The following is a 63,838-nucleotide window of genomic DNA, read 5'->3' on the forward strand; positions in this document are numbered from 1 at the left end:
ACCCCCTATTTACGCCAATGTCGGCTGCCACCCGATCACGCGTTGCCGCATCTTGCCCTATAGTGTAGTCCTGTTCTCAGTTCATTGGTGGTGCCACAGCTTTCATGGAGGGTAGCCGCTCGATGCCCGCTTTTCCACACTTTCTGTCCAGTCCAACAAAGTTCCTGCAACGCCACGATGTCGAAGTTGTGGGGATGTAGTTCGTCGTAAATTATCCTGTCACATCCTGCGAAACCAAGTGACTTGCAATTCCATGTTCCAAGTTTCCAATCGTAGTCCTTATTTCGTCGCGTGGGTCTATGCCGATTGTATCGAGTCGTACTTTCTGTACTTTCTCCTATGTTATTCGCAATGGGGATTTTTATGGGTGGCTTATTGGGCCTACGCCAACACTCCTATCTCGCCGGAGGGCCATCGTGCCAGTTCTGTTTAACGTCCCAACCAACACTGAGACGACCACGCTGATGGGGCTACCACCTTGGATCTAGCTGGGCGTGGTGCAGCGTTTCTTACTCAGCCGCTGGATGCCAGAACAGACGCTGTTTGAGCCGCACCTCCTTGGTGAACAGACGCTCGAATCGTACCTCCTCAATCTAGCTGAAGTCAGAAGGGCAACAGTGCCCAGGCTGCATTACCAGCTAAGCACACAACTCTTAGCTGGCGGTCTTTGTCATCGCTTGACCCGTGCAAGCATGAGGAGGTACGAACTTGTGAGGACCAGAACTATGTTGGACGCTCTCCTTATCGACTCACCGTTTTGCAGCCCAACATTTAACGCACCTACGCTGAAAATGAGCCTAATCATTTATTTGCGTCGGAATCTATAAATATTCACAACGGGCAATAGCTTACGCAGTTATTTGATCTGCTTAGCGAATACCCCTTATGAAGCTTGAAAAAAAAAAATCAGTTGAACTTCCAAAGAAAATCTTTGAATAATCCCTGGTAAAACTTGCTGTAGAAATCTACAAGATATGTTTGCTGGAATACCATACGCCAATGAACTTGTAAGAATTTCATCTACATCTCTTTAAAAAGTATTGACATTCAGTAGATAATATGTAACGTGTTCAAAACCCCTATTACAATTTCGTTCAATTTCATTGATCTTTATTTTTATATATCGGAAGCGATATCGAAAGTGTTCTATAGGCATAATCTTTGCAGAAGCTCACCGAACGTATGCTCTCAAAAAGCATTGAACAATATTTGAAGTCGTTCGGTTCCACCTGTTCCTACCCCGCGGTCGTGCGTTGTTATCACCGTCCACGCAAAGATAACCCCCAATCGAATTGATAAGCATGTCTGATTCTGATATCGAAGCCCGTTATCGGATGGGTTGATGTGGTGGGCACCGGTGCTTCGGTTTGAAAGGAGCTTCAGTTTTCTCCGTAATTGCAACCTAGTGAGACGTTCTTCTTTTGGCACCGGGACCCTTTTTAGCTTTCAAGTGAAAACTTTCCTTGTGAACAGGTGGGAGTGATTCATTCAAAAGGAATTCAGTGGATTTTCTGGGGGATAAGGCCAGTTTTGTGATATGGCACAGTTGTTCAACGACGCGAACAAAGTGAAGTGACCTGTGTTCAAAAAAAGTACTACAGAAGAGGATACGCGTTTTGCAACAGAAATATGGATATGAAGGAGGAACTCGTAAGTACATAGCCGAAAGAAGGTGATGGATCGTTTGAAGAAAACGTGAAATTTGATTGAATTTTCTACAACGAAGAAATCAATTACGATACAGGTGCAATCAACTGCCCAATCAGTGTATCGCTATCACCCGGTGATGACAAATACTCTACACAAGACAAGGGTGCTTATCGAAGCTTGTAGGTGTTGACGAGTCGCGTCGATAAGGGAATTCAACGGGTCCCAATAATGAGGCCCCATTTCCGTGTGATCAATTATTACCTATACTGGAGTGCACTCCCATTTTAAATGAAAAAAAAATTGCAATGACTGTGTCAAGGTGGTGCGGTTGCTTGTATCGGCCAGTCAAAAACACATTCCATCAGACAGTATGGAATCAACACAAGATTAGTGTTGGATTTATTTTGTGACAATGCATTTCAGAGAGATTCTGTGCAGTTTTTTTTACGATAGGATAATTTATTTTTCGGCGGGTTGTTTTTTTATGAGAAGAATGGATACATAGGTTGGAACTTATAAAAAAAATACTAAATTGAACCTAGATCATAGAACATCATATTGAAAGTGAGAATGTATTACACTGCCCCTTATCGCATGTCAGTCCCATGTTGTTTTTCAAAGTGCCTACGTTTTGCACTATAACTCCAATTGTTTTCAAAAAAGTGTATTCATGTAATGCATAAACTTTTCGTGGCACATTGAGCTGTGAAATGAGGCGAGAAAAATATCAAATTTATTTTAAATGGGCTCGTGAGAGAGAAAAATATGATTTGTAACAGTGACCGGTGCAAAAAAAGATCCACCATATAGTGGTTACTGTTTCTAAGGAAAACTACATTTAAACATGATAAAATATACCTTCTTGCAATGGTCCACTGCACGAATTTTTGCTGGCCTGCTTACTCTTACAGAAAATTTGACGTTTGAGCTGTGTCGGCACCTCTTAAACGTCAAATTTTCGGTAAGAGTAAGCAGGCCAGCATAAATTCGTGCAGTGGACCATTGCGTTGCTTTTCCCCCTACTTTTCACTCGCGATAATAACCATATAACGGCCTACTTTTCTTCAATTCGACAATGATTTTACTTAAGGGCCTAACTGACTTGATCGATTTCTCTTCGTCGACTCTCTCTTTCGCTAATAACTTGATCAAAACAAACAAAATCATTATTCTTTTTGTTTCTAGAGCAAGATGTAGCCGTCGTCTTCGCGAACCAAAAAATCTTTGAAAAATTTAGTACACTTTCCGTAATAACACAAAGAGAGGATCGATGAATAGAAATCGAAAATGTCAGTTAGGGCCTAATGAAGAATCAGTGTCGAATTTTTTGAGTACACTGAAATAAATTTTGTTGTGGAAACTACCGATTCCATAGTAAAATTACTAACCGTACCTATGATTCTCAACCGACAACAAAATCTGTTAAGATAACTGAAATATGCTTGAAATTACAATGCATTGTAATAAATTCAACTAGAAGCATGGTCGTCTCAACAACAAAACATTGTTAATTTTTCCAGGACATGCATTTTACAACACAGTATTGTTAAAAATACAATGCTCATTTGTTAAATTAAGATTATTTTTGGTAATGTTAACAGCACTGCTAGTTAAGTTGACAGTGTTTTAGTGGAATTAACTGGAAATTGATTCTATTTTACTATAGAATCGGTACTTTCCACAACAAAATTTATTTCAGTGTAGTGAAAAGTATCACTTTTATTTATCATATTTATTTTGACATAAATTTTATCAATTTTAGGGTGATTTGGGGCAGGTTTATTTTTCATGGTTAATATAATAAGTAAAATTTTCCCTAAACAACAGAAGCTATCTGTAAGGAAGAATGGAAAAATGAACTACAATTGAACAATAATTCAGCTTGCAGACATACATGAATGTACTTTTTTTAAATATTTTTAATGAGTTTTGTTGGACTAATGCAAAGAAATGCATATGTTGTGAGAATATTAATGATTATTTGATAACTCAAAACACTCTCACGTTTGTGTATCGCAATGATCACCTCCATCTACTTGTACTAAAGCTTGCCGGAGGTATATTCTATTCTGTTGTATAGGAGATTAAAAGCGCTAATTCTTGCTTACAGATTGTTTCTGGAGTTTAGGGAAAATTTTACCTATTATATTAATTATGAAAAATAAACTCACCCATATCACCCTAAAATTGATAAAACTCATGTAAAATGAATTTTATATATCGAAAATTGGTAAAATTTTGAAGTTTCAGAATTAATTGCTAAGCGGCTCTTTTTTCTGTCATACCCAATTTTTAAGCAATTTTCCCAATCTTATCAGAAATTACTTTATTGCTCAAAAATCAAATATTTTTCAACATAGATCACGAAAACAATGTAAAATGTATGTTGTGCATTCATTGAAAGATATATTTTATCATGTTTGCATGTATTTTTCATTAGAAACTAAAAACACTATATGGTGGATCTTTTTTTGTGCCGATCACTGTAGTTATTTATGTAACAAGCTGCAAAAAGTTGATTTTTTTCAGCACAAGTCGTACATTTATCCAACGAGGCTTGCCTAAAAATTGGGTATGACAGAGAAAAAAATCCACTTAGCAATTAATTATGAAAATTCAAAATGTCGCCAAAATTTTTGCACGTTTTGCTTCTTGGTGTAGGCTATTGTGATGTTTTCGACATATGAAATGTATTTCGACATGAGTTTATCAATTATAGAGTGATATGGGACGGCTTTATTTTTCATAAACTACAGAATCTGTAAGCAAAAATGAATGCTATTAATCTACAATATAACAATAATTCAGCTTGCAAACATACAGGGATGTACTTTTTTGGATAATTTTTAAGAGTTTTGATTGACTAATGCAATGAAATGCACATGTTGTCAAGATAACGAAGGATTATTTGATAAAACTTAAATAAAACACTCTCACGTTTGTGTATCGCAATGATCACCTCCATCTGCTAGTGCTGAAGCTCGCTGGAGGTATATTCTATCACATACACATTGATAATTACAAATTTACAATGTATTACAAGTGGTACACATGGTGCTCACTTACATATATTGTTTCTTTCAAAATAAAATCACACTGTTAATTGTGCGTTAAATGCGTTTGTGCGTTTGTGCGTGTGTTAAATTATGCGCACACACGAAATAAGTAAGTGATTACGAGAGAGTCTAACGTCAAATCATTTCTGTTACTTCGGCACATATAATCTTTGCATTCCAAACTATTGCAGAAGATGGCCAGATGATCTGATGCTTTATTTTTTTGTAAACTTTAGATTCTAAGAACGTGTGTATTGGAGGGACAGTGCAATTTGATGCTAAAAGTTAACATTATAACCATGTGTACCACTTGTAATACATTGAAAAATTGTAATTATCAATGTGTATATGATATGTAGGTGCACACCCCTTTTTTTCTTCTACGCCATAGGGGGATAATCTACTCAACAGATACCTAAACAGGGAGGTCTTGGCAGTGTGGCGTAAGGGACCGTCTCCTACAACCAAAATAGAATCCAGGACTTTCCTCGACCCATTTAACAACATTCCCATGGTAGTCAAATCCTTCGTCTCTTCGGAACCACCAAGAAGACTTTGCTTCAGAGAGAGACTAGTGCACCGCACCCTCAAGGTTAGCTGCGTAGCCTGCAGCAATAGGGGTGGGGCTAATTTCAAAAAAATCCATCCGATATATAATTTCCTAAGTGGAAAGTGATCTACTAGTCGAAATAAGTTAGCTGCACAAAAATGAGCGATTTCGGTTGATATTTACGGGTGACGCAATTGAACAAACTTTCAAAAAACATTTCGATACAAAATTTATATGCACACTAGCACCACCTAGTGGTGGAATTTCAAATCAATTGGTTCATTATCTGTAAGCGCTCGACTTACTAAGCAACTTTCCCGAAGACGTGACGCTTCTACAAGCTCTAGAACTTCCGATAATTTCGTTTTAAGACATTGTTTTACTAAATTTTCAATGCCAAATAGCGCCATCTACTGGACAACTTTCGAATTAATCAATTCATCGCCAGATGGCGCTTGACCTACAGAACAAATTTGACGAAGACATAAATATTCTAAAACAACAGAATAAAAAGATATAGAAAAATCAATTTGGACCCCAGGTATACAAAATCGCCCGGTTCAACTTTGACATGGAATAAACATCGAAGTATGTCATGAAATCAAATTTATTTTAGCTTTAATAATAAATAGAACTAGGTCTAGCTTAAAGGTATTGTAAAAATAAAGTCAATAGTCCTGTTCAACGACGCAGGTTGAACTTGCTCGAAATTGCTGCATCCCGCTCTTACCCGCTTGATGACAAATGGGTAAGAGCAAGATGCAGCAACTTCGAGCAAGTTCAACCTGCGTCGTTGAACAGGACTAATATGTTCTACTAAACTTGTTTGCCATTACTCCAAAGATGCCTGGGGTCCAAATGGAACTTTCCTACGCATGCTGCCATTTGACCATGGAGGCCAACCTGGCAGTCCTGCACACTTAAAACTGATTCTCGAGCTCGGCAGAAAAAAATGCTGATTTCAAACGGCAACTCAAGATTTTGCTGATATCTCAGCAAACATAACGTTTTTACCGAGATTGCCCGAAATAATTTACCGAAATATCAGCAATTTGTTTGAAAACTCTGGAAACTGACAGCATTTTTTGCTGAATCCATCGGTAAACACAGATTTTGCCGAAATCAGCAAACGAGATTACCGAGATCTCAGTATTCATATGTCATCCTTTGTTAAAATACAAACGTCACTTTTGCAGCCGAAACGTCGCAGGGAAAAATAACAAAACAAATCAGTGATACATTGTGTTGAAGAGATCCCGGATATTGCTGAGTACTAAATAAGAGTAAGTATAAAAACATAATCCTTCTGTAAGTATTCAAATTCTAGCTAATTATATTCAAATTCATATGATTACAGAATGGCGGCCACACAAACTTGAAACTCCAATCCACAGCCGCGATCGAGGAGGAGCTGTTCAACTTTGCCAGACTAGAAGTGATAACATTGATGAAATTGTTCGGTATCACATTCACTATTTTTTCGGTATAATTATATGGATGAATGTAAATAAATACATATACGTAGTAATTACTTCCCATTGTGTTTCCATGCGGGTGCGAAATTTTTATTTCATTTTTAACTTTTTTCTTGCATTCCAAAACAAAAACATAATAAAATGCCGAGATTCAGCAAATTTATTTGCTTAGATTTCGGCAAAAATATTAAAAGCTGTCAATTTTGTGATTGCCGAAATCTCAGCAAATCTTATTTTTGCTGAGATGGTTGCCGAGCACTCGGCGGTGCCAATCTCGGCAATCTGTTTGCCGAGATTCGGCGAAAAAAACTTAGTGTGTGCGTATGACTCTTGAGCCTCAAAGCACTCTATGTCCTCCCCAATAAGGATACCGATAGGCACCATACCAGTGATGACGCAGAGCGCATCGTGTGACATAGTACGGTACGCACTCGCAACCTTGAGGCACAATAGCCTATAAGTACTTTCCAGCTTACCACGGTAGTTTTCGGTACTTAGCGCCGTGCCCCATACCTTATGAACGAGGCAACACTACACACTAAGTTTTTTTCGCCGAATCTCAGCAAACCAATTGCCGAGATTGGCACCGCCGACTGCTCGGCAAACTTCGGCAATCACAAAATTGACAGCTAGTGATATTTTACCGAGATTCTCAGCAAATACATTTGCTGAAGCTCGGCAAAATCATTTGCCAGCATAAATGGATTTGCTGAATCTCGGCTTATTTTTTGTTTTCTTTTGAAATGAATAAAAAAATAAATAAAAATAAAATTCTGAGTTCTTAGCCTAGTCTTATTCCGTATGAAACCACAATAAAGAAATTGTATTCTCGAACATGTATTGGTCCATAAAATTATTAAAAATATAGAATTTGTTGCCGCAAACAATCATTCATCTCAGGGTTCCTCCTTTCATTTCGAGATTGGTTACTCCTCAAAGACGGCTCCTTGACGAACAGCTACACATAGGCGTTACTGCGATTCTAGAATAAATTGAATATGAAGCAAATTAGCAATAGTTTACTTACAGAGTGTCTTTATTTCTTACACATTTGGACTTTGTTTAAAAAATGCACACACTTAGTTTTTTTCGCCGATTCTCGGCAAACAGATTGCCGAGATTGGCACCGCCGAGTGCTCGGCAATCATCTCAGCAAAAATACGATTTGCCGAGATTACGGCAATCATAAAAATGACAGCCACCGATAGGTTTGCCGATATTTCAGCAAATATATTTGCCAATTGCTCAGCAAAATAATTACCAAAACAAATTGGACTTGCTGAATCTCGGCATTTTGTTTTGTTTTTAATTTGAAATGAAATGAAAAATTTGGAAATAAAATGAGAAATTTCGCTCGCTTGAAACACAATAAAAATTCTAATCACTACGTATATTAATCACTTGTGTATATTCGTCCTGTTTCCATATAATGAATTCAATGTCAGAAATTTCCATTCGTTTTCTCCTCCCGGCCGGCAAATTTGTCGAACACCTCCTCAATTGCGGTTGCGGGTTGAAGTTTTATGCGGTCCAATCCTATAATCACTTAAATCGAAACATAACTAGTAACGATGCCTCGGTCGATTTTACATTCATACTTACATTTATTTAGCGCTCAGCGTAATTCCAGATTTCCTCAGCACAGCACCAAGTAGCACTAATTAGTTGAGTTGTTTTTTTTTTTCACTACGGCGTAGATGCTGTAAAAGTGACAGTTGTATTACCGAAATTCGTCAAAGGAAATTATTGCTGAGATCTCGGCAATCTCGTTTGCTGATTTCGGTAAAATTTGTGTTTACCGACGGGCTCAGCAAAAAATGCTGTCAGTTTTCGCAGTTTTTGAGCTATTTGCTGATTGTTCAGTAAAATCATCTAGGCAATCTCGGCAAACACGTTTTGTTTGCTGACATATCAGCAAAATCTTGAGTTGCCGTTGGAAATCGGCATATTTTTCTGCCGAGCTCGAGAATCAGTTTTAAGTGTGCACTTCATGTGCCTTCAGCACCACACACCACCACTGATTTGTTTTTTTTTTGCCGAAACATGGCGGCTGCAAAAATGACAGTTGTATTACTAAAACTCAGCAAAGGATGACTTGATTGCTGATATCTCGGTAATCTCGTTTACTGATTTCGGCAAAATCCGTGATCACTGCCAGAATCAGCCAAAAATGCTGTTACTTTTACAATTTTTCAAGCAGTTTGCTGTTATTTCGGTAAAAAATTTTGAAAAATCTCGGCAAAAACATTTTGTTTGCCGAAATGTCAGCAAAATTTTGAATTGCCGTTATGAACCAGCAAATATTTCTGCCGAGCTCGAGAATCAGTTTTAAGTGTGTAGCCAGAAGCTTAAACTCCGACTTTCAGTTGTTCATAATCACTACCACAGCCTTGACCTCCTTCTTCTTCTTTCTGGCTCTGCGTTCCAACTGGAACTTGGCCTACCGCGCTCTTCAACTTAGTGTTCTTTAAGCACTTCCACAGTTATTAATTGAAGGGCTTTCTTTACCTGTCATTTCATGAATTTGCATATTGTTAGGCAAGGACAATTATACGCTATGCCCAGGGAGTCGAGAAAATTTCCCCTACCGGAATGGGAATCGAACCCGCCGTTTCCGGATTGGCGATCCAAAGCCTTACCACTAGGCTAACTGGAGACCCCCTTGGCCTAGTCGTTTCTTTTCAACTCGTTGAATGCTGTTGTTGTAGTCGATACTGTAGCAAACCGCCACCAGGTGATCGTTGTGAGTGTAGCCGTCTACTCTCCAGTTCGAACTACATACTTGTTAGGCCAGGACTACAAAAGGTAACATTAATAATCAATTCCGCTCCGCTCCAACTAAAGGTACTTTTGGTACCGACATTCACCAGATCGACACCTAGCATGGCCAGTGTCCCTAGCAGGATTTGGCCCCGCAGGTTCGTAAAACGCTTCCCTATTCCACGGCCCAGGCATTGAAGTCACCTCAAGAGCCACCTGTTGTTACCACCGGCCTTCACCCTGTCAGTACATACAGTCCAGAATCTGCAAAAACTGCTCGAACGACCACCGCGGCGGGGGCTACAGAAGAAGACCATGAAGCATATGATATAGGGAAGTGGAACCATCTCGACAGAGGTCCTATTTTGGGCACTTTTCTGCTGTAAATCAGCCAATTCTCAACCAATTGACACAATTTTTGGAACGCGATGAGATACGTATAGTATCTAGCCGTGTATAAAATTTCAAGTCAATTGATTTGGCATTGACTGAGTTATAGCAAAGAGTGCCCAAAATACCGGCCGCAGCCCAAGTGATTCGCTACCCTAATAATAAATAATATGTAATAAATGATAATAAATAAGATATGACGAAGCCACACCTAGAATTTTCAAGAGCACAAACCTGAAGAACCAATTGTCGGTTTGCGCTGGAACGTTGATCCACCGCTGGTGGCCACCAGTCGATCAACTTTTCAGCGCAAACCTACGTTTGTGTCTTTAGATTTGTGCTCTTGAATTCTAGGCGTGGCTTCGTCATGTCTTCACTTTAACTTGGACGACCACGAAGCCCTTGATGGCAGTTAAGATCAACTGTTGGACGTTGGACGAGGTATTTACCCGTCGTTCATATCGACGCCATTTTTCCGAACCCATCCGCGGCCCTAATGCCGTTGCCGGCGGGTACTTGGTATGGGTCCGCTGTGATGGCGATATCCGCCTAGCAAAGCAGTTGCTGAGCTGCGTCACAGTAGTTCAGATTCAGCAGCGTTAACTGCACTGTGATCTGTTCACTACGGCTTTCTTGAAGGCCGGCCACCTTGTGGACCACTCGCTGGATACCTGTTGTTCACAGATTTTCCGGTACATATCGGAAAAATGGGTGGACTCGTGCATCCTTGTGCCTTATGGCCCTACGCGCCGCATCTCCTACTTCCTTGCGTGTGCAGCTTCCTGCTCCTACTTCCATGTTTCTCCATAACGGAGACCTCGCCAACCCACTTATTGCGAAGGGGTTAGCCTCGCCACTACCACTACCTACTCGATTTTAATTTTTGTTTGAACTTTTCATGCTTAATCTCTTGAGTAGCACGGGAAAAGAGGTGCACCACGCCAGAGCCCTGCATTAACGCGCTAAGGGACGAAATATGGTGGGGGGCCTAGGTACTTCACAGGCAACGTTAATGATCCAGCATCTTTTTCATCCCCTCAATCACTCATTCCTCGGCACGGGTCGATTGACACTTTGAATTCAGGTTAGTTAGTCCTATTCTTAGCCGGTGACTACGCGGCTGACTCGCAAGCGGGGGATTCGTCATGCCCCGGGATTATAATCCCTGCTGCCCCTTTGTTGACCCTGTCTAAACTTACATGTCTAACTTACAAATTCACAAATTTCGCACAGCTGCATATGTGTCAGTGTTGGTTGTTTTGTGTCGTGAGCGTTATCGGGAACTTCGTGATTTGTGTTACGTAAAATGTTGAATAGGAGGCAATCAGTGAAGTACTAGATTGAAAGTAGTGAGCTGGATTTTTGTATGGTGAGATGTTCAATTCTCCATTTTTGCAATGAATTGGTGCAAACAGCGTGGGTTATATGATTTCTTAGCTAATTTGATGCTGTTTGAGCAAAAGTTTGGGTAACTTTGTTGTTGTATTATTTATTTCATGCAACTTCAACAACACAGTTACTCAAACTTTTGCTCAAACAGCATCAAATTAGTCAAGAAATCATAATACCTACGCTGTTTGAACCATTTCATTGCAGAAATGGAGAATTGAACATCTCACCATTCAAAAATCCAGCTCACTACTTTCAATCTAGTACTTCACTGATTGCCTCCTATTGTTGAATGGCAGGTAGTAGTCGTGGTTAGTTTACCATCCAGCTAAAAAGCTCTCGATTGGTTAGTATATTATATAAAGGACAAGGCTAGACTTCACCACCCCGCAAACTATAGTCAGCTATACACCGTAGTTTAGAAACCCACCATCAGAGGGGCTGATTACCATTCACTGGGTGGCCATAGAGGGTGGCGTAAAGTAGTGGGGGGGGTATTGAATTAAACGGTAGGAGAGGGCAATGACCAAGGGTCGAGGTCATGCATGAACCTCGAGGCCGTTGAAAAGTCCATGATCAGATACTTACCAAGAGTTAATCAACTACGACAGTTGGTATTTGGACAGATACAACGATAAGAGTTTGAAGCCGGAAAAGTCCGAGACGTTGAAGTGATAATGGAAAAAAGTTGTTAGAGAAAGCTGGTAGAGTGGACAAAGCGTGCACGAAGTGGACGGCAGAACCCCGCCGTCATTTGGAACAAGAAGGCTGAGTCATCCACGTCGAGCCGTCTGCGTGTCCGTTATGGGCGAATACCGACATACTTAACCGTCACCATATCGGCAGGACCGTGACGCGTAGGAGATCCAAAGCACCCATAAATCGCAGGATATAACCATCGCTGGGAGCGGTGAAAAGTACCATGCGTCTCCATCGCGTTCGCCAACACCAAGAAGCTAAACGAGAGTTTATGCGCCGCACTCCAAGCGGCCCCCGACACGAAATAAGGTCAGGTTAACTATAAGAAAGTGGGATTATAAAGGGGGAAGTGCCAGGAACCTAAAATACCGTCAAGGCGCCATTCACCGTGGGGGCTCCATTCACCGTGTGCCTTCGAATATTTTTTCATTATTTCCATATTATGATTGAATGATATGACAATTTCCCTTCAATTGCACCAATACAACACTAATGTATTGTTACCATGTCAAAACGCTCATTAAAAACATTTAAAAGTATCATTTTGACACTAAACTGTGTTTACATGAAGCGGGTTTCTGCTCGTTCACTGCATTCATTGTGAAAAATCGAAAACTGCGCTAAGGTGATTTAAGCGATAAACTAAATGTAGTAACGTTTTTATTCCACCAAGAAGCAATTAAATTCACATATCAGGTATGTATTTTGCATTACCGAAGTAAGTTTAACAAGAAAGTAAGATTACTCGTACTTTTTAATTGAAACAAAAAGGCACGGTAAATGGGTACCCTAAAAATCAATGGTCTCCATTCACCGTGCCCCATATTGTCCCATATATCTAGAAAAAATCGAAAATTTAAACATTCGTTTTTCTAATAAAATCTTGCAAGTTATTACTTGAAATGAATTTAAATGAAGAAAATTCCCTTGGCTGGGTTGTTTTGATCATTTTTAAACAAAGTAGAATAAAATTTCTCATACACGGTGAATGGGTCCCTACTACCACGGTGAATGGTGACCTACCACGGAATTAGGCGACCCTACTACCCTTTACTAATTGTACTATATCACCAAATTTTGTGAAAAATTTTCTACTTCTGTGGGTATTGCTTTAATTTTAACCTATAATGAAGGCAATTAAAAGCGGCACCAACAATGTTTATGAGACTGGTGTCAAATGACAGCCCTTATTTGCCCCGAATCCTCTTAGATCCACGGTGAATGGTGCCTTGACGGTATATGTAGTTTGAAAACCTAAATAAAGTGTAGTCCGGGAAGTACAGTAATACTGTTGTGAACTATTTCTGGGTGTGAGAGCTTCCTGCCCGCAAATTTCGGGACGTGAGTGTGCCGACCCTGAGGCAATTGAGCCGGGGAATCTCAGTATTGCTCCCGATCGATTATAAACCGATAATTGCATATGATGAAATTTATTTGCACCATCGACATTTTATTTTCAATCATTGTAACCTAAAAGAGTGTCTTAAAATTACATAAACTACACTTAACAAATGCACTTTTGACTTTCAGGGTGAATGGGTGTGGCTGGCGCCGAAGAAGAACGATGAATTCGAGGTCCCGTATGCCGGCCGAGTACTACGAACTCACTCCGGAAATACGCTCATTGTCGACGACGATGGCAATGAAGCCTGGGTCACCGATAGTGAGGTAGGTCCTGGTTCCAAATGTGCTGATGTTGATTTTGCATTCGAGGAATTCCCCAATCGACATTATCATCCATCATCTGTCTGTATAGCTCAAATGCCATGTACTAAAAACAGGTCTTCACTACCACTAACAGGTCATCAAACCGATTCACGTCACGTCACAAAGAACGGTGGACGATATGATAACGCTGGGTGATCTACAGGAGTACGCCATTCTGCGCAATCTGATTGTCCGCTATCGACAGAAGCAAATCTACGTAAGTTGATGGATTGTTTTTGCATGTTGTGTTTCGAATGATGACTAATGTTGGATTATTTTGTCTGTAGACCTACACCGGTAGCATGTTGGTGGCGATAAATCCGTACGAGATTTTGCCGATATACACGTTTAACGAAATCAATTTGTACAGGGAGAAAAAGATTGGGGATCTTCCGCCGCATATCTTTGCGATAGGTGATAGCGCGTATCAAGAGATGCGTCGGGATGGTAGAGATCAATGCATCGTGATCAGTGGCGAATCTGGGGCTGGGAAAACGGAGAGCACCAAGTTGATCTTGCAATATCTGGCGGCGACTAGTGGAAAGCATTCGTGGATTGAACAGCAGATAATCGAGTCTAATCCGATAATGGAGGCATTCGGGAATGCGAAGACGGTGCGCAATGATAATTCGTCACGTTTTGGAAAGTACATCGATGTGCACTTCAACAGGGAGGGGGTTATTGGCGGAGCGAAGATTGATCAGTATTTGCTCGAGAAGTCAAGGATAGTGAATCAGAATAAGGGTGAAAGGAATTACCACATATTTTACTCGATGTTGGCGGGGCTGAGCAAGGAAGAGAAGAAATTGCTGGAATTGGAGGATGCTTCGAAGTACCACTACTTGACGCGAGGCCAAACGCTAGTTTGCGATGGACGAAGTGACGCTGGGGTAAGACAATTGGTTTACAAAAGCTTGTTCATCATCAGATTAATATTGTCAACCTTACAGGAGTTTGCTGACGTACGCGCTGCAATGAAAATGCTGTCTTTCACGGATCGTGAAATCTGGTCAATACTGAGCTTACTGGCTGCAATTCTACATCTGGGAAATATAAAATATAAGGCCACTGTGGTGCAGAACATGGATGCCGTTGAAGTAAATGACAATACGAATGTGACCAGAATTTGTAACATGCTGGGAGTGGCAAAGAATGCTTTGGTGCACGCTCTAACACGAAGGACCCGCATCGCCCAGGGCGAGAGGGTGGTATCACACATTTCCAAGGAACAAGCACTGGAAGCCCGGGATGCGTTTGTGAAAGCCATCTACGGCAAGATTTTCATAATGATTGTAGATAAAATCAACAGCGCAATCTACAAGTCATCACCCAAGTCTCGCATTTCCATAGGCGTTCTGGATATTTTTGGCTTTGAACAGTTTGAGACGAACAGCTTTGAACAGTTGTGTATTAACTTTGCGAATGAGAATTTGCAGCAGTTCTTCGTGAAACATATATTCAAGGTAAGATGTTAATCTATTTTTTGGATTATTTTATCTCAAGATGGCGGTCCAAAATCCAAGATGGCAGATAAATTTTAAGATGGTACCTGTTTTTTTTTAGAAGTTTTTAGCTCTAAAACTATGCAATATGGTATGGGGAAGATGTTCGTATACTTGGTATGGGGAAGATGTTCGGAATCCGAAAATCGTTACAAGTTGGCGGACAAAAAACCAAGATGGCGGACAAAATCGAAGATGTAGGCTATTTTACATACTTACTAGCTCTTTTAAACCATGGAATATGATGATAATTTGTATGGTCGGACTCTTTCCAAAATTGGTAACACTAGTTTACAAAATAAAACGAAAATCGTGAGCTTCTGTCAACCACCAAAGTTTTTGAAGCACAATTTAGCGCTGATTTCGAAACCGTACTTCAAAAAATTTTAAGTAGAACTGTTTTTGAGTTTTAGCTGATTATTGAGTTTTACAACTTTTTAAAATATGGAATCAACTAAAATTTAAATATCTTAAGTTTTGTTCAACCAATTTAAAATCTTTTTCCATAAATTAAGAACTGAATATAATACCATTCGATCATCTTAATGCAGGTTTTGCGTCAGATTGATTAAATTCAAAATATTGGCGAGTTTTACGGACGATCTCCTTAAAAATATTAGAAGAAATGTATTTTTTTCTATAAGACAAAAACAATTTAAAAATTCTTTATCATTGTTTCTTTGACATATCATATGTAGGCGAGTTAGAGTAAAAAAAAAACAGCTAAGTCGGAGCAGTGATTACGGAGAATGAGATGTGCGAAGTAAGCGACTTTGCTTAAAAATAGAACAAAAATCGAATTCAATTCATCAACCTTGAATGGAAAGTCGAAAAAATTTCCGCTCTACTGTATTTTTTTCCTTCGCGTTTTAGAACTCAGGGCATGATTTTACTCCAAAAATGATTATCAGCTTACCAAGTTCAAAAATGCTGTAAACTAGTGTCAAAAAATCTTAGACAGCTTGTCAAAATTCAAGTTGTCGACTCAAATTTCAATATGGTGACTCTTTTATGGAATCTTGGGCGGTGAAACAGTTATGGCTATATTTATGGGAATATAGTCCAAAAATGATGATCATAAGATCCAAGATGGTGTTTCAATATTAAATACGGCGATTGTTTTCCAGAGTTTATGCTCTGAAACCATGCAATATGGATCTCATTGGTAGTCAGCGAAAAATATCTGGAGTCCAAAAATAATGACCTGAAAACCCAAAACTTTTCTGTTTTTCTGATATTTCAGGGTCTAAAACTATGCAATATTGATAGGGTATCGGGATGCTTCGTTGGCATAGCCCCCTCGTTCGGCCTACCTCAATGTAAACCAAAAACTCAAACAAACACGCATAACTGGATATCGGAAAAGCTATGCGCCAAACAACTGTAACATTTCGTTTCAATTTTAGCACTTTGGAGCATTAAAATTGAATGAAAATGTCACTTTGTTTAACTTTTGTAGACGCCATGATTCTTCGGCTTAGTGGGTAGTCCACACACATGATCATAAATGGCATGATTCTGGAACATTTTGAATTGACTTTTCAATAACTAAACATTTGATGCGACGGTTAAAGACGCTATTTTGAACTTGTGTATTTGTTTTCAACGAATAATAACTATTTTACAAATTGAATGTGGGCCTAATATTGAGCACATTTTTTTCACTATGTACCCAAATCTTGGCCCATCAGTAAAGTGACGTCAAAAACAACGATAAAAAGGCGTCAACAACATTTCTTGCGTAAGAACCAGAAAGAACGAACAGGAAGAAAGATTTTGTGTACGGTGACTGTAAAAATATAACACAATAATAGGGTTGCATTGTTTTCGTTACTAGATTAAGAAAGAACTTTAGTTAAAGTGATTTATTTAAAGTTTTTTGAAAATTTGGCTCCGAAAATGTAATTTAAAAGTAAGATTGGTGAACAAACAGAGATAATACTTCAGCAGAAATATTGAAAAAATAAGATAATAAATGGTTTTAGTGCATGGAAAGCAATAGGCCAACGTTGTATCCACTAATAGGCCAATTTTTGTACCATAGACCAACGTTGCATACCATCGCATCGAATCTTTTCAGCTTAATTAAGTAAATTCTTGAATATTTACGTAAGTTTACTTCCAATTGGAGAAGCATGCATTGCCTAGAGTGTGTAATAGGGTCAACACGTTATTTCTAATGCTATTAATTCATGAGATATGGTCAAAATTGTCAAGGCGGCTTGCAAATTAGGCCAAGGAATGGTACACATACCCTATAAAAGAAGGATATCCGGATGTTGAAAAATTTATCCTGAATGCCTTAGATGGAGATCTACAGTTGAATTTTGGATCGTTGTCTTTGATCTTCTGACTACGGGTTTATTTATTTTGTATTTATGCCAACACCATCAACAAGTCACTTTAATTTAGTTGAATGGGGATTTTAAGGCACGAGAAAGGCACCATCACCGCAAGGTGGATTACTTTGTTTTTTTTTTATGAATTTATCCAAACGCTGACTCACCGTACATCATTTCCCAGAAATACCCCTTCTCCTAGGCGTTATTAAACAGTTTTGTATACGTATTTCTAGAAATTTGAGAAAACTTAAATATTGCAAAAGATGAGGAAATTACTCATGTAAATTCGAAGCACTGAATTTCATAACAGTTTGGAACACCTAGAACTTCCCAAGATAGGATAAGCTGTTCCATATTTATAAAGACGGCTGTTCAGAATTAATGGCTATGAAGGCTATGAATGTAAACCATATCCATTATCAGCAATGCTAATGGCCTTTTTTTTTCAAACTCCTAGGTGATCAGGATGTTTTACGGTGTCAACGATGTCTCATCCCAAATTACTCATTCATGTTTACAGCCGATTTTAATTTTTAGTCATACATGACCTCTCCGGCCCTCAACATATCATAACAGTTGTTGTTACGCCTGTAGATCTCATGTTCTAAATCAGTGGTGCTCAGGTTGATGTATACCGCGGGCCAAATTGAGATTTTGCGTCTGAACCGCGGGCCGCAGGATGAAAATTATCGTGAATATTGTATTTAAAGTGTTCTAACTTTTTTACTAAGGTAATTTTAGAATTGTAAAATCATAGATTTTTCGATAATTTCTATAAGTATAAGTACTTTCAAAGAACCCATCCAATTGGGGTTTTAAATTAAGAAAAATGTATTGATTTTTTGATATTATACAAAAGAACACCTTTTTCTGAACCACCATGATTTTTTTCAGATTTTTAGAACTTCATTTTGGTGCCTAAAATCGCTTTCGAAGAGATTTTTCGAAATCACCTTGTGACAGCTGGCCAACTGCTTGGCAGCTCCGCCCAGTACAAAATGCAACGAGGGGTGATTCGACAAATCGCTCCCATACAAACTTCAAACTGATTTTTAAATAGGTTCCCGGGCACCAAAATTCATGAAAATTTGGATTTCGGCTCAGTTTTGCATGCAGATTTTGAATATGGAATTATCTCAACACCGCTAAAGAAGCCAATTTTGAGTCATTTGTAGTAGCGAATCATTTATTACTTATGGCTGGATTATCTAAACACCTTTTCCAAAATGTAGCATCAAAATACAGAAGAAACTGTAGCTACTGTGTCATTGAGGACGTTTTATATAACAAACAAAATATTTCCTTAAAATTATTAATTACCCCTAATTGTATGAATTTTTGATCAAATAAATGTTTTTGTGGAGAGTATTGAATCCAGTTCTTGAAATAAATAGGACTTGGATTTGGAATCATGTTTTCAATCTTACCTCCCAAGCAACACACATATTATATAAGAGTTACGACAGCGCAAATTTTAGTTGTATAGAAGTTATTTCGACGTTATTTCAACATTATGTTATAATTACGTCTAATGAACTTCTATACAACCAAAAATTGCGCTGCCGTCGTTCAAGCTAAAAATGTTTCAAACGTGATTCTGCTCATGGAATGGGATGAAACGGAACGCAGAATCAAAACAAAACAGCAAAATTGATTACCACCACTACTGTGTTTTTCGATGCCCACAGGGTTACTAGAAGTTCAAATTAAAAAATGAACCCCGTTGGTTTGCATGAGGTGTCGTTCAAACCAACGGGCGTAGACGGTATTGCATCCGTTGAGCTTATGGTGTAATCCCAAGGACGATTTGGATGGCCTAGCGAATTTGAAAAAAAATACCATCTTCCGTCATTGTGTTATGTTTTCGGGTACCAAAACTATAGAAATACGTAAAGCAACACTGTTTAATAGCAGGAAGTTACCACATATTTTAAGGAGCGTCAGAGGATTTCTGGAGCATTTCGGAACGTTTCAAGGACGTTTCAGGGGGGTTTAGGAGAATTTTTATTTACGTTCCAGGGGTATTCAGCAGGTTTCAGAGACGCATCAGGTGGTTTTCAGGGGTGTTGCAGAGAGGTTCAGATAATTTCAAAGACGCTTCAGGGAAACTCAGGATTTTCAGGAGGAATCAAAGAGTTTCAGGGAATTTCCAAGTCGTTCCAGGGGCTCAACTGATACCTTTTAAACCACCTCTATGGGTTCAAACCTTATGAAATCGCCTGGAGGGGTTTTCATAAAACAAATCTGGCACCCTTTTAAAACCATAACCACCAATTTGGCTCTAAGAAAATCAAGGATTTGTTTAAAATAATGATGTTTTTTAAAAGTTTTTTTTTATATATAAAGCAATATTTTACCAGATAGTTTTCAATAAATGTAACGAATTCCATAGTTTTTGCTGCAAATGCATGTACAAATTCGGTTATTTCATAAATATTTGAGGATTTTCAACAAAATTCATCGACAGAACTGTATTAGTAACAGTAATTTACAGCATTTTTGAACTCGATAAGGTGATGATCATTTTGGTGTACCACCATGCCCTGAGTTCTAAAACAAAAGAGAAAAAAAATACAGTAGAGTGGAATTATTTTTTCTCATTCAAAGCTGGCGATTCGAAATCAATTTTCGTTCTATTTCTAAGAATTTTGGGCGATGATTTACGTTAGCCATACATAACGTTCTCCAACATGGATATTAAAATGAATATGCTTTTTTAGGATTCGAATATTATTATAGATTGAAGGTACCTTCTTAGGATTAGAAGTTCTCAGGCAAAATTATTATTATTATTAGCTTTATTAGGGAGATTTTCAGGCCGAGGCTGGTTCATCTCCAAAGTTCTCAGGCAAAAGTTCAGTTATTAAAATAACTAGCGCTGCGACGAACAAAAAGACAATCTGCGAGAACAAATACAATTATGTCCTAGTTTATTACGCTTTTGCAGAATTCCACTATTAGATTTTTTTTTTGGTTTCGATTAGTGATATTGAACTGCAACTAGGGGTTGTGTGCTAGTAGTGGACCCTGCGCCTATAGTTGACCCCCTTCAGAAAAACTCAAATATAAATGCCCAAATCAACTGTTTCCAGGCAACTTCCACCGGGGGAGCATCAATTACATTTCTACACAGCAGTTCCTAGCAAACAATTGACCCAGTGGCCGCAACAATCGGTTATTTTAACTATTTAATGAATGTAAACACTCAAAAGGGTCCACTATACGCACACTCAGGGAGGGTCCACTATAGGCACCGTCGGCGGCGTGACAGCTAACATGGAAATCAAATGGGGGGTCCACTATGGGCGCCAAAATATTTGTAAACAATCCAATAATGGACCCCGGTGGTGTCCATTATAGGCAACATCGATGCGTGTTTTCAAATGCGTATTTCACTTGAATAATTTATTAATGTTGCATGTTTGACGGTCTTAAAATAAAGAGGGGACGTGAAACTTGTTTAAAAAATCCACTTTGGAACAATCCACTGCCTTAACATAGCTGAAAAACCGCAGAAGTAAGTTTCGATGGCTTAGGGGGTCCACTACTAGTACCCAAACCCTACATCTCGTTTAATATCACCGAATAAAACTAACACAGGGTAACAAAAACTAACTTTTGGTCTGTCTCAAGAGCAAACTTATGTGTCTCTGGCAGATTTTGGGCCGCTGAATCCAAATCCGGGCTCAGATTTGCTCCAGCACGTCACAATTTCGAGCTATACCTCAATTTATAGGGCAAAATATGCGATTTTGGGCTTTTTTGACAGCCAGCCATTAAGCATGGAAATATTTTTTTTAAGCAATCAAAAGGTAAATTGGTTCATTAACATCTATATAACCGACTCATGCAAAATATTTCGTTTTACCAAATAAAATTTGATTGATTTAAGCATTTTATGTTAGTAAGTAAACTCGCATGCAACTTTTGGAGTGACTTGTTAAAGCAAACGGTGATCAAAACCAAACAATATACAATAAGACGTTCTATTTTTAATAGACATTCGTAGAGTTTCACTATATTTTCGTAATAACAACCGTATTTTGGATATATTATTTGAAACCGCTTTGAAATTCCTCCGATTGCAGATGGAGCAAGCAGAGTACACCCGCGAAGGGATCAACTGGACAAACATTGAGTTTATCGACAATCAGGAAGTGTTGGACATGATCGGGATGAAATCTCTACATATAATGGCACTGATCGATGAGGAAACTCGGTTCCCCAAAGGGACGGACATTACGATGCTCTCCAAGCTGCATTCTAACCACGGAACCAAAACAATCTATCGGAAACCAAAGTACGACAATGTGCCATCGTTCGGAGTGCAACATTTTGCTGGAACTGTATTCTACAGTGTGAATGGGTTCCTGGAGAAGAACCGAGATACCTTTAGTCCGGATTTGAAGGAGCTGGTTACGAAAAGTAGTAACGAGTTTTTGGTGAAGTTGTTTGGATCGGATGACGCATTGGATACTACGAAGAGATCCATTACGCTATCGTTGCAGTTCAGAAACTCGTTGGAAGCATTGATGAGAACGCTTTCTTCGTGTCATCCGTATTTTATTAGATGCATAAAACCCAATGAGCTGAAGAAACCAAAGGTGAGTTCTTTTTATTGCAAGGTTTTCGGTCAACTAGAGATTTGGTTTATTTTCAACAGATCATCGACAATGCTTTATGTGTCCGGCAGCTGAGATATTCTGGCATGATGGAAACGGCTAAGATCAGGAAAGCTGGTTATGCCATCAGACATAGTTACCATGAGTTCGTTGCCCGTTACCGTCATCTAGGCAAGAACATTGGACCTGCTCACAAGGTTGATTGTATCATAGCATCTAAGCAAATTTGCACGCATGTTTTGGCGTCTATTCCGGATGATTACCAGTTTGGAAAAACCAAGATATTCCTGAAAGAAAGTCATGATGCACTGCTAGAATCGGAGCGTTCGAGAGTTTATCTGCACTACGTCGTGTTAATCCAACGGGCCTTCCGTCGCGTATTATTCTTCAAGTTCATTCGTAGATATCGCTGGGCAGCTACTACAATACAAAAACATTGGAGAGCCCGTGGCTACCGATCGAACTATTTGACAATGGTAAAAGGCTATCGAAGATTGCAAGCCGTGGTTAAATCTCGTGAGTTGACCTACAAATTCGGTAGACTACGAGAGGCCATTGTACATCTGCAGGCTCACTGTCGCGGATATCTGACTCGTAAAAATTTGAGAGATAAAATCACTCACAAAGCCAAACGGATGAATGAGCTATTAGCTTTGAAACGAAGAGAAGAATTACAGTTCAAACAGTCCGGAAACAAACGCTGGCGTGAAGATGCCGAGCATAACTACTGGATGCGAGTAGACGAGCTGAACCAAGAATTGGCCCTGGAAGCAGAAATGCGGAAACCCGTGGAAGTGATTCAGCCATACCAGTCCATCGACGTGGAAGAAAACAACAAGATGTTGGATGACGTTTTCGGATTCCTCAACGACTCTATGAGTCCTGAACCGGTCCCTAAGCGGAAGCCATCCTTTGCCGTAAGCAAAATGTTACAGTACTTCGAAGAGAAGAGCCGCAACAAAAAGATCATCCCCACTAAACTGTTGTCCCGTCCTGTAAATTACTATGAATCGTCTCGATTGTGATCGATGCACTCAGTAAATCGAAATTCGGAACACAAATCTCACTCTACTAAAGAAACTACACTGTACACTTTTTGTTACACAATCGCACCCTTAACAGATACCAAACCTGTTCGAAATAGTAGAACTAATACTGTAAATAAAACAAATTGGCTATTAAGTTCATGTTATTTATTTCACACATCACGACTCAAAAAGATCTAGAAAACGTTCGAACCAATGCCTTCAAACCCAGTTCAAATATCAGAACACCTATAGAACGTCGGAAATCCAAAAGCTCATCGGTGCAACTCCTATCGCGTTCCAATCGCAACTAAAGGCCGTAATCAAGATATCGTGCGCGTATACGAGGTGATGGAGTGTGGCACATCCGAAATCTTATCGCTCTGCCACATACCTGTTGTTCGATCGGAAAGACTGTGTCACTCGTAAATTCCACTACGATGACTGATGGCGACGACAATGACATGATTGACGGGGTTCTGTCACAGTGGCGTTTTTTTTTATTTGAAAGGCTTGGTTCGATCGGGTTTTATTCTTTTATGTCGACTAATTGCACATCGTACACACAGATACACCCACACATACATGCAGTGCACAGGTAAGCTCATTACGCACATTATGGCTTTGTTATCAGATCATAAATTCATTCAGTGTATATAATAAAACATTCCTCATTAACTGGGAAATTTGAGCTGAAATGATTCTCAGGCCAATAATATTGGTTCATAATTGGGTAATTCTCGCTGGTAACGACGCCATTTATGCTCAGTGTACCAGTTATGGCTAGTACCTCAAATTCGCCATAGTCGATTTTAAACCGTTAATGATGCAAATCAACAAGAAAAAAATGAACAACAGATCACGTTCATTACACACTCAATCCTGAATTTTCACTTCACTTATTCGGCTGTTCTATTTTCGGTAAAAGTTCGGATTACCGAAGTTCAGCATAGTTTTACCGAAGTTCGGTAACGTTCGGTAAAGGTAAACATTACCGATGATTCAGTAGAGTTTACCGAACTTTCGGTAATTTTTTGACGAACTTCGGTAATATGTTGCTGAACATTCGGTAATCTGAACTTTTACCGAAAATAGAACAGCTGAATACGGTACTATATTTTAAGTGTGTAACGCTATGCTGATGGATTCACTTTGTATTTTTATTACAGTTGTCCCTAGAGAAGAAACAAGGCTGAAACTTTAAACGCTTTTTTCTCAGTTTGCTGTTTTGGAACATGGGACAGCTATGCTGCACACGGCAGTATTTGAGGCACAACTTGTTGTGAACCATTGACTAGAAGTACCAATTTTTCTCCTTTTCCCCTATAAAATACCATTTTTCTTGATTGAGAAACAATTTCAACTGATTTCAGCTAACAAAACAAATTTTTCCTCTTGTAGAATTGATTAGTGAAAATTATTTTCCCCTAAAACACTGTTTTCCTGGATTAAAAAAATATGTCAATTGATTGTGACTAGCCAAACATTTTTTCCCTTATGTAAAATTAAAAAGTACATTTGATGATGAATTCCGCGGAATTCCACGGAACGTTTCGAGGAGTAGTTGGCGAAATCATTCGGTATACCGCACACCCTAATATTTTGGACAGCTTGGCAAGCAAGGGGTCCATAAATTTAGGGGGATTTTAGAGGCATTTTAGGAAGTTTCAAAGCTTTTTAGACGGAATTCAGAGGCATTACGGAGGAGTTTTCGGGGGTTTCGGAGCGTCTCAGGTACGTTACATGGGGTCCGAGGGGGTTTAAGTGGGATTTTGGTGGCATTTTAGGAAGTTTCAGAGGATTTTTGGCGGGATAAAGACGTAACGGAGGCGTTTTCGAGGTGTTGCAGAGGGTCTCAGGTGCGTTACATGGTGTCCGAGAAGGTGTAATGGAGATTTTTGAGGCATTTCATGAAGTTGCAGAACATTTTAGGTGGGACTCAGAGGCGTTTTCAGGGGTTTCGGAGAGTCTTACGTTTTTAATTAGGTTTAATGGGAATTTTAAAGGCATTTCAGGAAGTTCCAGAGCATTTTCGGCGGGATTCATAGGCGTTACGGAAGCATTATGGAGGAATTTTTGGGGGTTACGGAGCGTTTCAGATGTGTTACATGGAAAAATGAACAGGGTGGTGTTTTACAGCATTTGGGCTATTTTTGCATATTTTAACGCTTGGGTTCTATGCAACAACATAAATCATTGTACTTCTGCTGATATTGGGCTTAAAAATTGGCTAAACCACTTTAAAATGAAGAAAATAGCGAAAATCATGCAAATAATATGGTCTGAGGTAAAATTGAGCTAATCGTAATTAAGGTCAATTCGTCCATCATTCGTAAATTTCTACATGTGTGATACCATATTCTAATGATTTACTCCTTAAACAAAATATTTAGTGAAGAAAAAAAAAGTTATTATTTTTTATAAAATTTTAGAAGTAACTTTAAAACAAACATAGCTTGGGGGTAAAATGAACAGTTTATTCAAACTTTATATAATTTTTACAAGATTTTGTTCAAACTCAACATACTGAAATCTCTAACGTGTATCTTTGCATAAATAGAGTAAAAAGTTAAGAAAACATATTTTACTTCAACAAAATAAGATTGTTATTAGATAATCCGCCTGTTTTAGTACATTTTTTTTTTCAAATATTTATTTCAGTACATTGCAAACTTTATATAAGAAGTTTTAAAATCGTAGCACATACAATTTACATCAAATTTACAGACATGCAATTGAAAATATCGAAATTACACGTTTAAATTAACTTTTAAATATGTGTTCATTTTACCCCCATCGATTGTTCATTTTACCCTCACTGTTTTTCGCTACTCGGTTTTCTAGCATTTTTTAAAATCGAAAAAAATAAAAAAAACTGTAGTTTTGAGCAACTTTTTCTTATAGAATGTTTAGAACATAATACCATCTACGATATTACATGGTAAAAAAGAAAGATTTTACAATATTTCCATTGAAAACGACGCCAAACGCTTAGGGTGTTCATTTCCCCTATGTCCAAGCGTCACGGTCCATACAAACATTTTCGGGTTTTCATATAAAAAGCGTTACGGAGGAGAAGGGAGGGTATAAAATTATCAATTTTAGCGTTACGTAATAAATGGATGCTACCACACTGAGGAAGAATAACTAATACAGGGCGGAATCAAATGGTGCAGAACTGATTACACTAGATGACAATTATTCAAATAATTGTCAACACGAATGTTGTTGTTTTTTTTTGGATAACCAACCGAAATGGTATGTTAGACATACACACTAAGATTCTGATTTTCCAGCTCAGTAAATTTTTCGCTGAGTTCTATAATTTTTTAATCTTTTTACTAAGTTCTCAACAGCAGATTTAACTCGGTACACTCAGTAATCAATATTTACCGTCCATCAGTAACGATATTTACCGTTCTTTGTCAGTTTTGACAGTTGATTTGCAGAACTCGTTAACTTATTTACAGAGTATTCAGTAAAAGGGATAACCGAGCGTACCGAGTTCAATCTGCTGTTAAGAACTCAGTAAAAAGATGGGGAAAATACCGAGCTGATCTTAGTGTGTACGTAATGCCTGAAGTTCATAGGCACAATGTGTGTTAAAAAATTGACAAATTGAGTGGAAAAATTGCAAAAAAAATCCACGTAGTTCTGGTGGGGTTTGAACCCACGTCTCCCCAAGTTCGCTAGACAGGGCGCGTTAACCAACTTCGCCACAGAACAAGTAACAACTCTGTGAAATAGAAAGCTTGGTAGAAAGCCAACCTGAATCCAACGCCCACCTCACCCCATGTTCTTTCCTCGCAATTCACCATCTCCTTCGGTACTTAGATGTTCACTTCCAACACTCTCTGAGCGTGCCTACGAACAACAGTGAGAGCATGTTATTTTTAGTGTCGAGACTGTTGCCCATCCACAGCACGTGCTCATCCACAACTCGGTCGCATGTCCCTCGCACGACCGCGTCACTTGTTCTGTGACAAAGTTGGTTAACGCGCCCTGTCTAGCGAACTTGGGGAGACGTGGGTTCAAACCCCACCAGAACTACGTGGATTTTTTCGCAATTTTTCCACTCAATTTGTCCATTTTTCAACACATATTGTGCCTATCAGGCATTAAGGTGAAACGGGACGCCGTGTTATTTTTCCTATCTTGCCTCTCTTTCTAACAATATGCCTCGCGATTTTGAGGATGGTAATCTCGAGTTCTATCGCACTGAAGATGCTGAAAACCAATCAGCATATGCACTGCAAGTGAGCATACACAGTGATACGTTTTTGTTGCAAAATATGAAGTAGAATCTGAGATTACCATCTTAGTAGCAACAGAGCAATGGCGGATATTTCTTCGACCGTCCCGTCCGCCCTTAAGGGAAGAAAAACGTGGGTTCCGAGATGAATTAGCCTAGGACCAAAAATCTTGCTAATACAGATGCAAGAACTTTGAACTAATTATACCAGAAATGCCTTCATGATATCATTTGGAGAGCGTGAATCTAACTAAATACAAATTAAGACTTTTTTTTATCTATCCAGCTTTTTTTCCCTTTAATACCATAAGTGTGTTAATTTAGATCGCCGAAACCATTCCATGCTTTTGGAAAATCAATGAAAAAACTTAACGAAAAAAAGGAAACACTATTTTCTCATCCTTCGAAGTGTGTAGAATTAACCTTATTGCGGCGCTCATAATAAATCCACATTGGGCGGCGGCGATATGCCCGCGAGGAGATACCCGCGATACAGACGCAATGTCAAAATCGAACAGATACTGCCATCCACCCAGCAGCATCGCAGCAGCCTTCAGGCCGTTCATATCAAAACAAAAGTTAACACAATGGCAACTCAGGTGGCCAGAAATCGTAATAATATTTATCGCGACATTGATTCACTTATATGCATACGCATCACCTCGTCGGCTTTGTGTTTAATAATCGGGATGTTATTTAGTGATGCTGTAGGGGGATACGGCTTTATCTTTTCCATTTCCACATTGCGTCAGTATCGCGTGCATCTCCTCGCGGCCATATCGCCGCAGCCTCAAGTGGATTTGATATAAGCGCCGCATGTAGAATTTCTAACCATCAGGTCGCTCATAGTGGTGCGGTCATATTTTTGCAACTTGATGGAAAAGAAGAAGACTAACGCGTTTCGCGGATTTATCTTGCAAGGCACAATAGTTAAAATTCATGAAAAAAAGAAAAAAATAGATGAAAATTCTTTAACCCATTAGGAGATTCTCAATAGCTCAGATTTCCAGATATTCGGAAATGCCTAAGCCACCTGCAGTAACTAGAAAACTTTTCTTGGGATTTTGCCAAAAATTCCCAAGAATCACCAACAAGAATCGTTTCCATACACAAACTTTAGCATTCTGTATAATTAAGTTGAAACACATTATCTGTGTTTTGTCAAATATCATAAAAAATGTACAAATATCATAAAATTTAATCTTCAAGGTTGAGTTCAATTGAGAAACTTTGTGGGGTTGCGATCCGCAATTTGTGAAACCTGTAGAGCATTAGCAATTGAAGGAGGCGCATGATAGTTAATAGGTTATAAATGCTACTTAGTTACAACCGTTAAAAGGACGAAAAAAAAAAACAACATTCGTGTAAGTTATTATATTGTTTTCCTCTTTATTTATGTGAGTTTAAATATCAACTCAACTGAGTTATCAAATTAATAATAACATCAAAATTAACTATCGATTTCGTCACAAGCTCTGCAACGGTTACGAATTCACTTTCACCTATTCAATTTACATCACAGCGTAAGTGTATTGCGAAAAAAGTTTTTCATACCATTTAAAAAAGCGGGGCGGTAATCAGTGTTCAATTGAGACTTTGTCTCCGTACAAAAGTCAGCTCAATTCACTTGTACATAAAATTTAGGAGGTTTGCATTATTCAGCGGTCTTTGATCTCATATAGTTTCTTTTTGTATTTTTTTTTTATTAATTTCCTATAATGATCATTTGACGCCCTCATGATACATTACATGATTCAGCTACAAATGTTTGTATACACAATCACAAATTCTTATTCCTAAAAATAGGAAAACGCCGTCCCTGAAACCATCTCGTTTAGCAACGGGGAAAATTTTCCCTACCGCGAGGATTTATCCGATTATAACTTCGCCAAGTACGCGGCCACGTACTTCGCCAACAATGCGTCTTATCAGTTCAGCAAACGCAAGCTTAAATCCTCGCTGCTAGATTTACCCAGCCCGGCCGACACCATTTCAGCACAGGTCAGTATTTAATTTATGGACCTTTTCTCGGTATATGAGTCGAGTCGAGGTGATAATCGAATCATGATTCGCTTTTTTTTTCTACGCAGGCACTATGGATTACCATCTTACGCTTTATGGGAGATATGGCGGAGGCACGATACGAAGAGGACAGCGAAGAAGCCAAGCATAAGCCCGTGATGCAAAAGTTGACTGTTACGCTGGGACGGAATTTCGCGAAGACAAAGGATTTTCAGGCCTTCCAGCAGAAACTGTCGGAACACGAACGGAAACTGATCCACAGGACGTTGAAACGGAAGACAAAAATTCCTGCAGAGTTGAAGGCAATTGTTGAGAATACCGATGAGATAGCAGATTACCAGCAGTTTTTGAACAATAGAAGCTCCAACTTGGATAAGCTGCACTTCATAATCGGGCATGGTATTTTGAACAAGCAGTTGAGGGATGAAATCTACTGCCAGATTTGCAAACAGCTGACAAACAATCCAAGTTCTACGTCGCATGCGAAAGGGTGGATTCTACTATCGCTATGCGTCGGGTGTTTCCCACCCTCGGAGCGATTTGAAAAATATTTGAGATGCTTCATTCGCGAAGGGCCACAGTTGTATGCTCCGTTCTGTGAATATAGGCTCGATAGGACCATACAGAATGGGGCGAGAAGGCAGCCACCTTCTTGGTTGGAGCTGCAGACCACCAAAAGCAAGAAACCAATCATGGTCCCTGTTACGTTGATGGACGGTTCCAGTAAAAATGTTGAAATTGATTCGGCGACTACGGCGGAGGAAATGTGTCTAAAGCTTGCGAATAACATAGGCTTGAAGGACGATTTTGGCTTCTCGATCTTTGTAATGCTGCAAGATAAAGTGTTAACGCTACAAAGTGGTCGGGAATTCATCATGGATGCAATTTCCAACTGCGAACAGTACGCGAAAGAACAAGGAGGAAACGAGCGTGCGGCCGCTTGGAAGATATTCTTCCGAAAGGAGATGTTTGCTCCGTGGCACGATCCGACTGTTGACGGCGTTGCTACCAATTTGATCTACGCTCAGGTTGTACGTGGATTGAATTTGGGAGAGTTGGTCAGCACCTCCGACAAAGACATAGCAATGCTAGCAGCGTTGCAATACTATGCCGACTATGGACATGACTTGAATTTGAAAACGCTGCAGGAACGTCTGAAGGATTACCTGCCGAGAAATTTGGTTAGAGCGGAAACGGCGGCTCGTTGGGTGCAGTTGATAGAGATGGCTTTCAAGAGAAGTCGCTGTGTAAAAGAAGGTTTGCAGCGAATTGTGGCCAAGGAGGACATCGTTCTATTTGCGAAACTTACTTGGTGCATGATGTTCTCAAGATTCTACGAGGCAGTGCAAATTGAGGGAACAAAACTCCCATCTAGTAATGTTATGATTGCAGTCAATTGGTCTGGCGTTTACTTCGTAGACGATCAGGAACAGGTTCTGGTGGAACTCTCGTATCCGGAGATAATGCAGATAGATGGCGAAGAAGCTGGCTCAAACGAAGTGGGAACACTGTTCATCAGTACCATTCAGAAGGAGGACTACGTGTTCAAATCGTTTGAAGCCAAACCGCTAGCTGATCTGGTAAACTACATTCTGAATGAGCTGCGCACTAGAAGTTTGTACGTGGTAGCTGTTCGGTCTCACAGTAGCGAAGATCAGACGGAGTCAATGCTGAACTTGCTGAAGGGAGATTTAGTAACATTGGGACAAGGATTCACTGGAGAGTCGATTATGGCAGAAGATGCAACATGGGGCTATGGGGAGTCAAATGGGAAAACCGGGTACTTCCCTACTGAAATTGTCCATGTTTTACCAACAATCATGCCACCGTCAGCGATAGTATTGAATCATTTTAGGGTAAGTACGTTACGTTGTGAGTTTTCACGTCTAGATAACCGTTTGAGTCCATTATGAATCGTTGATATTCAAAAATATATACAATTGCAGAGAGAAGGTGTGCTCAAGCCCAGGAAACATGCTGCTCCTAACTACAACACAATCCAGAGAAGACGGATGTACACGTTGCAGAGATACAGTTCGGAACATTTCAGAGCACCAATAAGGTACTTACAAACAATCCTTAGAAATAACCTTCTTTTAAAAAACCTTTTCTATTGTACTATGCATGATTTTATCGTTTCTTTGGGATCAATTCGACGTAGGCGACTTTGAAAAGCTTTGACTTTTTAGCTATTGAACCGATTTCAAGATCCCATTTATTCTATATTCCGCCTTTTTGAGTTTATAGGGCTATTAATCAATCAAAACAAAACGTGTCAGCTCAGTAAAGGCACTATAATAGCGTACAAGGTGAATGATAGTGCCGTATAGTTGTTGACATCCTATTTCTTTGATAACGGGACCAGCTAATCATTCTCATTGTGATGAATTTGAGAGCCCAGCTTTCAAAAAGTCAATAACGGCGCCGGCCACGTATTTACGAAGCAATTTTGTATTGGCCAATCAATGTACCAAAGTAGAGAGCATCAACTTCTCAGGGTTGTTATCTGGCATTCCCTAAACATGTCTTGTCCACCATGTCCGTTCAGATTTAATCAACAAAATACAGGATTCGTTGTAGAGTACAGTGAGCTTCTGATTCATCCATCGCTGCACACATCATTCTTCTGCCCTCCACCAGAAATCGTTTTTATTACTCGCCGCTCTTAAACTTCAATGCTTGCAAGTTCTTCTCGGGAATGGCCCAGTTCACATGACAGATGATTTCTATTGAGTGTGTGTGGATTTAATGGGAAGCATTGGTTTTAAAATATCCTATAAGAATTTAATCTGATGTATTTCAACTTCAATTATCGTCACAGAATGGATTTAACTGTTGACAGCATCGGCGACTGCGTAGACAAGACAGTGCACTAGGAACTACATGGTCTCATAAATATTATCTCAATGAAACATGTCAAGAGAGTGAAGGAGAACCTTAATAGCTTAGTGTTCTATGAGTACTTCCAAAGTTATAAGCTGAAAGCTTGCTCTGCCAAAGACCATTTTGCATGTGTATAAAGACTGCCCCAGAAAGTCTGGACGCACCTAGTCTTCAGTTGTCTGGGCCTGATCGATGGTTCTTGTTTCGGCCTCCGTTTTGTCTGTTTCTGCTTAATATAGGATCGAAAATTCAAACGTTCGTTGCCACGATGAACATTGGAATTCGAAATGGTTACTTTTTTGGTCATACTCCGCTCTGTGTTAGTTAGAAGGTTTTTTGTTGTGCTCAAACACCTTCATTATTTGTTTATCCAAACGAGGGATAGCAGGATCTGTATTATTTACCCAATTTTCGCCTATGCTTTAACGTGTTATTCCTATCGTGGTTGCTAATTGCTGGTTGCACAATTTTCTAACTCCCACCATATTTTGTTCATTTCCTAAGTGACCTTTCAATCTCTGTACATCGTTTGTACATCGTTTGTGCACATTTTTTCAATGATATTTTGTTGAAAGTTCATATATTTAGAAATACACTGTTGGAACCGCAAAAACCGTCATACAAATGCTGAGAAAATAGGTTGACCAACAGGATGTAGCTTTCAAAAAGAACTAGTCATCAATAGTTATGAAATGCCAGTATTTTCTTACTGCGTCCATACTTTCTGGACCGGTCTTTATCATGTGGCAGGCACGAAGAAGTTATAGAAATTTCCACTACGAAAAGTTCCTGAATCGACCGTGGGACGCAAGCAAAGCTGAATAATCATAGCATTGCATTAATGCAGTCGATGGATGTTTTGTTTGTACATGGCGACCGTGACTAGATCATAACACGTCGTAACCATCGCGTCGTGTCACTTTGGTCTTGTCACGGTCGCCATGTACAAACATCCATCGACTGCAACTCTGATATACATGCAAACTATTCTAACATGAAGCGGCGGTTGCAACGTTACTGGTTGACTTGGGCAGTTTGCGCGGTGTTCTTTAGGCGTTTGACTTGGAATCGCCTTTCCTCAAGACCTTGTTCAGGTGCAGTTATCTGCCGGCTAGAAGTCGGTAAGAATGCAAGAGGTGCATGTCAATTATTTTGTAAATTTCTGTAGAAATTGTTGAAAATTTATCCGGTAATTCCAAAAGAAATTGCTTTGATATTTTCTTTTGGAATTCCGTCTGTTATTATTTTTAAAGGTCTATTAGACACTCTCTTGCGAAATTAAAGAAAAATAACAATGATTTATAACAGAATGGCCGAACAAAATCTCAAGACATCTTCCTAAGTAAATTCCAAAAAAACTAAGGTGATTGCCAGAGAAGTTCCAAAAGAATTTCCCGAAAAATTTCACAATGCGATTCCTAAAAACATTTGCAAAGAAATAGCTGAATGCACCTTGAAGAAATATCCGAAGGACTTTCCAATTAATTGCAGCAAAAAATACCTATGGAAATCCCAAAGTAGTTGCCGAAGAACACCTTAAAGTAATTTACAAATAAGTATCCAAAAGAGTTGATGAAGAAATTTTTAGAAATTTATAAAAATAATATCGAATAAGTGGTTAAAGGTACTTCCGAAAGAATTCCAAAACAAATTGCATAATGAAACCTTTAAGCAACAGAGTCCGATCAATTCTAATGGAATTTTCTGTGAGTCGAGGAAATTGCCACAGGAATTGCTCAAGAATTTCACAATTATTTTACCGACGGAGTTGCAGAAAGAAATCAATGAGATGTTGCCGGAAGGAATCATGAAAGTACTTGTTCAATAAATTCTCAATGGAATATATATCCATTATAATTGCTGAACGAACACTCGAACGAAATATGTCTTGAGCGAAATTGCAAAAATAAAAACAAAGAATTTGCAGAGAGAAATATCGAAGAAGTTGCTGAAGCAATTTCCAAAGGAAATGATTGCAATAACCGGAATGAATTTCAAATAATCTTGTACGGACTTTTCGAGCCCTCCAAGCAGAATACCCTCTTTGAATAAATGTAAGGTATACCGGGGCAAGTTGAAACGGGTGGGGCAAGATGAAACACGAAGTTTTGAAATAGTTTTCAATACAATTTGGAAATTTGTCTTTCGCCAAAAGATTGTTTGAATCAAAAACTATGTGTTATGGTATGCAAGCTGTTTACCATCATTTGATAACATCATGTTAACCCGCTGTTTCATCTTGCCCACCCGTTTCAACTTGCCCCGGTGTACCTCAATCAGTTTTGTACCTTTTAATTTCGCCCTCTTTTGCTTATTTTTTGACCGATTCGCGTATTTTGACTACCACTTGTAATTTTCCTCAGTAGAGTGGAGTGGATAACTGACACTGAGGAAGATTACTGAAACTGATTATAATCATTCGAAGATTTCAAATATATTGCTGAAAGAAATCAGAAAAATATGCTCAAGGAATCCCAAAATCATTGGCAAATGAAATCCCGAAAAAGACAGAAGGAATTCCGATAGAAATTTCCAAAGAAATTCTAATCGTGTTTCCTGAAGAATTTCCAAAGAAATTTCCAAAGAAGTTCCCAGAGGAAATTCCCGATAATTTCTTAAAACACTAGCTGAAGGAATAAAAAATTAATGAAAAGAAAATCTGCATGAGTTCTCAAGTGAAATGCCGAAGTAGTTTTCAAAGGAATTGTTGAAAACATTCCAAAAGAATTCCTAAAAAGTTTCCCAATCAATTGTCTAGAAAATTTCCATAGGAATTCCCAAAGACATTTCTTAAAAAACTTCCAAAAAAAATCGAAATTTCAAAAGATTAACTCTTCTGAAACCAATATTTTTTAAAGTTGTCCAGAATGTGAGCTTTATGACGGTTAGGCCAAACTCGTAGCTCATTGCAACCCTTACGCAATATAGTGAGCCAATCGTGAACTCATTAGTTTTCTAGAAGAAAATTTCCATTAGCTTCACCTGAGACAGTATTACTTTAAATGGTGCAGAAAGCAGGATATATGACGTTTACACGAATCTCGAAGTTGCTAAGAACGCAAGATACACGACGCTTGGACTGAACTAGAAGCTCATGTAGAACTAGCATCACGTAGTGAGCGAGTTTCGAACTAAACTTGTTTCTGGATGAAAGCTTTCAACTTTTTTTGTAGCTTTGTCAAAGACAGTATCTTTCTAAGCGGTCCAGATCGTGATTTATACGGTGCCCTGACCGAACTGGTAGCTTATTACAGCACTAGGATCATGCAGTCAGCGAAATAATTTTGAACTGAATTGCTTTCTGCAAGAAAACTTAAATTCTTCTCAGCAACTTTGCCGAAGTCATGATTTTTTTTAAGTGCACTAGCTCCAGGTAGTGAGTGATTCTCGAACTAAATTATTATTTTCTGAGTCCTTACCGAGTAACTTTACCGAAGTCAATATTCTTTTAAAAGGTCCAGAACGTGAGATTGTGAGGGTTACGTACAAAAGGCTGAATTTCGAAAGGCTGAAATAAGAAAAGGCTGAAACACGAAAGGCTGAAAAAACAAAAGGCTGAATGCATCAAAAGGCTGAAATAACATAAGGCTGAAATAGTGATTCGACTAGTTTTAAACGCACCAGCCTAAAGGCTAACCTCAACACTAACAGCTCAGACAAACAGATCATTCTAATAATTACATACATTCATTGACTTAACGATCTATTTCAATATTTGCTTGGAAGTCGATTTCCCAGCCGTGGCACTCGCATAGGTTTTGCTTGAGCTTGACGATTGTTCGTCCTACCAGCGGCGTCATAATGTAACACACTACACAAATGCAAATTACGCGAAAGAAATACAAGGTAATGAATAATATTGTACGCTATTGGACACACAAAACTCAATGGTTGTCTTCGGTACTTTCAGGTCTTCAAGTTAGTCTATGGTCCTACCATCCCTAGTTCATGGTTGGCCAAACTAAGCAATTTTAAAGGAACATACTTCAGTTATTATGTTCTGAATCGGAAAGTTTTACGACTAGTCATAATGCTATGGATTATTGAATGCATACATTACTAAGGCAGTGTTTTTCAAAAGAAAAGCATATATTTCAAAGGGAAAATCTCTGATGTTATTGTTTTAGCAGCCGTAATGACAACAATCTCCAAAATAACATGACTCGAAAGAATATCTCATGTTTAAAGAAGGATAGTTTAACAATATGGATATTATCAGATCCTTTTTGCGTTCGTTGGTATGCACCATTAGCCTTTTCACTATAAGTTCAGTTCCGAAACTAGGGCCCGCGTAAGCCTCAGACGCATACGATTCGCGTTCGGACCAAGAACTTTTCATTATGAAAATTTTCTTGGCTCCCTTTGGCATTGAGTATCTTCGTGCCGTTATGCCAAAGCTGAGAAGCAAGCTTTATCTTAGTTCGGGCGTTACTCCAAGAAAAGGAAGAAGTGCTCTAACCAAGGCTCTAACTTATCTATACATTTTCGAATTTTCAGCCTTTTCAATTTTCAGCCTTTTGTAATTTCAGCCTTATGTCACACTTTCTTGATTTCAGCCTTTCGTATTCAGCCTTTTATGCATTCAGCCTTTTGAAATTCAGCCTTATGTTACAATCCTGATTGTGATCCTTTAGACGTGATCCTTGTCGCGACAATCAAACGAACTGGATAGTTTACCTTTACGTAGTTTTGCACACTGTTTTTTAATCTGGTTATACATTCGAGTGGTCAAAACTGTCATATGCCCCCAAGAAGTCGCTGAGCAAGTGACGTGTTAGGACCTGGTATTCGTGGCATTTTTGGAAACTTTCCGTACAGTGATGTTCTGGGATTCAATTTGGCGATTGCTCGAAAGATCTCACATTTCAAATGATGGGCTTTCTTGCTGAAGGGCAAATTACTGCTTCCTTCCACACCTCTGCACACACCAGTGCCGACCTTCGATAGCGGTGCTGAAATACCTTCCATGTCTATTCTAGGTTTCTTATCTTCCCTGAGTAAGGAAGTTCGTCGTCATCTACTGCAGTGACATAGTCGTTTCCTTTTGTGTTTCGATCTTCCGTGCCTACGTTATCCGTTCCATTAGGGTGTTCACCAAAGTGCTGCTCCCACTTTTCAATCGCCTTATGTTCGCTCGTTAAGTGATTCCTGTACTTATCCTTGCTTATTTCGGCTCGCAAACCCTGATATGACCTCTACTATATTGTTTTTATCTCACTAGTCTGGCATCGTCTTCGGCAACTTTGAACAGTGTTCGGAAATCGACTTCTGAGGAGCTCTGGAGGCACACACGGGAACCAATGAAGGCACCGCTACTGCATAAACTACAACACGACAAAACCAGAGCTGACACGGCTGTTGTAATGTTTACATGGATTTTGAAGGTATGATCGTTATCATTTAAGATTATTCATTAGCTTCAAATGGTATTGTTTCGTTACAGTACATGGGAGATCTGCCAAAAGGACGTGAGTCGGTTGATACCGATAAAATATTCTATCCAGCTCTCAATGACGACCTTCTAAGGGACGAATTGTATTGCCAGATCATGCGTCAACTGACAGAAAATCAAATACAAATCAGTGAAGAACGTGGTTGGGACCTCTTGTGGCTTGCTACAGGAGTAATGCTGCCGAGCCAACAGGTCCAAAAGGAATTGTTTGAATTCCTGAAAACCAGAAAACACCCAATAGCCGCGGAATGTCTCCGTAGAATCCAGAAAACCATGAAGCTAGGTCATAGAAAATATCCCCCCTACATAGTAGAAGTGGAAGCTATTCGTGTTCGAACGATAGAAATCTATCACAAGGTCTACTTCCCCGACGATACGGATGAAGCATTCCAGATTGAATCGTCTACCAAGACCAAAGACCTGGTGCAGACCATAACCAAGCGTTTGGAATTGAAGTCAAGTGAAGGATTCAGTTTGTTCATAAAGATCGGCGATAAGGTGTTTTCCATTCCGGAGGAATACTTCATCTTCGATTTCATATACGAACTGATGGAATGGATACGGGACACTCTCCCGACCAGATCGAATGATAATCGCATCCAGTGCGAATATCAGCTGTTCTTCATGAAGAAACTCTGGGTCAACGTTGTTCCAGGAAAGGACCCCTGTGCAGACGAAATGTTCTACTTCTATCAGGAGGTACCGAAATTCTTGCAGGGATACTACAAAGTGACGAAACAAGAAGCCGTTGATCTCGCTGGCTACATATTCTGGTCAGTTTACGAAGAGACAGACAAACAGCTGCTGCAGAAATCATTCCCCGAAATGATGCTCTCGTTGGTACCGGAAGATGCCATTAGAATGCAAAAGGCGGATCAGTGGAAGAGGGATATAATAGCAAGGGTGAATGCCTTGAATGGAATTAGCCAATCCCTGGCCAAACTGGAGTTTCTCAGAATTGTTCACAGATTCCCCATGTTTGGTTCTACTTTCTTCGTCACCAAACAGGCCACTGATCAGAACCTGCCAGAGACGCTGCTGATTGCAATTAACAAACATGGATTCAATTTGATTGATCCTCGCACAAAGGTAAGATTTGGTGGGGTAAGGCACTGTAAACATTTTTGATTGTTTGAATTCGTTCTAGGACCTTCTGGCTCAGCACAGCTACATGGAACTGAACTTCTGGAGCTCAGGAAATACCTACTTCCACATCAAGTTCGGTAATATGATGGGATCCTCTAAGCTGCTCCTGGAAACCAAACAAGGTTACAAAATGGACGATCTTCTAACGTCCTACATCCGGCATTTCAAAACCCAAGCGCAAAGAAATTAAATTAGAAGTTTACCATATAAATATCACAAATTTTATTCGTTAATAAAAGCACTGCTATTAATCTCAAAAGTATCCAAGAGCCTTTGCTTCGGCAACGAAAGCGATCAGTCCGTTGAGGGTTTCCTGTGCATTTGGAATGATCTGGGCGGCCGGCAGGACGAATCCAGACGATCCGGTGTCACGGAACTCGAAAGTGAATGCCAGTTTTGTACCATGAACTCCCATGAAGTAATCGTTGGTGCTACCCGAGGTGACGTCTGTAATAAAAGGTTCAAATATTCCATTGACTGTATTCAAGCTCATGGCCAGATTTATGAACTTACATAGAACTTGGGCACTATTACCGTAGGTGTACCGAGTACCGTACGTAGCTTGAATGGCTGAGGCAGTCGCAGCAGCAATTTGCTGAAGGTGAGCATTGTTGGCCGGAGCAGGAGCACCGGTAAAGCCATAGGGGGTCAGTAAGTACTGACCATAGGAGTGGAATGAAAACTGTACGTTGATTTTGTCAGCAATCGTTGCGTAGTAGTTGGCCATTGCCAGGGTTTCCGGTTCAGAGAAGGCGGTTTCACCAGAGAAGGTATCGGAACAGGCATTTGTCGAGGATCCACCATCTAAAATTTGAAACGATATTGTTTGAGTTTGAAAATGTACCTTTCTTCACATATTTCCTCACTTCTCCAGTTATAATTATAGTTCCTGTTGGGATCAGTTCCGAAGCACAAAATACTGGAAGGTTGACGCGTTTTTCTCCACATCCGGTTCTACAGTAAAACAGCTAATTATTTTTTGAGACAACAGAAGATATCACTTTAACTTACGCTGTCACGGCTGAACTCGTACCCGTCCGGATTTGCCATCACAATAAAGTACCAGTCATAGTTCTGAGCCAGATCCACAACAGCCGAATTGGTGGAAGTCAACAGCTCGTTGAGAAGCCACGTAGCGGTGGCCGAAGATATCCATTCTCGAGCATGGATGTTGGCTTCAATGAAAATACCTGGATTGTTGGCCTTGTGTGATAGTTTGACAGCAACCAGATCACGACCCTCGAAAGATTTTCCATAAACAGTGCTACTCAGTACACCGGGATACCTTTGAACCATCTCATTCAGCCAAGCGTGAATCTGCGCCGTCGAGTAGTAATCGGTCCATCCAAAGTTTCGTGGACTTTTTGCCGGTCGCTCGTTGTCCACGAGCCTGGAAAAGATATAATTTTCTGAACGTGTTCAACCATTATTCAGTTGAATGTCTTACTCTTGGAAATTACTGGTCATCAAACGAGTCTTCATGTTCAGCCTGTTGGTGAGCTCCTCGAAGTCAGCGTACTTGTGTGGCGGTACAACCAGTTCCAATGCCATATTGGTTTGGACTGGCATGTCCCAGAAAATGTAGCCATCCGGATGATCCTCCAGGTACTGCAAAACCTCCAACTGCTGTTCTGATGCTATGAACACTTCATAAACACGATAGTTATCGAAGCGAGCTTGTTCTGCAAAGACAGAACAAACTGCCGCTGCGACCAGCAGCAAGACCAAACACGCACGATTCATAGTCCAAATGCAATTGAAACTGTGATATTGGCTAATAATGGCTTTATTTATACATTACGACAAAGCTAATAGATGGCGAATTTGATTGGCAATCGGTAGCGGCTGTTAATCAATGCAGATAACGTTCAGTTGGTTTGGGAATACCTGGGAGATGACGTGGGATGATTGGTCATAACAAGCTGGATGTCTTCTATTTCTGCAGGCTGAATTTGTTTTCATTAAAATCTCTTCAGATTTGGGTGTAAGTCCTCAACAATGTCCAGCGGTATGTGCAGTTTAGTAATAATGGTTCATGGTATAAATCTGAAAACAGTTTAAAAAAATATGTTTTGTTGGCATAGCGGATAGATCAAAACTCAAAATTCTACATTTTCGGGGATACACTTGATGTGCGTAGAGGCTGGGTAACGCTCACAGGGGATAGACAAAATGATCGCAACAGGCAGCAATGCCTTTTAGAAAAATGTTAAACTAGCTATAAGAAAAAAGACAAAGGCTTCGTAAAATGATTTGAATCACTGCAGTTTTTGGTTGCATAAAACGTAAAAAAAAATATTGTATCTCAGCTACCATTTCCTTAAAATAAAAAGATTGGATAATTATTGTCCCTCGAATGCTATTTCCATCTAGTTTACGTTAATTTCGGGCACAACATAAATTTAATTCCCGTCACACCTTCTCCATGGCACTATGGTACATGAGATGATGATGATGATGATGAAAGTGTACCCACCATCAGCGCAAGAATTACCTATGGCTGCAGAATCATTCCCGAAGGGCATGATCTACCTGATGGTTTGTTGTAGCAGGGTGAGTTAAAATCCCTGAATTCCTTCGGTAGTCAACATTAAGTTGCTAGCTCATGACAAAAGACTGGCTACTCCACGAACTTAAGTCCGGTCATCAGTTCATTTAACTCCCTTAGGCTACCCCCCCATGTGTGTGTGAACCCCGCAATATAAAAATGGAAATTATATAATATAATACATAATACATAATCAATGGAAGGTAAAGTAGGATAGATCGTGGCGAGCCCATAAGTACAGTAATTCACGCAAAACCTGTGGAATTAAGAGTATCTTCTTCTCGTGGTATGGTCCAACTGGGCTTACAATAAAATCTTTTCTACTGTCTGGTTGTAAGAGTAGAAGTGCGTCAAATACATTACAATTGTTGGCGTTGAAAAATCCATCTACTAGTAGTACGTTATGATGTCCTCTCTCCCAACTCTGGCGGAAAATCCACTCCATTATCCACTCCACCATCTGGTGCGCCATACTGACTGCATGTAGTTACATAAAGTTACATATCCAGCTTTTTACGCTAACGCGAGGGGTGATTCGACTATGACGTTTCTTGCCGACAACCGAATTTCAGTTCAATGCCGTCCTAGTAGTCTGGTTTATGAATTTGTTGATTGAAGTGTCAACTTTTTTCACATGATTTGTTTCGCACCGACATCGAACCCGAGCGTAATTTGAAATGGTGTTGTATATTTATTCTGCTGAAGCATTTAACCTGTTTTTTTTTTCTTTTTAGGTTGAATTTCAGCAGGTTAATTACAAATTTAGGAAGGAATGCTGAGGGCTGAAATTAGAAGAATTTAACCACGAAAGTTTTGTAAATCTTCACGCACTTTGGACGTTGGTTTATGGCTCGTCATTTGTGTTTTTGATTTATCAGCCCCGCAAATGAATGGTCCTCCTAGTGGTCCTCCTTCAGGCAACATATTGTACCCGGTTGCATTATTAAGAACTAAACAAAATACTCTTATTATACGGAAACCTGTTTTTTTATCAGACGAATAATTTATTTAGCGAGTTATTTGTTTTATAAGCTTGACCTAGATTTATTTGTTGCAAACTATGCGAATATAGACCAAATGCTGCCGAATTCGAGAGTCCCTACGAAACTTACATGACATTTTGCTCTTTTTGAGCTCTTTTTAGAAAAAAAATAGTTTTTGGCTCTACACAACGATAAATGGAAAATGCAAGTTGTAAGCTCGGTTGATTTGTCAGAGCGTCAGGGTATATTGGCATATTTTCACATACATGATATATTTACAATCAATGTGCGGCATATTTTTCTTGCAGCTGACCTAAAAAGAATTAAAAACTTAATTAATTTCTCCAGCAAAACCAATAAATGTATGTATGACACCATAACAAAATACGCTGAGGATCGCTGTTGGTACAAAACAGTTCAAGTGAAAATTTTTGACGCTCTCGTTATCAACGACAAAATCTCAAACAGTCTACTAGGATAACATTGAACTGAAATTCGGTTGTCGGCAAGAAACGTCATGTTTGAATCACCCCTCGCATTAGCGTAAAAAGCTGGATATTGTTAATATCGCTATTAATTATGATGAAAAATGATATTGAAGTATGCTATAATCAATGAAAGTAATAAGAAAATATCATATAACAAAACATTATGTAACGACATGATATAAGGTAGTAGTTTATCTGAATGACTATTATTCGCTGAGATATATCATGACGTAGTTATGTCCATTATCGGTCTGTTATACAACTTCTTCAAACTGTAATGAAATTTATAGTTAGGTGGTATGTATACCAAATTACAACAATATTTGGTTGTTCAATAATGACTTCTGGTATACAGCAACAAAGATATCTGTTAACAACAGTAGAATTTATTATTAACCCGGGAGCGGTCGCGTCGTGTACTGAGTACACGCACTATGAAAAAAGCTCCCTTGTGGTACATAGCGTGTGCGCGGTGTCGATGAGAGTGACCGAAGACGCGACTGCTCGAGGGTTTAATACAATATTTAGAAAAAAAAATGCTATGATCAATAAATAATAATATTTTTGATATATATGTATTGTAATGAATTAAAATATTTGCCACTCCGTCGTACAGTTACAACTTCAATGATCCCTTGATACACCCTCCCAACCTCATTTAGTTATATAGTCAATAGTATAAATTATTATGATGAAATTTTATGTGTATATATGTTATTATCAATATAATGGAATTATAAAATATAATGCAATGAACTTTAATGTAGCGAACTGAAATAAGGTATCAATTTGTAGGTAATTTGAATAAGTACTATTTGATGATAAGTAGGGTAAAGAATTGTTATAGTAATAAAATGTCAACGCGAAAGCTGAAATACAATCAATAATGGAACATAATTTAAATGAATATATTATAAGGGAGGAAAGATAATAAATTAAACATAACGCTGCATAATGGTCCAAAAAGGGGTGTGGCTGGTCCTTAAATATACCTGTGGGATTAGGAGAATCTTCTTCCAGATGTATAATTCAACAGGGCGAATAATAATATCTGCAGCACTCGGTATAATTTACACGGGATGGTTTGTAAGAGTTAGTAAGAGTTTAAGAATCCATCTACAAGTATGAAAAAAAAATCTCTGGAAGGCAGTTCATTGCATCTTCCGGATATAAGTCCAATAATGCCATTGTCCCATGTGCCTGTCTTGGGTGATATTGATCCCAACATCTTGCTAGCGTTAATTGTGATGGAATATATTATTAAAATATGGTATAATCAAATATGGAAAATCAATAATCAAACAAAGCTGAATAGAGAACGTAAATGCAAAAAAAAAGTGTCCACAGTAAATCAAACCTTACAATGATCAACAAGAATTTATAAATCAAAATACATAAATTTGAACCTTGAACAGTTGTTAGGGAAAAAAAATACTTGATAAAGCTTCACAGTAGGTTGATTTTTTCTTAATTTGTCCTAACATGAATTCTCATTTGTTTTGATGTAAAATATGTGTATCTAATAGTATGACACAAACAATATTCATAAGATTGAACTTAAATTGAAATGAACTAAAATGACTATTACTAAAGCAATAGATTAATACTATTGCATCATTATCATTTTGTAATATATAACGAACACAAAACATTGTAAACCGAATGCATTATAACAAGGGGTGAGATGAGGCTATGTGATCCAATATTCTCTTTTGTAGAAGAGATATCAATAAAGAGACATTTTTCACTGTGAACTGGAAAGCCTTACTAGAAAAACGTACTTCCTGAACTGTTAAATCGAAGCGCCATGTATACCATACGCAGCATACTCCGTTCGCAACAGTTTCGTGGTCGTAGCATAGCTCGGTTGTAACAGTGTTATATAGACGTAAATTATCTAAAACTAAACTAAACTAAAAATAGAATGCAAATAGAATCTGCATACAGGAAGAGACCAACAAGGAATAGATTCACCGGATAATCATATTCAGTTAGCTTTCCAAAGCGCCACTCAAGGTTGTACTAAATGTTCACTCGTTCACATCACTCGCTCGGTCTCTTACACACACTGATGCACGTTGGGCAGTCGCATTCGCTAACTCCAAAAAAAGAAAACTCGTACGACTACGGTACCCGGGACGAAAGGCTATTACACACCAGGAATCATTCATTTTTCATAAGACCGGTCATAAAAGGATCTTCATCCGACCACCATTAACGACGCTCGAAGAATCCCATGAAAATGGAAGAATGGCCTAATACGCGGGCAAACCAAATTCACCCGGCCCAAGAAACCTAACATCCGAGCCCACCTCCAATAAGAAAGTTCAAGATTATGTTTGGAGATAGTCTTACTCCAAAGGTAAAGCTCCCGAGCCGAAAGAAGCAGTCCGGCAGTGGGTCAGTCCAAAATCCAATTATACGACATCCACCCCCAGCAAATCTTGCGCACTTCACCTTGAAAGCACAATAAACTTGCAGTCTATTCCCAAAAGTCCTGCAAACGGAGTAACTGTCGCCTCCCCCACCACACGATAACAGAGTTCACTCACTCCCATATACGAGCAAAACAGCGCTCCTCCACCCCTATCAGTATCCATAATACAAATTCAAAAAGAAAGCAAATAATGATGCGAAGGTGTACGTTAACAAATAATATGACTAATAAATATACAAAAAAAATGAACACTTAGCTGTTAGGCTCCAAACAACGTAGACTTCACGGTTGAAATCTTGCACAATGCATCCCAATCACCAACACTTGAATTCCACCAACAACACTTCATCCAACTTCAAGGCGATTTCTGGAAATTTGAACTCCAGAATCGTCCAACCAAACAAAACGGCAATTGAACCAGAGCATCTTAATGCAAACGTATACTCGTCCACGAAAATCAGTCGAATCGTAATCCTCGGAAAGAAATGTTTCTGAAAAAGGAAGAAAATTTTTGACAAGCGCAAGAAAAACCGTTCAACCTGGTCAAGGCCTACTCCAAAACTGCGTTGGCGTACCATTTCAAATTGTTCAAAAATTCTGAAATATTATAAAATGACAGATCTGTAGCAGAATCGACGCACCTGTGAACACTCATCTCTGGTTCAAAAACAGGTTTAAGCATGAACTTCCGATTTGACAACTACCCTTACATTAAGTACAACACTTCCCATCGATCATAATTGAAATCACTAATTATAGTTTATAGTTTTTTTTTATAGTTCCAGAGTATCAGCCGATAAAAAAAATATCCTGGGGCTTTAAGGGTTAACGTTATGTTAACTTCATTTTATTCGTGCACGGATTATTGGCACGAAAAAAGAAAATCGGCATCAGTCTGAAACAAAACGTGTCGGCGGCGATGGCGTGGCGCGGCGGCGCACAGCTCAGCCAGGTACGATTCCTTTGTGGTATTCGTTGAACTACTTGAAGGAGCAGTAGCTCATTTCCTCGCACTCATATCCTGTCAGGTGGGAAATCTCTCGAGAGATGTGGTTTTGCTGCTTTCGCCTTTGCTTGTCGTTCTGTCACGTTTTGTCAAGTACCATGCTGCAGCATTACTGTCTCCGCTACTTACTTCTTCTCCAAAATCGTTCTGCACGCCACGTCCAACAAATTGTCCCCACTCGAAGGTGCTCTCGGCTTCTTCTTCTTCTTAGTGGTTCTACGTTTCCACTGGAACTTGGGCTGCCTCACTTTCCCTTAGTGTTCTTTGAGCACTTCCACAGCTTTTCATTAAAGGGCGTCCTTTGCCGCCACTGCATGAAGTTGTATATTGTGCAATGATACATTATGTCCATGGAAGTCGAAAAAAGTTCCCGACCGGAAAGGGAATCGAACCAGTCGTCTCTGGATTGGCGATCGGTAGCCTTATTCACAAGGCTAGCAGGAGATCCTCGGCTGCGTCGTTGATAATTTTTAACATTGCGGTGGTACATTATACGCAAATTGCTTACTGTGGCTTCGTGGTCGTGTGGCTATTATCACCAATCATTTAGTGCTTGAAGTCTGTGTTGGATTCATGCCGCAGCTGTCAGGTAATGTTTTCGGCTGTACCACTGAGCATTGCATGCTAGTCCATTGGCTACTGTCGTGATTCCTTCAAAGAGCGATTAGCGTACTGGAAGCATTAAAATGTGATCGTGTAAAGCATTTGTAAATTAATGTAAAAGCAACTGATGTTGAATTCTTCCCATACCAACGCAAGTACGTCCTTAAACTTTAAGTACACGCTTTGCCAAATGTACATTTTTTTTCCGCACGCAGAATTCAACAGACCATCAGCGGTCTCAACATTGACAAAACATCAGAAATGTCAAACGTATGCTTTGCTGTTAGTTGATGTATGCAGTAACTGTATTATCGATGGGCGTACAAAATAAAGCCTTGTCAAGACTCATGCTGCTATATGTTGTTCAGCACGTTAAATCCCGCTTATCAATCGCATTCTAGTCCTGCTCCGCTGGCTGCGTGACGTCAGTCCGGTGCACATTCCACCGTCAAGCATGCATCCCTCGTCCCAAGTCTTTGTGAAGACTAGCTACTTATCTTCGCCATCAGATCAAACCCATTAAGCTATAGATCAGCGAAATTATTTATATGCTACATAAATCTCTATCCTGTGTAGCTGGCTAGCTGGATGGCTAGAGCGCGGAGCCAGCACTGCTATCAGTTGGTGGCAATCTCCCCTTCAGCAGACCAGGTCAAGTAAAATTGTTTCCCATAGTGGAGCACATATTTTCCCGCACTCGCACACATATCGATATGGACACAGTAAAAAATCTCGTTTGATTACGCCACACATTGATAGCAGGGTTAGCGTGTTATGGTAAATTACTGAAGTACTAGGAAGAATAGTCTATGTGCAAAATAACTCACGTAAAGATGGATTCATCCAACTGTCATTCTGCTTAATGTCATTTGGCCATCCGTGCAGGAACTATTTGTTTTTATTTTAAGAAACTTGTTACATAAGGTACACCGGGCAAGTTGAAACGGGTGGGGCAAAATGAAACACGAAGTTTTGAAATAGATTTCAATACAATTTGGAAATTTTTCTTTCGCCAAAAGATTGATTGAATCAAAAATTATGTGTTATGGCATTCAAACTGTTTGCCATCATTGGATAACATTATGTTAAACCGCTGTTTCATCTTGCCCCGGTGTACCTTAGTCTACCTAAATTGATACGTAATCATTCCACATTCAAGTTTTTTGCTGTGCAAGCTCATATGTGTACAATGGCTCTCCGCACCGAAACACTAAGGAATCCCGACTTGACCAGCTGCAACCGCCGCCCGGTAGCCGCCTTTGTGAGACCACCTCCTTTTCCTCGACGGGTGAGAGAGGGTGGGCGGAGAGTGTGTGGCCATCCGTGGCGACATCTGTCCCATCCGTTTACGCCCGATGATCGCCGGCCATCCCCATTGTTGTTTCCCTCGGAGCGAAGATAATGATAGTCCTCTGCTTCTGCCTGCGATCGATCGCCGCTACTTGGTACCTACTTGTAGTGCTGCTGCTGCTGTTTCTGATGTTGTTACAGGTTGTTGTTACTGTATGTTGTTGCTGATAAGAATGAAGAAAGACCAGCGCTGTTTTTTGATTCGTTCATCCACCGATCGACGACCGTTGAGTGAGGCGTTTTTCATCATACTTGCTTCCCACCCATCAAGTGTACTGGGGAAGAAAAAAAAATATAAGTGCAATGCAGTGCACAAGGGTGAAAATTGAAGTGATCTTTTGTGTCAAAAGACCTTTTTTTAATGTTTTTAAATATCCTCTATTCAAATAGTTTTCGAAACATCTATAGAACCCAAAGTTCCAAAGTGTTTAAGTTCTTATGGACAACTATGCTCTTTGTTTTCTTTTTTTTTTTAAATAAACGAATCATCGATTCTTTAAAGTCCTTCAACATTTCATTACAAATTTTGTAAAAAATTGAATTGTTAAAAATTTTAGCAAAAAAATGTTACTTCTTCCCAAGAACGCCACTGATTTGTATGTGAACCAATAATAGCAATAATAAGCAACTTAATGACGATAAAACGGCAGAAAAAATGTGGGCCCTTCTTGTGTTACATGTGCTTATGAATTATGGGTGCAAAACTTTTTCCTTTGCTGCTTCAACGTGGTACGCCCGGCGGTGGCGAACCGATACTTTGCATTTTTCCCCTTTCTATAATATAAATTATTCATATTAAAATTATTACAATAAATTTTCATCGCGTTTCCCAAGCGGCGTTGCTCGGGTTCAATTTTTTTGCGCATGCTCCCAACCAGGGGGAAGGGCCATCTGCGTCCAAATCCAAGATGGTTGATACGTTTTTCGCTTTGACGAACGCGGTGGCGGCCGGTGACTGAACTGTTCCGCCATGTTATTTTGCATCCAACAGGAGGATAGCGGCGGTAGCTTGAAGAGCCCTCGAGGATCATCAACACAAAGTGCTACCTTCGAAGAAGTCGTCACCATCCGTTGTTGTTTCGTTGTCGTCGGCTTAGCTGACCGAGGGGAGTTTTCGATTCCAGTCTGTCGATAAGGGAAAAAGTCTGAAACTGTGTTTTGTAAGTCCCACCCAATTGCATTTAGAAAGCTGTTTGATTTTCTTCTAAGATTGTCGTTGCTGGTGCTGGCAATCCTTTTTGCTTGAAATAAAGAACTTCCATAGTTATTACAAGAGAGCCTAATAAGTAAATTTCAACAATTGATGGCGCATAATCCAAGCCTTTCGAGCCTCTTCACATAAGGCGAGAATGCCTTAGAATGTCTCAGTAAGAAAGCTTCAACGCAGTAGCAAAAACTTTCTTGGCACCTTCACGTCCGACGTCTTGTATACGCTGTAACTTCTTGTAATGCCATTGCATGTGGGTGCATTAATTAAAAAATGGCATAGAAAAAGGGAATTTGTTCATACACTCCCGTGCAAAAGTTTGGTTACCTCCTCAAAAACATGGAAATGTTTTTTGGTCATATCACAGTCATCTTTCATTTAATCCACTCGTGCTTAGCCTCTCGAAAGATAAAGAGATAGATTTGATTCGTAGGTACTTTTCACAAATTTTATATTAAATTTTTAGTATAAAAACTTTACCTAAACTTACATGTTTTTCCTATATATGTACGAAAAATTGTCTTCCGTGTAATTCAAAATTGGATCGACCAAATTTTAAAATAAAAGTTGCATTAGAACCCTATTTCTGTCCTCGTTGAGAGTCATTCATTAGATTTCAGTGGAAAATTGCATAACATAATTTAAATTATCGAGTTAGGTTTGCACGTCACCTTGCAAAAGTTTGGGGTCACCCCTTAGTATGTTGCGTCGTGCATATGTTTAACCTTTCAGGACGCGCGCCATCAAGCAACCGAAACTGCACCGCGCTCGGGCTGTATACGACGAGAGAGGTTTTTTGGTTGTTATGTAATTTTTACAACAGCGCGCGTCCTGAAGAGTTAAAGACTTTAAAAGTGTTTGCGTTTTAATAGAAATACAGGGATTATAGGGATTCAAGAGGCTTTAAAGGCGACTTAGGGGGCTCCAGGGGTATTTCAAGGCATTTCAGAGACATTTCAGAGAGCTTCAGGAGATTTCAGGAGCATTTCATAGGGCATTCCTTCAGGTTTCAGAAGCCTTTGATAGCATTTCAGGAGCATTTCAAGGAGTTTTCGGAAGCATTTCAGGGGTATTCAGTCTTTAATAGGCGGTCCGAAGGGTCTTAAGGGGTATTTCAAATTAATTAGGTATGATGATTTCAAGAGTACTTCAAATAAATTACCAGGATACCAGGGGAATTTCAAAAGGATTATGAAGTTAACAGTAGCGTATCAAGGCATTTCAGTGGATTTTCAAGGGGTTTCAAGGAGTTTTCCGAGGGGGTTTCTAAAATTCCTCCGAAATCTTCATAAAACCCTCACGGACGCCATGTAACACACCTTAGACCCTCAAACATCCCCAATAAATCACTTGTAACTCCTCCAAAACTAGTCAAAAATCGTCAATCTCGCTGATTTTTTTCAGAAATCCCCCTAAAACCCAATCAGATCACATGTTACACATCTTAGATCCTCCGGAACCACCGAAAACGCACTTGCAACACCTCTGAAACTTAGTGTAGAATGAGCGTTATGTTAAAATACACGTAAAAACAAACAAAAAAAAAACCTCTGAAACTCGTCGAAAATCCTCTGAAACTCTCTGCAATGCCTTCAAAAACCCTGAAACCCCCTTAAACTTCCCTGAAATCCCTTGGAACGCCCCTGAGACCTTCCAAAACGTCTCTGAGATCCTTTTAAGCTCCCATGAGATCCCATGATGTGCCCGTAGGACCCCCCTTGAATCCCTTGAGATCTTCTGAAACACTTTTCTTCTTCTTCTTCTTCTTGGCGTAACGTCCTCACTGGGACAAAGCCTGCTTCTCAGCTTAGTGTTCAATGAGCACTTCCACAGTTTTTAACTGAGAGCTTCCTCTGCCAATGACCATTTTGCATGTGTATATCGTGTGGCAGGCACGAAGATACTCTATGCCCAAGGATGTCAAGGAAATTCGCTTTACGAAAAGATCCTGGACCGACCGGGAATCGAACCCGTCACCCTCAGCATGGTCATGCTGAATACTCGTGCGTTTACCGCCTCGGCTATATGGGCCCTGAAACACTTTTGTTGAACCCTTTAAACGCTCCTGAGATCTTCTGGTGCCCCTGATATCCCCTGAAAATCCCCTGAAATTTGCTCCGAAAACCAATGTTCCCACATTCTTAATCTTCCGGTTTCCAAGTTACTTGCATGACTTATTCGCAGACGTCGGGACCACTGGAACTCCAAGCCAACCGCCATTTCATACTCCTATCGTCTTGATTTTTTATTACAATTGTAGTACCATATGCTGTATTCGAGGCAAACAACATTCATGCATCGAATGTTGTTTAACGACAAACGTCTTGAAATCCCGCTTCAAAAGCGCATCAGAACTTTAGACGCACAAATCTCAAGAAGCAAGCTTCAAACAACAGTGCCTTTTATTATTCTGTTCTTGCTCACTTGTAATTAGCTTTAAATAAGAAGATCAGGTGCGCATGGTTTTGTTTACGAAGAGATTTGTGCGCTCGAAATCGTGAGTAGGGGCCAAAGTCGACCATTGTGGCAGCCATTTTGGGATTCTAACAAGTCTGTCCTTAATTTAGAAATTTATTATAGGATTCCTTAAGAATTCTCTACAGGAAAACATTCGAAAATTCTTTTATAAATTCTTCTAAGAATTTCAACAGAAAACTTTTCGGGTATATCTTCATATATTCATTCCGGTATTCCCCTAGGAAAAACACCAAAGATTTATACAGGAATTTCTCAGATCTATGTCAAAAATCCAATGCATAAATTCCTAGGGGCCCTTTTTTTTAAAACGAACTGGCTTCTGCGATTGTATCAGAAATGTGTCCAGAATTTCTTTTAGGTCCCTGCAAACCTCCAGGGATTTGTCAGATTTTTTCAAGAAATTACACAAACATTATTGAAGAATTATTTATTTAATCTCTATTAGAATTTCAGAAAAAAAATCCATGGATGATTGTCTCAAGAAGTCTTTTGAAAAACTCCCGGAGAAAAAATTCTCATACACTTTCTGATGTAATTCCTGAAAGTTGTCTTTTGTGCAATTCCTGGTTGAATGCTTATGGTAGTACCTCGAAGCAACTTTTTAAGATACCTCCTGAATTTTTAGAAAAAAAAATCACTAGAGATTTCTGGAGAAACTATACAGATAGTTTCAAAGAAAAATGTTTATTGAAAAAGTTTTTTTAAATTGCTTCGACACAGATTCCAGAGTTATTTCTGTAGTAATTGTTGAGAGAATGGAGCAACTTCTACGAGAGTCCTTCAAATGTTTTCCAGAGAAATTTACAATTGAATGCCCAAGAAAATCTCTGACTAAGTAGACTTATATGTGAAGGAACTTCTGGAGGGATTCGAACAATTATTTCTGATAAAGTTTTTGGTTACCATTTCTGAATTTCTCAAGGAAACCACTAGCGGAATTTCTGGAAGAATCTTCGAATATCTGTGAAAAAATTCTCCTGGAATTGCATCTTTTGAAAATAAAGAATCATTTGGTGGAATTTCTGGAGAAATTGCAAAAAAAATTTTTTTAAGACAAATCTAAAAGACTTTTTGAAAGTTTTTTTCAGAAGTACATGAAAGAATACAAGCTTGAGCTTATGTAGCAATCTTTGAAGGAATTGTTCGAAAAATCCCCTAAAGAAACCCAGGAATAATTTCTGAAAGAATTTCTGAGGAAACCCGAAGCCCGTGTACCAATTTCAAGATTACTATTTTGAAGAATTTCTTGAAAATCAGTTGAAGAAGTCCCATGGAAAATCCATGGAGGAATTCTTGAAAGAATCTCTGAAGTAATCTCTAAGAGAATTTTCAAAGAAATATATAGACAGGAATACATTTTAAAGCGATACCCAGAGGAATCTTTAGAGGAATTCTTGCTGAAGTTATTCTAGGAAATCCTGCGGAATTCTGTAAAAATTAAAGACATTTTTTGATTAATCCTGAAGGAATTCTTAAAGGATTATCTCCCGGGATTCCTTCCGGTCTTTTTTCAGGTATTTCTCCCAACATAATTTAGGGGTCACTTCAAAGATTTATACACGATTCCTTCATTTGATCTTCCCGGATTTTTGTTAGGGATTTCTCCCAGGAATTCCTTGACGGATTTCTCTTGCGATTCTTTTGGGAAACTTTTCCGAAATTCTTTCAGTGATTTATTTAGAAATCAAGTAGAGTTTGCTTTATGAATCACTTTCGAATCTCTCTCGGGTTCATTCCTAGATTTATCCTTTCAGATATTACTGCAGGATTCTGTAAAGGATTGTCCCTGGGATTCCTCCAGGAAAAAAAGGGATAACTTCAATGTCTTCTTATGAATTTATTCAAGGGATTCCTGCCCTGAATCCTTCTGTTTTTTTTTTCTTTTAGGATGTTTCCCAAGACTAGATTTATCCAGATAAGTTTGCCGGGATTACTCAATATGGGGGGGGAGCGAAAAAAAAGAGTCAGTAGAGTAAGTGTAGTGAGCCGTTTATGATAAATTATGGTACAATTCGCAAGAGAATGTCAAAAATTGATAAAAATATATGCGATGTCATTTATGGATTCGTACGTATGAAAAGATGCAGGATCGACAAGAAATTGAACTCAGACACTTAAGCATTGTCTTACTGAATGAGTAATTTGTATAATTAAATCAAATAAGAGTAGCAGAAAATTTGTGAGAGTCGGTAGTAAGTCGTAATTAAATTTGCAAACTCCAATTGATCGTCTCCTTCACTCGATTGGAGTGGTCTAGTATCTATATTAAACAGAATGAAAATTTAGCTGAAATTGAATTTGGTGCTTGTTTGAACTACACTATAGGATCTTGTTTTACTTCGTGATATCATGTTTCTTTTATTGGAACTTGAGAATCAACAACAAATTTATTTGAAGATTTAAATTGTGAGACATCTTGGGCGTTAATGTGTTAAACTGTTGCTATTGTATAGTACACTTTCTAATGCTGCAAATATTCACACGAAACAGCAGCGCTGTTACGATAGTATTCATCTCGAAGCTGTAAAAAATGTACAGAAGTTACCTGTTTTTTTCGACTGTAGGATTTGTTCTAAACGAAATGGCTTTCCAGTCTTGACAAAAAGGAAAAAACTTCCGACGTTTTGGTCCGTTATAACACCTTCTTTTAGGACTCTAGTGAACAATTGAAAAAGGAATCAATATTAAAGTGCTACCACCTCTATCGATTTTTACAAATTTTTCGTCCAGTGTAGTTCTATGGAGGTTCCGGGTCATTTGTCCGAACGAAATTTGGCCCAATGCCGCTTGGCCGAACGCCATTTGGCCAAAAGGGTCATTTGGCCGAATTCCATTTGGCCGAATGCGCTTTGACCGAAAAATTAATGATGAACTTAAGTGATCATACCACTGTTCCCAGCCTCAATATAACTTGAAAAAACAGCTTATGAGTCAAAGAAGGAAAAATCTTTGATTAAATATAGGCAGTTTCAACCCCAGCTAATCCCTGAATATCAAAATTAGAAAGAACAGTCTATGATCAAAAGAAGGAAATATTTCTAATGGTCATATTGGAAATTAGAATGTCAAAAACTTCTCTAAATTGTTTTGATCACGATTTGGACAAACGGCATTCGGCCAAACGGCCCTTTCGGCCAGATGGCATTCGGTCAAACGGCCGAACACCTTCCATGGAATGTCTAAATGTCATCGTCAGAAAGGATAGGGACAAGCAATCTACTATGCTGTTTCCAAGAAACAGGAAAGATTTATTGCGGATTTTTAGAAAATTTTCCACTTTGCGGTAGCCGCAGAGTTCTACCGCAGCTGTCAAAGTCCTACCGCAGCCAAGAAAATGATGGTATCATTGAAAAGTTTGGTCAAATCAAAGCATGCTTGCAAAGTGAAATGTTCTGAAAAGCAATAACAAACAATGATCATCGGCGTCGTATCCAAGGCTCTATCCAAGGTATCCTTGGGCTGATTGATGATGCATAGGTGAAAATCATCAGTCTGACAGCTGAGGTAGCTTTTCAATCTTCCGTAAAGTGGAAAGTTTTCTCTAAATTAACAATACCAGAAGCTCAACGCATCCCGTAAAAGCTGTGTATCGAGAGCCGACAGGTAGGAGCCTCCTGCCGGATGGACATGCGGTGGTCAGTATCTGGAAAACTTAACAGTTACCGGAGGAGTAGTAGAAAGGGGTAATCTATTCCATTCATAAGACAGGTGACTATTTGGAATTTGAGAACTTCATCTACAAAGTGCTATCCCAGATCATCTTACGTCGTCTTTTACCTGAAACGAATGAGTTATTGGGAGGTTATCAATCCTGTTTCATCGACGCCCGGTCAACAGCGTGCCAGATTGGTGGCGTAAGCCGGAAGGATATGGTGGGCAGAGTATGTTACAAGAATACCGGATAATAACCCTGCAAAATTGATGTTCACTACTTATCTGGTTGGCATAAAGAGGCGTGGAGCGCCTGAAATCTGTTCTAACAAAAGTTTCTTTTGAAACACCGTCACGACATACTGATTCTGAAACATTTCACAACCAAACCTCTGCAGCGGATTTAATCTGCACCGGAACTCAATTTTGAAACACCCCCACTGGTGTCAATGATTTAAATCTAGATTTTTTTGGGAAACACTTCCCAATCTACCGGCATCTCGATCTCCAAACGATACGTGCGATCAACTGATAACGACATCCGTCGTGGCGCGGTTCATAGGAGCAAGAGTAGGGTATTTGTACCTATCTTAGTCTCATTAAGGATGTGCAACATGAAAAATCACTCACAGCGCAATGTATACGCTTCAAATTTAATGATACAAACCTTTAACACACGTGCTCACTTCCACTGTTGATCCTACGATGCACTAGAGTGGGATTTATCTTCAATATTTGATTTAATTGCGATCACAAATCGCGAGCCACTCGCACCTATCTTCAGCACACCGTAAAATTTTCATCTCATCGCGGTGCACCGGGTGGCCCCTTTTTCATCTCAACAGTATTTACAGCAAATCCACAACCACTCTCACATTTTCTCATCGTAGAGCATTCTGCACTCACCCACTAACACACTCCCTTTCCCTAGCAGGTGACAGTTTCATTGTGATTGTTTTTCTCTCTCGCAAAGCAGAAGTCACAACAATGTGCGGCGCGACGAATCGTCTATGCTCGCTCCCCACGTTTTGCACTCGCATACATTCACAGCTGATTGGCAAATCAGTGCTGCCGAACTGCATGATAGTTCGTAAAGCTTGAGCGGTAGCAGCATGTTTAGATGAAAACCAAACCAAATATTTTGAAAGAAATGGCGTTGGAAAATGAAATTATTGATCGATTTGTGCAGAAATTCGATTACCAAGATGTTAACCCAAGAAACGACCATATTCTGATTGAAAAAACATCGTATTTGTAGTGACCAAATCTCATTCAATTAACTACTTGTTTCTTGATGTCTGGCACCGCTGTGATGCTTGCTTTGGTGCTTCGGCAGAGATGTGCGCCGCGGTTAAAACATCTTTTTTTGTCGTCGGCGGCGGCGGCGTTAAAAATGAGATTTCAATATTTCGCTCTTTTACTTCTTATATAGGCTAGGGTATTTGTACCTATCTTAGTCTCATTAAGGATGTGCAACATGAAAAATCACTCACAGCGCAATGTATACGCTTCAAATTTAATGATACAAACCTTTAACACACGTGCTCACTTCCACTGTTGATCCTACGATGCACTAGAGTGGGATTTATCTTCAATATTTGATTTAATTGCGATCACAAATCGCGAGCCACTCGCACCTATCTTCAGCACACCGTAAAATTTTCATCTCATCGCGGTGCACCGGGTGGCCCCTTTTTCATCTCAACAGTATTTACAGCAAATCCACAACCACTCTCACATTTTCTCATCGTAGAGCATTCTGCACTCACCCACTAACACACTCCCTTTCCCTAGCAGGTGACAGTTTCATTGTGATTGTTTTTCTCTCTCGCAAAGCAGAAGTCACAACAATGTGCGGCGCGACGAATCGTCTATGCTCGCTCCCCACGTTTTGCACTCGCATACATTCACAGCTGATTGGCAAATCAGTGCTGCCGAACTGCATGATAGTTCGTAAAGCTTGAGCGGTAGCAGCATGTTTAGATGAAAACCAAACCAAATATTTTGAAAGAAATGGCGTTGGAAAATGAAATTATTGATCGATTTGTGCAGAAATTCGATTACCAAGATGTTAACCCAAGAAACGACCATATTCTGATTGAAAAAACATCGTATTTGTAGTGACCAAATCTCATTCAATTAACTACTTGTTTCTTGATGTCTGGCACCGCTGTGATGCTTGCTTTGGTGCTTCGGCAGAGATGTGCGCCGCGGTTAAAACATCTTTTTTTGTCGTCGGCGGCGGCGGCGTTAAAAATGAGATTTCAATATTTCGCTCTTTTACTTCTTATATAGGCTATATAATATAGCGAAACATTTTAACAAACTATACTTTGCATATGAGAATGTAAATACACTAAAACCTCAATTTATGCATGTTATTTTAATGCACTTTTTAATTTTTGCACCTTTTTTATGACCTGCGTAAATTAAGGGAAAGCTACTCAGAACCAATATTGTGCATAAGAATATTTAATAATAACGGTAACTATTGCAACGGCGGCTAAAGGGTGTTTATAAGGATGAGCAAATGGAAGTCACAGGGGAGTTTCAGGGGGTTCCCAGGGGTTTCCGCGTGGTACCAGGAGATCTCCGGAGGGTTTTCGGGGGTCTGAGGGGGTTTTCGAAAGCATTGCAGAGAGTTTCAGAGGATTTTCGACGGGGTTTGGAGGCGTTACAGGTACGTTTTCGGGGGTTTCCGAGGATCTCACGTGCGTTAAACGGGTGCAAGTGTGTCTTAGATGGATTCGGAGGCGTTAGGCAGGCGTTTTTGGGGGTTCAGATGCATTACATTGGGTCCGAGGGGATTTTAGAGGGATTTTGGAGGCATATCAGGAAGTTTCAGAGCATTTTTGGCGGGATTCAGAGGCCTTACGGAGGCATTTTCGGGGGTTTCGGAGTGTCTTATTAAGAGGAATTTTGGGATTCAGAGGCGTTACGTAGGAGATTTCGGGGGTTTTGAGGCGTCGCAGGTGCGTTACATGGGGTTCGAGGCGGTTTAAGGGGGATTTTGGAGCCATTTCAGGAAGTTTCAGAGCATTTTCGGCGGGATTCAGAAGCGTTACGGATGAGTTTTCAACGGTTTCGGAGCGTCGCAGGTGCGTTACATGGGGTCCGAGGGGGGTTTAGGGGGATTTTCGAGGCATTTCAGGAAGTTTCAGAGCATTTTCGGCTGGATTCACAGGCGTGACGGAAGCGTTACGGAGGAGTTTTTTTATGCACAAATTTCCCTCATTTTATGCCTTTTTTAATTTATGAACCCCCAGCCATGTGCATAAATTGAGGTTTTAGTGTAGTAACTTGTAATTGCGCACTCGTATATAGTGCGGCAGACAATTAAACGTTCCATAATAAATAAAAAAAATCCATAAGGCGCAGTCCACAAATTACGTAACGCTCTTGGGGGAGGGGGGGGGGGGAGTATGGCCAAGCGTTACGGCCCATACAAAAATTTTTGGATTTCCTTACAAAAAAGTGTTACGGAGGGGATCGCAAAAATATCAATTTTAGCGTTACCTAAAAAATGGATGCTGCCTAAATAATTCTTAAGATATGGCATGAATTGAATTATTAGGACCTGAATTAAGGGGCCCAGATGCAAAGGGGTGTAAGTGCCATTTTGTCGATTTTGAGCTGAGCATATAAAAAAATTCTTCAGATTTCAAGCTTTCAGGAACTTTTTTAAGATTATTTTTACGATGATTAAAAAAAAACTTATAATAAATCGGAGAAAATTGGGTTGATTTTGAAATTCCTCACATTTTGTATGTAATGAAAAATTGGCGAAAAATTTTAAACCTCATTTACTCGAAAGTGGGTTTTTGTCACTTACACCCCTTTGCTTCTAACCCCCTCAATTGTAAACGAACGTCGTTATGACGTCACGCGGGGAAAAGCATGCATGCTGCCATTGCATGCTTTATACACCTTGTGTGAAGAATATGATTTTTGCTAGGATTTTTTTATGATGATATATAAGTGACTAAAAAGTAACTAAAATCTCAACAGGATCATTGAACGAAATATTTTGTTTATTCGGCAATGAATGACATGCATTCATTTTGGAAGCGTTTAAACTTAAATCGATTATTTTCTGAAGATTATTGAGGAAATTCTAAGTTCGGCGGCGTGATGAGTTTCAAGCTTGCGGCGTGCTGGAAAATCAAAACATCCGGCGGCGTGAAGTAATCAGTGCTGGGAAAAATCGCGAAGTTCATTCTGCGGAGTCATAACTATTCAAATCACAGCTACCCATGGTTTTGAATGCAAAACCGTTCGCTACGGTAGTCTAGCTTGTTGAATTTCATTAGAAACCCAATGTTGCTACGGTAGTATGCTACAGTAGATCGCTCTCCCTGTTGTATCAGGTTCTAATGGGATTCTCTAGATGGGTCGTATTCAGGGACAAGCTTGGAGACAAGGCTTCGGGATAATTTGGTATCAGGTTGGGTAGACCTTCGCTGGATGTATAGGTCGGGCTCCTGGGTGAGACGAGCGGAGGAATGTTCCCTTGACTGATTAATAGCGAGGATTTTCGCTGGCAAATCGGACGGGAAATCGGAGCAGACCTCTTGAGAAACGGCACTGGACGTGTGTGTGTGTCGAACTTTCGGCTTGAAACCAGCGTATACCGGTTTGTGGCTTCTCAAGCAATTGAAAATAAAGCTAAATATTTTCAGATTCAGATTCAGATTATTTTATTCCGATGCAGGTAGCCTTTCTGAAGAACGGTACGCAGATCGGCGTGGGGTTTTCACGGCGCCGCCGATGCTTCCTGGAACGGCAGCATACATCATAACCAAAAACTGGACACACCAGTGATTCACCATGCATACAATAGTTCTGTTCAACGACGTAGGTTGAACTTGCTCAAACTTGCTCCATCCCGCTCTTTCCCGGTTGTTGACAAATGGGTAAGAGTAGGATGCAGCAACTTCGAGCAAGTTCAACCTACGTCGTTGAACAGGACTAATATTAATATACTATATTCTTGAGAACTTGAGGAGCCACAAGCCGATTTGCGTCGAATTCAGACGTTTACATCGGCTCTCAGAACGAGACAGCCTGTTCCTGCTAAATCATGAATGAGGCCTTCGAGGACCAATAGTAAAGGTGTTACGGGAGGGTCTCTGCTAAAAGGCATAGTCGGACTTTCGGAAACGCGTCCACGGGAAGTATGGTGCTTCGGATATGATGGTCGATGATCCTAAAGAAGTGCGCCAGACAGCAGTACGACAAATGAATTTCAATGAAACTCATTTGGTGCTCCCGCGTTGTAGCTGCTACTGTAGCAGTTTATTGGATCGCCTACTATACTGGTTAAAAAAAAAAAATTTCCCGGATATGAAGAGCCAGCGATACAATCATCAAATTCAAGCAAACTACTGTTACCATTCCCAGCACTGGAAGTAATAAATCTCGACGGCGCACATCTCTAGTCTTTGAGACAAAATGAGATGAATATAGGTACTAGGCCGAAGAAGGGGGCTTTTACCCTACTTAATTCCGTTTAGAACTCACAAAACACAACAAATGCATCGTACATGACGTCGTCATCGTCGTCTAAAACCCCAACAAACCGACAGCAAGGTGTCTGGGAAAATAGTGATTGAGCGATAGCAGCGCAGCGCTGGGGAGTTGCCGAACCATATCCAATTTGGAGGATGGTTTGTTTATATGGCGAAATTACCATAAAAAGCAATTTGGAAACGAATTGTCTTCCCGGCTTCACGGTCTACGCGACGACGACGGCGATTGGCTGGTTACTGGCTGGGGAGAAGACCCCAGAGAATAGTCAAAAGCGGAATTGATGCGATGTTTTTTCCGCGATAAATTTGTCCGGCTAGTTGAGGGGGGAAACGCGCTATAAATATTAATACCCGCGGCGGCGTAAAGATTATGTCAACGATAAGCCTTCTGTTAAGTGGTTTTAATTAGTATAGAGATTGGGGAATCGACGGCGGTGCGGGACTGGGGGAGGGGGATTTCGATTTTAAACTAATCCCTTCGAAACGGCAAAACTCTTTTCGGCTGATGGATCGATCTATGAGCTGCATCACGTTGCGTTGCTAAGAAGATGAAATGGAACCGTATATGCGAGTGACACATAAATCACAGGGGGGTGTGCATAAAACAAATCACACATAAAGGTGCGCGCATAGCTTTCCAGTCACCGAAGGCTATTGGAAGACGCGGAGTAGATAATGAATGCCGATGTCTAATCTGATAAATGCTGAAGGCACGTACCGTCGCATGGGGTAATATGAAACAGGAGAATCAATAGTAAAACATTTCATTACGATTGTAATACCAACATTTCAAAAGGGCATAACTGTTTTTAGAATTGGCGTTCTTCTCTAGCCCAGGGAGCTGGGCTTATTTACCTTTCCGATAGCTACGAATTCCATATTAGGATTTCCACCAAATACAGTACTAAATAGCTAGGCACGAGCGCCACTTTTAGCCGGTTCCTTTACAGTCAGTGGAACGCATTTGATCCCTAACTGATAATGTGCCAGTAAACATTTTGGTCTATATAATTTATGTTATCCATACCCATATAAGAACCAATTTAATCGTATAAAATGCACATAACTGCTATATGCGTACCAAAGTGGAGGCCAAATACGTACTGATGACGATTTTTTCTGACTTATTATAACTGGTAATACGATGTTCCAAATTATTTGTATCAGGAAAAACACGACTACCTGTGAATAGTAATACCCAAATAACCAATAAAAAAGAAAAAAAAAGCCGACATCCAGTCTTGAACCATAAACATCTAGATTCTTAGTCCGATACCATATCTCTATACTATATTATCTGTCTTGAGTTGAACGTGAAATTTGCTCAATATAAGCTTAATGCTTATCAGTCTTGTCTGCAACAAAGACTGCATGGCAATTTCCAAGCAATTTCTCTAAGTAGTTGCGATTGTAGTCAACACTTATTTGATCCAGTATATAATATCCCACATTATGACTGGCCTGCCAGATTATACGACGTGCAACGATTTTAAACTAATCTATTTACGGATATTTTTATTTACAACACAACAGTCGCATCGCGCAATCGTCATCGTCTTCGTCGTCGCGGATAAAGTTCTTGTAGTTCAAAGTTCTCGTATTATTTTCCGGCGGATTCCTAATTCCGAAAATCGTGTGAATTAAGTGCATTGTTGGCCATTGTCATCGACTGTGAGAATAACTACTGGATGAAGCCGGGACGCTGTACTGCAAAAACAGCTCGACGAGGAGCGCGCCGCCACAAAAAAAAAAAAAACACCGGATTCCCCCAATTGAAAACTGGTTTCGGTAGTTGATCCTCGCAATTGCAAAATTGGATAGTTTAGGCACTATGGTACATGAGATGGTCAAAAATTATGATTTGACCGTAGTTGTGTATTCGAAAACAGTGCTGTCATGGTAAAAACAGAGCTGGTTACTCAAGGTTTTCGAATTTCAGCGACCCCATGCTGGTACGCCCTAAGAAAATGACTTTACTATTGCGCCGAATAATGTTTTATAATTATCGTAGAAGGGACATTCTGTCTGAATTTCTTTTATGATTTTTGCAAGATTTCTTCTTCTCTTCAATAATTGTAGCTTAATTTCATGCTTGTAGTTTTTCAAACATTTCTGAAGAAATTTCTCCTGAAATATTGTCCAAATTTTTGAAGCGATTTTTTTAGGAATTTTTCAAGAAATTATTCTAAAGTCTACGGATGTAACGGTTACATCTTTCATTATACAAAGCTACTATCTATATATCATGTCCAGTAAGTATTCTGCAAATTCAATAGACAGTATCGGATCTGTTGGGATATCCTAGCTCATCCAAACCGCTCTTGAGATTACACTCTAAAGCCTACGGGTGTAACGGTAGCTTCCTTCATTATACAAAGCTACGATTTGTAATCTATCAAGTCCAATACATTTTCTGAATGTTCAATGGATCAGCCGGGGCCATCCAAACTACTAGGATGTTTAATATCTAGCATCTACAGCAATTGCAGCCTCTGTTCTGGCTGTATAGAATTATGTTGACTAAACTATTATACTTACTGGAGCTCACAGAATACAACCAGAGACTACGACATAATAAATAAAAAAAAAAAATATAGTGTAACATTACTATCTGAAGACTCAAGTCACAATGGTTGT

At 39.5% G+C, this 63,838-nt stretch overlaps 2 protein-coding genes across 3 annotated transcripts; one reads left to right on the top strand and one right to left on the bottom strand.

Annotated features, from left to right (window-relative positions):
* Positions 1-1,374: 1,374 nt before the first annotated feature.
* Positions 1,375-39,184, top strand: LOC109419943 (unconventional myosin-VIIa). 2 transcript variants are annotated; one of them, XM_029853088.2, is made up of 13 exons: positions 1,379-1,650; positions 13,500-13,637; positions 13,771-13,893; positions 13,964-14,566; positions 14,627-15,139; positions 21,609-22,124; positions 22,184-23,059; positions 29,226-29,420; positions 29,510-31,297; positions 31,388-31,503; positions 37,546-37,708; positions 37,768-38,865; positions 38,924-39,184. In XM_029853088.2, the coding sequence occupies exons 1-13, from the start codon at positions 1,630-1,632 to the stop codon at positions 39,110-39,112; spliced, it is 6,339 nt and encodes a 2,112-aa protein (XP_029708948.2). In that variant the 5' UTR covers positions 1,379-1,629; the 3' UTR covers positions 39,113-39,184. The 2 variants fall into 2 exon arrangements, with proteins under 2 accessions (XP_029708949.2, XP_029708948.2); XM_029853089.2 differs by lacking the exons at positions 29,226-29,420; positions 29,510-31,297; positions 31,388-31,503; ... (1 more) ...; positions 37,768-38,865; positions 38,924-39,184 and having other exon boundaries at positions 1,375-1,650; positions 22,184-23,324.
* Positions 39,121-40,885, bottom strand: LOC109420740 (zinc carboxypeptidase-like). Its single transcript, XM_019695217.3, has 5 exons — positions 40,370-40,885; positions 39,934-40,312; positions 39,789-39,876; positions 39,436-39,726; positions 39,121-39,369 (listed from the first exon to the last, which is right to left on the bottom strand). The coding sequence occupies exons 1-5, from the start codon at positions 40,663-40,665 to the stop codon at positions 39,176-39,178; spliced, it is 1,248 nt and encodes a 415-aa protein (XP_019550762.3). The 5' UTR covers positions 40,666-40,885; the 3' UTR covers positions 39,121-39,175.
* Positions 40,886-63,838: the final 22,953 nt, after the last annotated feature.

The sequence above is a fragment of the Aedes albopictus genome, chromosome 2 (assembly GCF_035046485.1).
Source record: "Aedes albopictus strain Foshan chromosome 2, AalbF5, whole genome shotgun sequence".
NCBI lineage: Eukaryota > Metazoa > Arthropoda > Insecta > Diptera > Culicidae > Aedes > Aedes albopictus.

What these genes read in the sequence shown, in the direction of transcription:
- LOC109419943 (XM_029853088.2), top strand. Translation starts at nt 1,630, where the DNA reads ATGGATATGAAGGAGGAACTC. An exon ending in ATGGACGAAGTGACGCTGGG is followed by an intron (nt 14,567 to 14,626) that starts GTAAGACAATTG and finishes TCAACCTTACAG; the next exon opens with GAGTTTGCTGACGTACGCGC. An exon ending in TGTTTACATGGATTTTGAAG is followed by an intron (nt 37,709 to 37,767) that starts GTATGATCGTTA and finishes GTTTCGTTACAG; the next exon opens with TACATGGGAGATCTGCCAAA.
- LOC109420740 (XM_019695217.3), bottom strand. Translation starts at nt 40,665, where the DNA reads ATGAATCGTGCGTGTTTGGTCTTGCTGCTGGTCGCAGCGGCAGTTTGT. An exon ending in ATGACCAGTAATTTCCAAGA is followed by an intron (nt 40,313 to 40,369) that starts GTAAGACATTCA and finishes TATCTTTTCCAG; the next exon opens with GCTCGTGGACAACGAGCGAC. An exon ending in CTATAATTATAACTGGAGAA is followed by an intron (nt 39,727 to 39,788) that starts GTGAGGAAATAT and finishes TTCAAATTTTAG; the next exon opens with ATGGTGGATCCTCGACAAAT.